Here is a 72089-nt window from a genome sequence, read left to right as displayed (position 1 = left end):
GATTTTTTTTTTTTTTCTGAGATAGAGTCTTGCTCTGTCGCCCAGGATGGAGTGCAATGGCACGATCTGAGCTCACTGCAACCTTCGCCTCCTGGGTTCAAGTGATCCTCCTGCCACAGCCTCCCGAGTAGCTGGGACTACAGGCATGCGCCACCACATCTGGCTAATTTTTTATTTTTAGTAGAGATGAGGTTTCTCCATGTTGGTCAGGCTGGTTTTGAACTCCTCACCTCAAGTGATCTGCCTGCCTCAACCTCCCATACTGCTGGGATTATAGGCATGAACCATCACGCCAGGCCTTTTGCTTAATGACTTTTGAGATACTTTGCTTACCGTGAATACAAACTTGTCACTGATATATTATCTTTTAATTTTTTATTTTTTTAATCTGTGGTTTGTCTTTTAATTTTATTTTTAATTTCTATTTTATCAAAGCTATTTATTTTTATTATTGCTAAATATATCATTTTATTTGGAGCATTGCGTTTTTTTCTTCTTAAGAAATTATTTTGTTTCCTGATAGTAAAAAGACATTCTTCCTACATTTATTCTACAAGTTTTCAGCACTCCTTCATGAGGATCTTTAATGGAACTGGTATTGTTTTTGTTTGTGTTATGAACTAAGTCTACAAGTCTGTTTTTCCATAATGAAGGTAATTACTCACAGCACCATTTATAGAATGGCCCAGTCTACTACTTTAAAAAAATGCTACATCTATTAAATATCAAGCAGGTAGAGAGAACATTGTTAATAAAATGCAGTCAAGCACATGGGACAATATTGGCTACTTTTTCTTCAGGTCACAACTTTTGTTACCATCTTTAATTGTGCAGAAATTATCATGGGATGTGATCTAGAAAGAGTGGCTTCCTGCCAACTTAGTGCTGCATTCTCAACGTGTTGAACGCTTCAAAGGGCAATAAACTTCTCTAAGAAGACACATGAAAATGATCTGGGGCCGGGTGCGGTGGCTCAAGCCTGTAATCCCAGCACTTTGGGAGGCCGAGGCAGGTGGATCATGAGGTCAAGAGATCGAAACCATCCTGGTCAACATGGTGAAACCCCATCTCTACTAAAAATATAAAAAAAATTAGCTGGGCATGGTGGCGTGTGCCTGTAATCCCAGTTACTCAGGAGGCTGAGGCAGGAGAATTGCCTGAACCCAGGAGGTGGAGATTGTGGTGAGCCAAGATCGCGCCATTGCACTCCAGCCTGGGTAACAAGAGCGAAACTCCTTCTCAAAAAAAAAAAAAAAAGAAAATGATCTGGCTGGTCATGGTGCTCAGTTATAGATTTGATTCCTCTAGAAAGCTGATTTCAGAGAAATAGAGTTTTAGAAAGTCTGCTGGAAGTGTTTCTTAATAAAACAAATTCCACCAAGCTTTGCCGACTGTGGTACTCCAACCTGCAGTAGTAAGCACTCTTTTCCTAATAGCTTATCATTGACCAAAGAAGATGACCTCATTCAAGTCACCTAGTTTTGTTAATGACTTTGTTTTCTACTTTTTCCAAAATCAAAAATTCAAAAATCTTCTGAACCTACAACTAGGATCCTTTCATTTCTTCAAAGTTTGTCCCGGTCAACTTTAGAAAGGATGAGAGTTGGTGTCTATACAGAAGGACTTTGTCCGGTTTTGGCCTCAGAAGTTGAAAAGAATATGACTTTGATATATGGAAAGAGTTGAAATCCTATCATATATTATAAAATTTTTACCACCATAAACTAGAATCAGTAAAAAACAATATATGTGGAAATTGTCCACCTGGATAGAGCAATTGGGTAGAAGCCATTGGGTCCAGTTTTATAATCAGACAGTTCACTCATTCATCTCATCAGAAGCTGCATTTCCCCAGTGATTTTTTCCTTCTATCCCTTTATTCTATTAGCACCTGTGGCAGGGGAGGCAGTTGGTCTTGATAGGAGTCTGTCAAGACTCCTGAGAACCCCATCTCATGCAGATTCAGGAACTAATCCTCAGATTTCATCCAAAGTGGTGTAACAATCCCATTGGAAGCCCAATCAAGTAAAAGCTTCTTTTATTAGAGTTCTAAGTACTCAACTTGTAGACACAATGAATACAAAGTTGAGTGGCTGAAATTTAATTGGAAACTTATTCTTCTACTTAGAAAAGGAATAATTTGGCTATAAAAACATAGAAAAGGACATAGAAAATGTCCATCAGCTTTGAGTCCTCCATTCTTTTGAATAAACTAAGTTACATTGGTTAAACTATGATTCTATCAGACTTGAGTCCAGAAACAAAGGTTATTTCTTGTACTGAAAATCTCAAAATAGCAGTGAAATAAAAAGAAAATAGTGTTAGTGAAGCTTGAAAAATAGGTGGAAATATTTTCTCAGAATATGGAACTGATGTTGTTAGCTGTCCTTCGCAGGCATGATGGCCTTCAAATTTGCCATAATTGATTAAATGCATATAATAATGAAATTGATATATTGAACACATTTTATTTTTTCAGATACTATCTCTAGTGGTTAAACTTCAAGATTAGACCAACCTTTGGCTTTCACTATTCTCTCATCGTTGTGAAAGACATGATCCTTACATTTGAGAACAGAGCAAGTCAAACCAAATTATGACATTTTCTTGACATAAACCTCTTAAAATTAGGGCAGTTTTAATTTTAAAAATTGACAATCCTTTTCCAATAATTTGGCTTAGTAAATTTATATACATATATGTAGTTGTGATTTTTTTTTTACTTGTGCTTACTTTTCCACAAACATGAACAAAGAAAATTTTCTGCTAATGTACCTTTTTATCTATAATTATGCTAATAATAGTTTGAAGTAGCTCCTTTTTATAATCACCCAAAGCTTTTTACCTTGTTTTTATAAAATAGATGAGTAAGTGAAAACTAAATTGATGAATAAAATACATTTCTAGAGGTTTGTTGAAACTCTCTGTAGGTATTTTCATGATGTTGATTACCAATGAAAAGCAATGAAAGTCATGTATACTTATGAATCAGTAAGTCATAATTACTGAGTATTCAGGAAATACCAAGACAGAGCTGCTCCTGTCTAAGGATATTATATTCTCCCTTAGACAGCCACAGTAGTACAGTGACACCAGGGCTATGCCATAAACTGAAGATCAGTGGCAAGGTATATTTTACCAAATTAAATAGCTAAAAACTTTTTTTCAGAAAATGATTTTGAGTTAAATAGATTTTAAAGACATAAACATGTTAGAATTAAAAGTAAAGTGAAGCATCACAAACAAAAATTTGTCTATTAAGATAGTAAGAAAAGGGATAGAATAGTAAAATGGGTAACCGTACAAGAAAGGGTTTATTATATGACTTTATATTCTTTTTCTTCATGTTTGCATTTCTTTAATTCTATTCCTATTCGTTGGTTTAACAAAGTGAGCCAAGAGCAAACTTTAAACAAATGGTGAGAAGCCAGAAGGGGAACAGGAAATCTGGTTTGATAAAGTAAAGGCATTTTTTTCAACATGTGAGTGCTTCATCTTGCTAATAGATGGTTGGTGGGCTGAATTGTTACTAACAGATAACCTATTAATTTAAAATAGAAATTGAATCTATCTTATGGGATTTGCAGAAGTAATGGTTTTTCTTACCTGCTGCTTTCCAGATGTTCTTTTTATAACTACAGGCAATCTTAATTTTCAAATGTTCCAAATGTATAATTAAAGTTACAGTTTCACCCCAATTTAACATATTAAATCTTGAACAAACTTGGCTAGACTGCTGCTTTGGCAAACCAAGAAATGTGTCTTGAATTCTTCTGATTCTTTCTTCAGCCATTCTGTCTGCCATCTGGCTATCAGCCACTCTTCACTTCTCAAAACACACACACCTACTTCTTCCTGGCCCAAGCGTGACCCTACATTTTAGAACATGAGTTTCTTTATATAATATTGTTCAGGGCAGGAAGCCATTGTACTTCATTTTTGCTTTCCTAATATCAAGAAATATGTCTTACCTTGGATTTAAGACTGTATGCTTCCTGTTGTTCAAGTCTTTAGTCAAGTGAATGTGCCTTTTTATACCACCAGACCCTTCTAAACTGAAGAATCCAACTAATTTTGAATCACTCTTTCAAAGCTTTTTAAAAATAATATGCCTTATTTCTTAAAATATGACATTAGCTTGTGATTGACTAAATCAGCATGTTGTGAAGACTCACAATAAAAGTTGTCAAAAGTGACTAATAAGGGTATTAGCCATTAATTAGTAAGATTTAGAACCTTCAGAACAGAATGCTCAGCATGCATCTTAACCATTAGTTTGCTATTTCTTATCTACTGTTCCCTACCTCCAACACCATTTTTACATTTTCAAAATATGCTTGTACCTGCAAAGCAAAGGACTGAAGGTGAGACAGGTTTGGTAGCAAGAAGAGGGAGGGTGTGGCAAGCACAGGAGCTTTGAGGAAAAGGTTTATCATCAAACTCTGTTCAGACTATTCACAACAGCAAAGACATGGACTCAACCTAAATGCCCATTAATGGTAGACTGGATAAATAAAATATGGTACATATACACTACAGAATACTACACAGTCATAAAAAAGAGCAAGATCATGTCCTTTGTAGGAACATGGATGGAGCTGGAGGCCATTATCCTTAGCAAACTAACACAGGAACAGAAAACCAAACACTCCATGTTCTTTTTTTTTTTTTTTTTTTCTTTGAGACAGAGTCTTGCTCTGTCACCAGGCTGGAGTACAGTGATGCAATCTCGGCTCACTGCAACCTCCTCCCAGATTCAAGCGATGCTTCCACCTCAGCCTCCTGAGTAGCTGGGACCACAGGCATCTGCCACCATGCCTGGCTAATTTTTTTTTTTTTTTTTTTTTTTTTTGTATTTTTAGTAGAGACGGGGTTTTACCATGTTAGCCAAGATGGTCTCAATCTCTTGACCTCGTGATCTGCCTGCCTCGGCATCCCAAAGTGCTGAGATTACAGGCGTGAGCTACCACGCCTGGCCCACATATTCTTATTTATTTATAAATGGGAGCTAATTGAGGAGAAAACATGGCCACATAGAGGGAACCAACAGACACTGGATCCTGTAGGAGGGTGGAGGATGGGATTGAAGGAGAAGACCAGGAAAAATAACTAATGGCTACTAGCCTTAATTCCTAGGGGATGAAATAATTTGTAAAACAAACCCATATAACACAAGTTTATCTATTTCATAAACCTGCATGCATATCCTTGAACTTAAAATAAAAGTTAAATGAACAAACATATACATTCTGTTCAGGTCACGATCTCCGTGAACCTCAAAAATATTTATTTCACAGTTGTTATAAGATTGGCACATTAAATATGAAAGTATTTATCAGTCTTTTGCTGTGACAGTTTTGTGCAACAAACATTAAAATATTAATGTTTTAGCCTGGTGTGGTGGCTCACACCTGTAATCCCAGTACTTTGGGAGGCTGAGGGAGACGGATCATCTGAGGTCAGGAGTTTGAAACCAGCCTGGCCAACATAGTGAAACTCCATCTCTACTAAAAATACAAAAATTAGCTGGGTGTGGTGGCACAAACCTGTAATTCCAGCTACTCGGGAGGCTGAAGCAGGAGAATCGCTTGAACTTGGGAGGCAGAGGTTGCAGTTAGCTGAGATCGCGTCACTGCACTCCAGCTTGAGTGACAGAGTGAGACTGTCTCGAACAAACAAAAAACAAAAAGCAAAATATTAATGTTTCTATAAGGGCTTACAGAAACATCTGTTGGGCATTTATGTGTGTTTGTGTAACTGACAGTTCTAGATACTCTGATTATTACACATTATATGCATGTATTAAACAAAATGTCACCGGTATCCATAAATATGTACAATTATTGTGTATCAATAAAAAAGGAGTAATTTACCTTTTAGACAGAAGCAAATCTTAAACAACAATTATCACTTTCTCTGATCTAGTCAATGAGAGGAGAAAGAATTAGAGGAATCAATAATGAAAGAAAACCAGTAACACCTTAGCAAAAAGTATTGAGGGTTTATAGAAACATTTACTGGGTGTTTGTATATCTGGCAGATTGCCTGGGGTCTTGGCTGGCCTCAGCTGGACTAGGTTAGACTCCAGGGTTTAGGTCAATTCAGACATATTCAAACTAAAAGAACAACAGCTACCTGGGTATGCTCTTCTGATGGCAGAAGGTAGAAATTCAAAGAGGGCAAGCAGAAATGGCCATGCCCCCAAAAGTCTTAGCTTGACATAGATACTCTGTTACTCTCACTCACATTCTATTGAGCAAGGCAAGTCAAATGTCCCAGCCCAAAGTCAATGGCAAGAGAAAGAAGATTTAGAGGCAAACACTTCAGTCTATCACTGCATGGAATATACTTGGTTATCAATAAATGGTGCTTTTTTTTTTTTAAAGTCACTTTCTTGAATAGTTGCATTTTTGCACCTCAATTCTAGCAAGAACCTATGAAATTTAATTTTGCTTATTATGAGTTTGCATAGCTAAGTAATACTTTAAATAAAATAGTATCTGTTTTAATGATCCTAGTATCTGGATCGACAGTGTCATCAAACTTTCCACTTAGAGAAGAGGATTTTCTTAGGTATAAAAAACACGTTCTTCCTGTTGAACTTTGCTTTCTTTGAGTATTTGAGGATATGTGTAGATTTTATATTGTGGGTAGAACAGTTATATCTGAGGATGATTAGAAGTCATTGGAAGACTTAGGATTTGAGATGAAACTTGAAGGAGAAGAGAGATACAGGCAGCAATTGAGAGACATTATAATGTGGGGAATAATTTGGGCAAATAACACAACAACAAAACTATTTAGAGGCAGAGAGAATGGGTACCCATGTTAAGAGCACTGCATAAAGCAAGATAGAAGAAAAGTAAAAGGCACCTTCTGTGAACAATGCAATTACATATAATAGAGGTTATGGATGCTTTAGATCTGTATGTGAAAGCGGGTTATTTAGGCATATTTCTATCTTTGTGCTCTGTTTATTGTTTTTAAAATTATGATTTAACAAAACCTTTATCTTGTCATTATTTCATTTTTTAAAAGCAGTATTTCTAAATCTGTATTAATTATTGGACTTATTCTCAGGAGATAGATTTGACATTACAAATAAAAAGTTGCATATTTTCTTCCATATTTTCCGTGTTTTCCCTGCAACTTATCTAATTACTATTTTTTAATCTCTCCCTTGTGCTCTCACGAAATAATGTATTTAACATTCAAATGCCACATGCATAGGCCACACATATGCTATTTTTAATGTATTTATTTGTATGTGTTTGCTAAATCCAGGGATTTTAACTTTTTCACTTTTGCAAAATGTGACTCTTTAAAATTACCATTAAAAGTGGATTGCAAGGTTTTTGCCAACTATCTCCTCATGGGCCAGCTAACAACAGGTGAGAAAGCTTTCATCCTCCTTATATTAGGATGAAAAGCCTGTCTCTGACATTAATTCTGTAGATAAAAGAGTGAATACCTTTCCTTTTACAATGCTTGCCTTTCAACTGCCCCTCTGGTGAACCTGAAAGGCAACCTCTAAGCCAGGCACATTGTGAAGCACTTCAACAGATATAGAGAAATGAGAGATCAGCAAAAGATGAAGCTGCAGCTAGATTTCTCATGCACCTTGTATGGACTTCAGAAACACTTTCTTCATTTTAAAACCTTTTAGCATTATCCCCTGTTCTGGATATTGTGTGATGTAAAGAAATTAAAATATAGTGCTTCAACTTTGATAAACAGTTTTATGTCAATGAATTGCTCTTTTTAGTTTTACATCTATGGCTACTGCTGTGACTTACGATAGTCTTAATGGCACTGAGATGCTGACACTCTGTATACGCCAGATTTTCATATAAATGATAAAGAGATTTATGGAACTATAAACAATCAATTGATAAAACATATGTAGTAGTATATCAGTTAAACAAAGCGTCATTCTGAAATACAATTCTTAATAAATGTTTGAGTCTTCTTTCTACTTTAGAAAAGATTTTCCTGTGGGTGTTAGGAAGGGTATGTTGAAAGGGGGAATGATCTAGAAATGGACTGCATTTTCCTCTCTCCTTCTTTAAATGAAATATTTACATACATACATTTTAATCTCAGTGAATGGCTGGGGCATTGCTTCTTAACTGCTTAAACACTGAAAAGCTGTTCATGGTAGTGGGTCTGCAGATATTGAAGGGAGCAATTATGCTATGTCTGGTACATCCAGGGACACCGTGTACTTTTCTAAGAAATAGAGAATATTCCAAAAATCCAAATTTATTTATTTATTAAAATGTATGGTAAGAAATACAAAGATCATATCATCATAATCTCTCTTCTCAAGGAGATTTTAGCATTGTCGGAGAAACACAAGTATATGAATAGCTATAATTTACAGAATAGAAAGTGGTAGCATTCAGAAAAATGTGAAGTAACAGAAAAAATGACTCGCTACAACAATTAACATCTTTGCAATTGGATGATTAGGGTGTGGATACTCAAAAAAACACATGGAAGAGACTTCAAGCTGTGAAAACAGTATCAGGAAAAGCACAGAAACACATATAGAAATGATTGACATTTTTTCAGATGCACAGAGGACAGTAAAGCAGCAGAAGAAAGTTAAAAATGAATTATTACATTTAGCAATGGAAGATCAGTCAAATTTCAAGAAATGAATGACAAAGTGGGTCTGCAAAGCGGGTCTGCAAAAATCTAAAAATAAGCTTAAAATGATTACTTTCCCACGATCAAGAAATATAGAGTTTTTGGGTTATGGCATTAATAGAGGCCTCAGCAGTAAAATACTTTTTTTTTTCTTTTTAACACTTTCATAGATTTAGGGGGCACAAGTGTAGTTTTGTTGCATGGATATATTATGTAGTGGTGAAGCCATCCAGATAGTGAACATTGTACCCAATAGGTAATTTTCCATCCCTGACCTTCCTCTCACTCCCACCTTTTGTAGTCTCCAGGGTCTATTATTCCACTCCACATGCCCATGTGTTTCAATTGCTTATCTCCCACTTGTAAGTGAGGACATGTAGTATTTGACTTTGCATTTCTGAGTTATTTCACTTAGGATAGTGGCCTCTAGTTTAATTAATGTTTCAGCAGTTATATAAATAATCCAGTTGAAACATCTTAATAATTCTAGATTTAAGGAACAATGGCATTTTTTCTCTCTTTTATTCTGAAACTTGAATGTTCTCTAAAACATATGAATTTTTTATAGTGATGACAAGTAATGTAAGCTTTTTAATAATCATTGTAACCTTAAATTTTTCCTTCTTCACATTATAACACAAAAACATATTTCAGATAGATCGAAGATCTGACTGTAAAATATAAAATAATAATGCTAGAAGACAACAAAAGAGACTTTTCTTTATGATTCTGGGATAAGCAAATATTTCTCTAGTAGGTTCCACAGAACACTAACCATAAAGGAAAAAAATAGATAAACGGGACTTCATTAAAATTAGGACATTCTTTCTTTAGTAGATATAATTAAGAAACTAAAAAGGCAAAGCAAGGAAAGTAATAATAAATGTATGATATACTTTATGTCTAAAATGGACATATACCAAAAACAAAAAAATTTCTTACAAGTTAATAATAAGAAGGTATACAACCTAGTTTATCCGCTCAGCTTCTACAGAAGCATAACTTAGGTCCCAGTAGCTCTACTCTAAACTACATAGCCAATTTGTTTAAAAGTGTAAATATGCGCACAAAAAGACATGTATGAGAATGTTCTTAGCAGTACTATTTTTAATAGTCCTAAACTGGAAGCAATCCTAATGTTCAACAACAGAATAGACAAATAAATTGTGGTATGTTTATCAAAGAAAAAGCACAGAAGTACATATAGAAATTACTGATTTTTTTTTTCTTTTTTTCAACTGCATAGAGGGAAGCAAGGGTGGTGAAAGAAAAAATAAAAATGAAGTTTTAAAGGTGTTTTTATTTTGATTAAAAAAAATTTTTTTGAGGCTGAGTCTCCCTCTGTCACCCAGGTTGAAGTGCAATGGCACAATGTCGGCTCACTGCAACCTCTGCCTCTCAGGTTCAAGAGATTCTCTTGCCTCAGCCTCCCAAGTAGCTGGGATTACAAGAGTGTGCCATCATGCCTGGCTTTTTTTTTTTTTTTTTTTTTTTGTACTTTTAGTAGAGACAGGGTTTCACCATGTTAGCCAGCTGGGTCAGGAACTCTTGACCTCAAATGATTCACCTGCCTCAGCATCCCAAAGTGCTGGGATAACAGGCATGAACCACTGTGCCCTGCCAAAGTTTTTTTTTTTTTTTTTAATTGACCATATAGTTATTGTATATACAGATATATACAACAACAGGAATAAATCTCACAAAGATATTGAATAAGAAAACAGACACAAAACAGCCAGAAATGGAATTGTTATAGACCACAGACTCTCTGGCTTCCAATGTAATGAAAATTAAAACAGGACAAACAGATTTCCCAGACAAGGCTTTTATCTGGGGCTTGTGCTTGAGTGTAAGGGAGATAGAAGAAGCAAAAGAAACCTCCCACTGACTCCCTGAAAAAGCTGGTGTGAATTTTTTTAATTAGGCAGAGTAAGAGAATTGGCATCATGTGTAAGAATTTATGTAAGCCAGCTTGGGCACACCTTGTGAGGGGTAGCGGATGCAGGCTGGCATCTTTGGGTGGGATAGTTATCTTGAGTAATGGGCCATCTGCCGGTCTGGCCAGAGGCAACAAAGATGCAAACCAATTTGTCAGCATTCCTTCCCGAGATGGGACACTCCACAACCTTGATTCCATATTTGGGTCTCCTAAGGCTAGTTTCTGGCCTTAAATAACATTTACCCTACTTAAGTACTTTCTACTTACCTGTTATATTTAAAGTGCTTTCATGTATTAACTTATCTTAGTACACAAGGTAACAGATGAGATAGCTACTATTATTTCCCTTTAAAGAGAAAGGATCCAGGGCTGCACGAAGTCCACTGACTAGTGGCACTTCATGAATCTAATTTAGGTAGTTCAATTTAAATTCCATGTTTTAAAATATTGCCCTACACTGATTCTACCTCCCAACATAACAGGATTTCTGTTCTTATACCTCCAAAATAGAGGATGGACTTACCAAAAAAGTGGTGATAGAATAGACATGGAGTCATGAAATTATACAGTGAACAAAATGTCTATATATACCTACTTTCACAAGTTCTGTGATAGAAAAAACACATAAGAACAGATTTAAAGATAACTTATTCATGCACATAAGCAGAAATAATAGCTGCATGGAGAAAACATTATATTGACAGAAACATGTATCTTCTTTGTAGAAATTTATCTACTAGAATGCTTTGGGCTGCAAGTAACTGAATACTCAAGTCACTGTGATTTAAACAATTCATGCATTATTGATTTTAGCAAGAAAAATGGAAGATAGGTGTTGCAGTGATTTGTCAATGGCAGGGAGGTTCATGTACAGTTCATCTTTTTGTTTGGCCAGGGTAATGGGTTTCTTCCCTCAGGCTGGTCTGTCTGCTTTGCAAACTAAGAGCTGCATCTTTCAGTTTCACAGACTTACATATTGGTACCTAAAGAGACATTTTCTCTTTTTGCATATCTTTTTATCACAGAAGTAAACTCTTGCCAGCCCTTTTCCTTACCCCTAACAGCCAGGGTCGCATGACATGGCCATGCTAAATCAGTCTCAGTCACTGGTGGCAGAGACAGATTGTGATGACTGGCTTTGAGTAATCAACATTCGCCTCCTGAAGATGCCAGTTTGACAGCATGTGAGAGGGTGGATACCCCCAGTAAATTGGAGGCTATGGGCTTGGAAGAATGAAAGGGGTGGAAGACTGGTTGTTGGTTAGGCAACCACCAGTGTTTGCCACAAGAAAGTAGTAAGGCTAAAAACAACCAGGGCTTTACAACTAACAGCCTTAGCCACAAACCAAAGTGCCACTTTTACATGAATTCTGTGTGAAGAAGACATTTTCTTATGTCTACACACAGACTTCTCAACAACAAATAAAAATGAGAACAGTATCATCTTTGAGTATTCAAGAATACTGTGTTCAATTTTACTGTCAAAATGGCATTTCTGACATACATACTCAATCAGGAATAACAAGATGTATTGTTGAAATGCTAATGTTAACATGATGAGTGTTTAAATCACCTGCAGTACCCAAATTGGAAGCCGAAAGAAACGCTGAGTCAAAAGATACTTTATCTTTCCTTGCCTAGAAAAAGATTTGGAATTAAAACCTTAAAACAATTTTTATTGTAAGCCTTTAGGTGTTGGATGCACACATCATGTAATGTAAGAAATATTTATAAATGAAATATTCAAGAGTTACAAATTCGTTTAACTTCACTTCCCTATCATTTTAATTCCCTTCTTCCTAATTTGAATTCTCTTTGCAAAGGTTTCAAGTAATATTATTACTTTCAATGGCTCTTTATTCAATATTCAGTATACTTTTCAATGCCACATGAAAATTGCAGTAGAAAAACATAGTCTTCATCTGCTGTAACAAATGATAGTTCTTTTGTCACGAACTTGGGGGGTTTTCTATTAGTTTCTAGGCGGGAAAGCCAGTTTTCTCAACCTTGTGTATGAAAATTATGAATAACTATTTGAAAAATATAAAGTAAAAAAATTTTTTATACTTAAAACTTTTGTAAAATGGCAAAATTACACTTCTACGAAAGCCTTATGTGCATCAAAACTTTTCACGTTCTGTACCTTTCTAATAAGTAATGTTTCCCTTTTCTTTGTGACAGGAAGCAAGGTCTCAAGTTCACCTGAGGCTTAGACTTGAGTTTTTAGGTTTGATAGATACGGCGTAGTTGAATGGTGGAAAGAGCTTGGGAAGATTTGCTTGGGTAAAAGCTTGGGAAGATTTGAGTTACTACCACAATATTTACTTTACTTGATCATATGCTAGATACTTTAGCATTTAGAGAGAAGGAAAGTTGAGATTCTGATTTACCACATTAGGGAAGCAAACATAAATGGATTAAATAGTTAAAAATAAGAATAAAAAACAGCCCCACACTCAGTAGGGTGAACTGCTGTGAATTTAAAATGAGTAATTTTCTTACAACAAGAACAACAGAACGGACTCTCCTTTCAGTATCTATTCCAGGGCTGGGCTTTCAATTCCTGTCAACAATTCCTGGTATATTAATTAATGGTACCCTTTATAACAACCTCTTAAATGTATACATCATCAGAAAAAAAAAAAAAAAGGGGCTATGGCCGCCTTGAGAAGGCAGTGTTTCATATTTTATGAATAAAGAGAGGGTCTCAGCTGTCAGGCCATTCTGAGTCTGAGTCCCACCCCAAATTCTATTGAACACCTTCCCCATCTGGTCCTCATCAAGGATGCGGATCCCTGGAAAAAATAAAAGGAAAAACCTTTCCCTTTCCACTCTGTCCACTATTTCCCTTTCTGTGCCTCCAAGACCGAAGGTGTTCACCCCATCCCCCACCCACTCCATGCTCTGTGGGACAGCCCCTCCTCTGTAAGGACCCTTAAAGGCATTTCCGCAACTCAGCAGAAAGGAACTGACTGGGAAGAGGAAAGCAGGCAAGATGGGATGATCGAGGGGAATTGGGGGCTCTCCTTGCACACATCTCCCACGGGTTGGCAGACCTTTCGGGCTCTGGTCTCCGGAGCCCAAAGCACGCCCACAAAGGCTGAGCGCCCGGGCTTCGCCGCGCCCCAGAGAAGCAGGGCGGGCTGCTCCTCGCCGCTCCGGCGGGCCTCTGGCCAGGGCCGGCTGGAGGTGGGGGTGGGCGAGGAGGGGCGCTCACGTCACGTGCCCGCGCTGGGGCCGCAATAAATGCCCGCGAGCGCGAGGGAGGGACGGAAGCTCTCGGCGCCCGGTTCTGCGCGCCCCCGCTGCACCGAGCAGGAGCGAGAGGTCGCCGCCGAGCCCCCGCCGCGAGCCCCCGCCCCTCGCTCCTGCAGATACCGATAACGCTCAGAGGAGCTGGCGCGCCCATCCTGGCAAACTAACGAAGCAGCCCCCTTCCCACCCCAACTGCAGGTCTGATTGAACGCGTTGCCTGGCACTTCTTCCAGCCTGTGGGAGCCGCAGCGGCGGAGGCTCGCGCACCCCTGCGGTCAGCGCCCCCCTCGCCCCGGACGCGCGGTGCTGCGGCCCTTCCCGAGCCGGGCTCTCGGTCTGCGGTCCCGTGGGAAGGCTCTGGGCGGCTGCAGAGGCCTGCGGTCTGGTTCGGCTCCGCTCTCCCAGGAAACTTCACACTGGAGAGGTAAGTACGATCTAAAACTCATCGCTGGGTCGTCAGGCTGCCATGCCACCCTTTGCTATCTTCCTTTTACTTCTTAAATTGTGCTTAAACGAAAAAGCCAAGTTGTAGAGAGTGGTCAGGCACGAGGGGTGGGTGGGCTACTCGGAAAGCAGCGGCGTCGAGATTAGCGGGAGCTCTAGTTATTGTAAGTGACTTTGTTGGTTTCGCCTCCTTCCTCTGTCGCGCGCTTTCCATTTGGGTTCAGAGAAAGAACAGTGTGTGCCTGCAGTGGAGGGGAGGAAGAGCTCTCAAGTTGCCGGGGAGCTGCTGGCTTCCTCGGGTGCGGGTCACAGATTAGTCACAAACTTTCCAGGAAATAAAGATTGAGTTCTTGACCTGAATCGGAGTAAGAAGAGACTTCCCCTAGTGACCCAAACCATTCATTCTCAGTGGTTCCCGGAGCCCCCCTAGATGTACCCATGGATGCATATATGAATAGGCTTTTGTATTTCTTTGAAACATTCACCCTCAATTTTAGAATGATGTGGACGTTCTGAATGTGAAACAGAGATGAGACACTGGAATAAAATAATACCATAAATAAAATGTAACACTCTTCATAGAGAAACATGAACCTCTAGACGGAAATCAAAATTTCTAGGTATATAACACCCTTTGCGGGATATATGTAATGTATAGCCACTTAAAGTCTTGCAATTCCTAATATTTTCAAGCTTTGACTCTTCTAGGCTACTTTTGCCATTTAATTTTGGCCTCACAGGTATTATCTTGGATAATAGAGTTGTCTATTTTGTGGAAACTGCATTGTGAAAAGTCCTCTGGAAGAAAAAAATGTGTTGGAGATAAGTTATTTCAAAACGTGGGTGTCCATTTTAAATAGACAAATCAAACTGGCACACCTCCTTTGTAATTATTGTTTTGCTTGTGTTATTAGAAAATTCACATCTGGCATTTTCATCTTAATCACATGACATGTCGTTATAGCCAAAAGGAGTGGAAGAGCCTGTCTTGGAGATTTTCCTGGGGAAATCCTGAGGTCATTCATTATGAAGTGTACCGCGCGGGAGTGGCTCAGAGTAACCACAGTGCTGTTCATGGCTAGAGCAATTCCAGCCATGGTGGTTCCTAATGCCACTTTATTGGAGAAACTTTTGGAAAAGTACATGGATGAGGATGGTGAGTGGTGGACAGCCAAGCAAAGAGGGAAAAGGGCCATCACAGACAATGACATGCAGAGTATCTTGGACCTTCATAATAAATTACGAAGTCAGGTGTATCCAACAGCCTCTAATATGGAGTATATGGTAAGGACTTTTTCGAGTGGTATGTACAAAAGAAATGTTTATTCATGCTTTCAGTCAGCAGTCCTCATGCTGTTCTTTACTCTTTAATCATTTGTTTTATACGAAGTTTGAAAACAAATTTTCTTTGAGGGCATTTTCCTCTGCATATTCATTTATTAATGTTTCTATTGTTTTTAAGAGCTCCTGACATTTGAGTAGGATTAAATGCCTTTAGAGGCAATGTTCCTACTAAGTGCCCTATATCCTACTCTTATTAGAAAAGTTGAAAATGCAAAACAGCTGGTGTATTTGCTTTTAATTGACTTAGCTGAAAATTTACTTCCTAATTCCTGATAGAACTTTTAATGAATGGGGATCTGAAGAATTCACAGACTAATAATTGGAAGAAACTTTCTGGATTGCAGATGCATATGTAGTTTCTTACAAACATGTACATGAGATTGTAAAGGATACATTTTTATGGTGGCTTTATGTTAGAGTGCTTTGGCAATGGCTTTTTTCTCCCCTTGGATTTATTATTTGTGAACTTGAAGCATGAAAATAAGCCTGGACAAAGGATTAATTAAAAATATGCAACTTATTCTTAACAGTCTTACATTTGCTCTGAGCAAATTAGTAACTTTAAAGAACAAAATTACTTCTTTAAGACTGTTAGCATGTAACTCGTGAGTATACTGTTATTTCATACCCTAAACATTTAGAAAACTTTTAAGAAATCTGTATTACTTCCATGAATGAGGAATGCACTAACAAAGCCTGATAATAAATAGTTGTTGGTGATGGCAAACTTATTTAACAAACATTGGAAATGGCATTTTCATTGCAGTTAATTTTCATGCATTCTAGTTTTTTTTTCCTGCTTTTACCTTAGTTTTGGTGAATATTCTTGATTTAGATAATTTTTATGAAGCATGGAAGTTCTAAGTTCCTATTGCCCATCATAAAATATGACATTACACTATTTTAACTTTTACCAGAAAAATTATTTTACCGTAAAGAAAGTAGATGGCACTCAAGAGAACTAATCAGAGATTAAGATTTGAGACTCAGGAATGAGTTGTTTGGGTTAAACTTCTGACACCGACACCCACTTATGTGACATTGGGCACTTGCTAATTTCTCGCTATTTCAGTTTCCTGATGTCTAATTTATATATACTCACCTCAAAGGGTTGTGAGGATAAAGAGAGATAACCTGGGTAAAGTTTAGCTCAATATCAAACATACTTCAAGATCTCAGTAAATGTTACCAAGGCATATATAACTAATTTTATGTTTCTTTATATGCTTTAAATATAATATCTAAGGAAATCGTTAGCTCTTCTGAAAATGCTGTGCAGGATATGCCATCTGTAATGTCTCATATTTCTGCTTCTTGTGTAGTATTTGTCCAAAGTGAAAAATTCTATGACTTCTTCATCTGTGAGAATTCAAACAGAGCAGCTGGCTCTGGAGCCTTTCCAGCTAGGCTACTGTATGCTTATTCCATGTGAATAGGTATTCAGTTGCTTTTTGTTTAAAATAAGGAAAAACACACAAAATGAAATCTGAGAATATTTGTGTATGTTTTAAGGAATATGGAAATCATGAAAGAACAGTTCTATGATTAGTTTTCATGTCTGGCTTCCAAAAATAATAATAATAATAACTGCCTATTGTATGATGTCTGGTCGGGAATGTTATATGAGTCTCTTTTTAGTTTAACTGGTTTCATTCTATCCTTGAAATGTAGATTCAGAAACCAGCCAGGGTCTATGTTGTGCTGCTCTTAGATACTATTAGCACTGGAACTGTGTCTCGGCCATTAACTGGGCTGAGGAGAAGTATATTGCCTAACTGTAATACAAATTTTCTAGAATACACATTTAAGGTGAAATCTAAAATACTATTTTATTTGAAATACTGTTGATTTAGGCATTTTATAAAAATGTTAATGAAATGTAGATCATTCTTATAAAGATCCAATTTATTCAAATCGTTATTTAAAATAGTTTATTCTGAGAAAACAAAACTTAAAACTGACAAAAAGACTATTTCATGTAAAATCTGCAATGTCCTATGATAAGTACCACTGGTTTGGGCCCCTTAGACCCTATGTGTCTGTCATTTCATGTTAAATGTTTGAATAACCAATTACCTTATTTGTAATTGGTGCATATTTTAGTTAACTCTTTAGCCTTAAACCTGTGAGAGCCAGGCTATATCCAGATATTATTAATATTACATTTCTAACCCTACTCTTGTACTCATTTAACTTGTAGGGTTAAACATTGAGTCTGGGCTGGGCACAGTGGTTCACACCTGTAATTCCAACACTGTGGGAGGCTGAGATGGGAGGATCACTTGAGGTCAGGAGTTTCAGACCAGCCTGTCCAACATGATGAAACCCCATCTCTACTAAGAATACAAAAAATTAGCCAAGCATGGTGGCACATGCCTGTAAGTCCAGCTACTGGGGAGGCTGAGGCACCGGAATTGTTTGAATCTGGGAGGGGGATGTTGTAGTGAGCTGAGATTACTCCACTGCACTCCAGCCTGGGTGACAGAGTGAGACACTGCCTTAAAAAAACAAACAAAAAAACCCTTGAGTCTGGAAAGCCTTACCTTCCTTTAAAGAGCTCATAATGTTGATTCAGAAGAACGAAATAGACTCATTTAAAAATTTGCTCGTTAGCAAAGACACAAAATTCTTTGTTCATGTCTGTGAATAATGCCAAAGGAGCACAGAACAGTAGAACATTCCTAATTTTGAGAGTTATTCAGTGGGTAAGATGAGGTATAGATTGTTTCTGAAGGTGGTTAGAAACATGAATCATAGGAAAGAGTTGGGGGGATACGTCAGTTAGAGGAAGAGAAAGAGAAAAGTGCAGGGTGGCAGCAATTGGCAGGCTGGTTGTAGGGAACTGGAAGCAGATTAAGTTCATGGAAGTGGATTAGTTGGTGAAAGCACAGACCTTGTGGCAGAGTCAGGAAGGGGAGAAATAAATTATTGGTGATAGAAACCAGTAATCCTAAGGAAGGAGATTACCTACATTTAATTTGGGATAAATGGAGAAACTGGAACTTTTAGGTCATTCAGTGATACAGTTGCTGAAGAGGCAATGGATTTTGGAGGAAAATTTATTGACTTTGGACTTGGAGTGCAGCACATTCACATTTTTCTTCTGCTCCCTATTGGCACATGAACCCTGATAGTCAGCAGCCATTCTAGGGGTTGATCTTCTCATTGGCAAAATAAATGAAAGAATATAAACCTTATATGTTTGTTGGACATTTTTGTGGGTTTTTTTTTTTATTTGAAAAATGCCTGTTCATGTCCTTTGCCCACTTTTTAGAGGGTTTTTTTTTTTTTTCTCGAGTTGTTTGAGTTCCTTGCAGATTCTGGACACTAGTCCTTTGTCAGATGCATAGTTTACCCATATTATCTTCCATTCTGTTTCACAGATTTTCTGTTTACTCTGTGATTATTTCTTGCTTTGCAAAAGCTTTTTAGTTTAATTAAGTGCCATTGATCTATTTTTGTTTTAGTTGCATTGGCTTTTGAGTTCTTTGTCATAAATTCTTTGCCTGGGCCGATGTCTAGAAGAGTTTTCTTGTACAGTTTTTATAATTTCAGGCCTTACATGTAAGTCTTCAATCCATATATCATACAATATTGCTCAGCCATAAAAAGAATGAAACATGTCTTTTGCAGCAATGTGGATGGACCTGGGAATCACTCTCTTAAGTGAAAAAACTCAGAAATAGAAAGTCAAATCCCGTATGCCATCAGTTACATGTGGGAGCTTGAATACTATGTGCCCATGGACATAGGAAGTGGAATAGTAAACACTGGAGAGTTGGAAAGGTGGGAAGGGGGGAAGAGATGAGAAATCATGTAATGTATATATTACATTATGTAATATATGTGATTATGTAATGTGCATATTGTACACTATTTGGGTGGTAGTTACACTAAAAGCCCATATTTCATCACTACACAATATATCAGTGTAACAAAACTGCACTTATACTCCCTAAGTCTATTTTTTTTAAAAAAGAATAAAAACCTCACAGGTCGTAATGAGATAAGACATTTGGTACTATCGAACAGATTTGCTTTTATGGGTTTTAAGACCCTATTGCTTGGTTCTTTTATGTCCCCATGCCCTTGTTTCCTATGCATCTCTGGAAAGTTTGTTCGCTAAGTTTTCACTTCTGTCTTTTTCCCTTTCTACAAGGCCTTCCTTTGACTTTAAATATCCTATATTTGTGGCTCCATACTCTGTATCTCCAGCTGACCACTCTGTCTTTGAGCTTCCTTTTTATATTTCCTGCTGCCTATTGGACCATCTCCATGTAATATTACTCCATAGATGTAATACTGAAAGCTGCAAGTGTCGAAAAAAGAAAAAAAAGTGTCTTATCGTTTTCCTCTACCCTCACCTGCCAGCCTCTTAGTTGATGATGAATAACATTAAAGTCTGCTCAGTACTTCCCAAGAAACGTACCAACCCCCCCCCACCAAGAAAATTGGGCACATCCTTAACTTTTTACCATACCTTTCCATGTAGCATCCACACACAAACATCAATATACTACCACTTGCCAAATTGTGTAGATTCTGTCTCAAATGTCTTTTGAATCCCTCTCTTCCATTTTATTCTAATCTTTGTTCATCTTATACCTACATTGGTACCACAGCTTCTCACCTAGCACACTGTATCAACTTGTTTGTTCTTTCATTCTTTTTTCTATTCCTTCTTTATTTTCTTTCTTTCTATTCCCTCCCTTCTCCCTTCCCTCCCTCCCTTCTTCCCTTCCTTCCTTTTCTTTCTTTCTTGACAGAGTGGCACAATCTGGACTCTGTGCAACCTCTGCCTCCAGAGTTCAAGTGATTCTCCTGCCAGCGTCCCAAGTAGCTAAGATTACAGGCATGCACCTCAACTCCCAGCTAATTTTTGTTTTTTTCACAGGGTTAGAGTTTCACCATATTGGGCAGGCTGGTCTCAAACTCCTGATCTGAAGTGATCCCTCCACCTTGGCCTCCTACATTGGCATTACAGGTTTAAGCCACCATGCCAGGTCTTGTTCCTACTTTATCTCTAATTCAGCTCACTCTCCTCACCATTAATAAAGTTGACATTTCCCTCAAACCAATCTACACTGGTTGCTCAGTTGCACAAAGGTCTGTTGACTCCTGGCTGCTCACAATTTAAAACCCCCACGATTAGCTTATAAACGGAAGCACGTTGTCCAATCTGCCTCATAGTGGTCAACTCCCTTGTATTTATTTGAACCTGTGTTCACATTGAATTACTCCATGTTCTTAAAGATGGGCATACTTCCTCATGCCCTCATGCCTCTTTACTCATTTGGTGTCCTCTATACCTGGAAGGACTGTTTTTCGTCTCCTCCTAAAAAACTCTTTTTGTTGTTTTTTTGAGATGGACTTTTGCTCTTGTTGCTCAGGCTGGAGTGCAATGGCACAATCTCCGCTCACGGCAGCCTCTGCCTCCTGTGCTCAAGAGATTCTCCTGCCTTAGCCTCCTGAGTAGCTGGGACTGCAGATGCCTACCACCATGCCTGGCTCATTTTTGCATTTTTAGTAGAGATGGGGTTTCACCATGTTGGGTAGGCTAGTCTCAAATTTCTGACCTCAGGTGATCCACTCACCTCAGCCTCCCAAAGTGTTGGGATTACAGGTGTGACCCAGCATGTCAGGACCTGAACTCTTACTTATCCCTCAAAACTCAGCTCAAACCTTGTCTTCTCTGTAAAGCTTCCACTGCTCTCACCATTCCACGACTGCATCTCTACTTACTTAAGCCTATTTATAGTATTCATGCCTATTTTTTTTTTTTGCAATAAAATAACATGTTTGTATTCCTTTCTAAGACTGAATTCCTAGAAGGGTAAGTATCATACTTTTTAAAAAATCTTTATAACTAGAGCTTGGAGAATAGAAGGGCTACTCAGTAAATGTTTGTTGATTGAATATTGTTGAATGCTCAATAAATGCTGTTGAATGAGGGTATGGATGGGTGAATAGGTAAGATTATATGAGACAAATATGGTGGACAGGTAAGACAGAGAAATTAAAAGAATAAAAATTCTGGAAGGTAGGATATCAAAACCGTGGATACTGCTGTGGGAAATTTTAAACACTTGAGAACAAGGTATAAATGCTTCAGGTAATTCAAGATTTTTTCCCTACTTTTTCAAATTTTCATGAGCTGCTAAAAATTGTCCTATAACCTAGAGCTACTAAGCTATTAGAAAAGGTATTGAAATATTGTGGAATTTAAATAATAAAACAGATTGAGTATTTACCCCTCATTACAAATTTTTAACATAGAGTCCCTAAAACAGTATAGATAAAGTTCAAAATAGTTTGCTACTCTAAAAAGTGTACCTAAGTGTAGAATGTACTTTAGCAACCAGGGAGGGCACATGACCTTTAAAAAGGACACATGGGCCAACTGTGTAAACTGTTTCTTGCTGCTACTACTGCTTCTCTATTTTTTTGAGAATGGTTGGCAGACACTGCTGGAGGGTTGGTTGCTATGCATGCCTCCTCTCCCCTCATGTATTGGAGAGGTTATGGGCAGAACCTTGGCATGATACTTTTCTAAATGTAAAATGAAACACATCTGAATACCTCTCCTTTTGCTAGGCAACCAGAAGCCAGAGGCCAAATAACTGGTGGTACTTTCAGTCCTGGGTGTACATTGATGCAAACAGTGGCTTGGTTTCAATTGGTTGCTTATGTTCTTTCTAAGGCCATGCTTAAAATTAGAAATGAAGTTTTTTTTTTTCTTCTGTGCTTCAGTACAGAACATAACTCCAGAAACTGAGCATGGGACAACCTCATTGGTTGAACAGGGTGATGCTAGTCTGGAATATGCACAAGCAATCTTTAGCTTGTGAGTTGCTTTGTTTATTTTCTGAGATTATTTGCCATCAGCGACATATATTCAGAATAAATGTAGATAAAGAAATGATGGCCATATAACTTACTTGCCTGTAGCTTATTTTCTAATCTTGCTGCAAGTGCCAGGAAGTCAATGCAATAAATATTTTATTGCACTTAAGGTTTAATGGCAATTAAGGTTATTGTAACCCTTGATTTCTAAAATAATCATTTTCTCTCTGTATACTGTTACTTGACTGGTCATTTTCAAAAATTAAATATTTTTATTTCTTTGACATGTATACACTTAAATGTACATGAAATTTCTGTTCATTTAAAGAATATCATTATTACTGAAAATTACTAAAATTCTCTTATTCTGAATTTAAAATAGCTTATTTAATTTTCCTAGAGTGTTTTTGTTTTAATAGTATTATTTAGGTACAGTAAAGTTGTTTTGTTTTATAAAGTTGTTTTGTTTTAAGTATCATTTTATATAGAATTTTAAAGTTTACAAAAGCTTAATTTTAATATTTTTAAGACTTTGACCTTTAAAATGAACATATTTTTTCTTTTTGAAAATTGCTCCATAGATGGCAGTACCTATAGAAAGAAAAGTGACAGCCCTGTTCTATCCTTCCTTAAATATTAGCAACACATCTAGGGATTTAGAAAGACAAGAGAGTGGTTTCCATAGGAGAATGGAACACCTAGAGGCTGAGATACACCATAAAATTTTGGAATTGTACTTTTATTCATTCCTTTAGTCAGCATGTATTGGGAGTTTACTAAATGCCAGCCACTATCTAGGGTCCTAGTAGTAAACACAACAAACATCAGCCAGGGTGCCCATGTGGCAGACAGAGGGAGCATGAGGAGCGTGGTAGGAGATGAGGTTACAGATTTAACTGGGGAAGGCAGATGCAGATTGTCGTAAAGACTTCCTTTTAGCTGAGTGATAAGAAGCTGTTTGAAGCATTTGGACAGAGAAGTAGGGTGATCTTATATTTTACTCAGGATCATTCTGCCTTTGTTGAGAACATACTTTAGGTGGCCTGAAGAGGACTTTAGGTGGTGGGAGGAGGAGCACAGCTGTGAACAGGAAGACAAGGCAGTTGCAGTAATCATACAACAGTTGATGGTGGCTAGGAGTGTGGTGGCAGCCATGAAGGTAGTAAGAAATGGCAAAAGTACGAATTTAAATCCCTATGTGATCATAAAATTAATCTTGAAAAATTCAATGAAGGCTTGTTGCAAGATGAACGAAATTGACTTGGCTGGCCAGCCAGCCAGTAGACTGGGATTTCCTGCATTTGATGCAAGATCTAAATCCATCTAAGCCTTGGCTGCTGTGTTTTGAAAACTGATGACAGTTTCCACTCTGGTTTGAATATCAATGGAGAAGATTCTGGATCCTTCAACTTGCGAGGACTCCCAGAATGGTTGCAGAGATTCTAGAAATCACTGATTACCCATTTTACCCACACACTTTCAAGAGATTAGAGGAGGTGGAACCCAACCTCTGTCTCCTCCCTTCCTAGGATAGGTATGCCTGCTGTTTTCTTACCTAGTCTAACTTCCCTCTCAAAACCCAGTCTCCTCCCTTTCTACATAAAAACAGAAAATGAGAATGTCTGCATGAGAAGTAGAACAGGAAATTGTCGAGTTTCTGTCCAGCAACCACGATTAACTTCATTGTCATGGGGAATGTCTTTGGGAATTTATTTCATTTTGGAGGTAGTAGAGACGGATTTTGCATATGGGGTATAGCTGTACAGTTTTCTCCACTAGAACTTGAAAGCACTGGTGTTGTTATATTCTGAGATGGGGAAGAACATGGATAGACCAGTTTTTGGGAGAGAAAGCTGGGGCTGTTTGAGATTATTAAAATTGAGATTTATCTTAGATATCCAAATGAATGTCTCAAGTATGCCATTAGACACAAGGCAGTTAATACATGAAGGCCAGTCTTGAATGTGAAACTAGGACTCACCACCATTTAGATGATATTTAAACTCATGAGGAGAGATGAGAGTGTCAAGGAAATGAGTATAGATAGAGATGTTCAAGACATGAGTTACTGACACACTTTAAAGTGTAGCGGTAGGGAAGGTAAGAAGGAAAACTGAGAATTAGGAAGAAAACCAGAAAAGCATGATGGCCTGGAATTCAAATGAAGAAAAACAGAAAGGGTGATCAGCTCTGACAGATACTGCTTATAAAGCTCAAGTAAGATGCAGATATGGCAATATTTTATAACATATTTAACAACATAGAGGCCACTGAAGTCTGATAATACAGTTTGGATAAAGTCATAGTGGTCCAAGAGTGGTTCAAGAATGTGATCAGAAAAATTACTCATTCACTTATTTATCACACATGCACTATCTCCTGTGGATCAGGTGGTACCTTCCACCACACCCAGCTAATTTTTAAATGTTTTGTAGAGATTGGTCTTGCTCTGTTTCTCAGGCTGTTCTCAAACTCTTGGGCTCAAGTGATCTTCCTGCTTTGGCCTCCTGAAGTGCAGGGATTATAGGTGAGAGCCACTGTGCCCGGCGCCAGAATTCTTTTTGGTCTTTTAGGTAAATAAAAATTTGTTTTATTTTTAATGAAGTAGAAAAGCACTGGACAGTTTCTCACAAGGGACTGACCTGCTCTTATTTCCAGTTTCAAAAAATTACTCTACCTTATAGGGAATGTCCTGAAGCAGGAGTAAGGCTGAATGCAGAGAGATGAGTTAGGAAGCTGTTGCTATATTCTGTATAAAAGATTATGTTTACTTGGATCAGGGTGATAGGGGTAAAGACACAGAAGCTGAGCGATTTCAGGGTATGTTTTGATGGGATTCCTTACTGGTTTTGGTGTAAATAATGTGAAGGGCGAAGGATAAGGAGGAATCTGGGATGTTCTTAGGTTTTTGCAAAGCTCTTTTTTGGTGGATAGTTGAAGCATTTGCTGACATGAGGAAAACAGACAGGAGAAATTGAAGATGAAATCAGGAGTTTCTTTTTGGCTGAACTTTGTTTGAGATTCATGTCATCCTTAGTTATGTTCAGTGGTCAGTCAAGTGGCGGGACACAGGTAAAAGTATGGAAATCATATTGCTATTATTAGGAACTCTCCGAACTGACTGAAGGAAGTTGGGAAGTAACCATCTCCTCAAGAGATGTTGCTGTGAAGATATCAGAAAAAATGGGATAAAGCTAGAAGGAAATCAGGGCAAGCTTTTGCTTTTTTGTTTTTTAGAGAGCATGTTATAGGGTGCTGAGGATAAACAGGTTGAGAAAAAACTTGGCATAGGAAAAGAAAATATAACTGCAAAGTCAGCTCACTTATTCTAACAGGAAAAGCTGGAGGTTGTTGATATACAAGCAGGTAGTTTGGAGCATTTAATGAAGAAAACAGAAGGGAATTATGTGAAAGCTTCTCTTTTACCCAGACGCAGTGAACTATGAAGCAAGATTATCAGCTGAGTTGAGAGTACAGGAAAGAAGGCGGCCTGAGGATAAGACATTATGAAATAGTGGTTTTGGAGAAACTGCTATTAGGATATTTAAGGAACTTTGTGGAATCAAGTGTGTGAGAAGTTTTTAAGTGCTTTGAATTAACCTGTTTCGTGGTGCTTTAAAGTTCTTAGGTTTAGTCCACCAAGGTGACTCAAGCCTGTAATCCCAGCACTTTGGGAGGCTGAGGCAGGTGGATCACCTGAGGTCTTGAGACCAGTCTGGCCCACATGGTGAAGCCCCATCTGTATAAAAATACAAAAATTAGCCAGGTCTGATGGTGCATGCCTGTAGTCTCAGCTACTTGGAAGACTGAGGCAGGAGAATCACATGAACCTGGGAGGCAGAGGTTGCAGTGAGCCAAGATCATGCCTCTGTGCTCCAGCCTAGGCAACAGAAAGACTCCATCTCAAAATAATAACAATAATAATATTAATAATAATAATAATAATTAAAAAATAAAATTCAGAGGTTTAATAGCAACAAAGAGGTTTACTATGTTATGTCAAGGTATTGCCAAAAATCAGAGATTTAAAGTAATAATTTCTTCTCTGATTTGCCGTTGGTCACACTACTCTATCCAGCCACTTTACATGGTGTCACCTGCTTGACTTTTGGAGACATTTGACTAGGCAACATGTGGACATTAGAAAGAGATAATCAACAACATGTTAGTAACCGATCAATTTTTAAAGTATTCAGATATCAGATAATATAGATCAAGTACAGATACAGACCAAATAGCATGTTTGGGGTTCATATTGCAGATTGAATACTAAATACGGATGGTTGTACAGAAATCTAAATTATGAAAATTATGGAACAATTGACCCAAATATGTAACTTGGATTACTGGGTTACTAAACTGGCTAAAAATAAGAACCTGAAACTGATCTGGCAAATCTTACTTTTTTATTTCTTTGATTTGTTAACAGAATCAGTAAGGTGTGATTAATCAACTACTTACACATACTTGCTTATTGAGAAAAAGAACAGATTTCCTAAATTGGCAGCTCATAAACCCCAAAGGCAAACATTTGAACAGGGACACAGTCTATTTAGTAAGCCATACATGCTTTAAATTTTAAGTTTTAAGCCAAAAATATTTTGAAATTAGCAGAATATTAAAGATAGCATTTTTTTTCATGGCAAAGAAAGTAGGTATGCTTTGAGGGGGGGGAGAAATAAGGGTGCTTTAGTTTAATACTGCTCAAACTTTAATGTGCATATGAACCCTTTGGGAAACTTGTAAAAATACAGATTTTCATTCAGTAGTTCTGGGAACCCCAATATTCGGCATTTCTAACAGGCTCCCAGGTGATGTGCTGGTCGCTGTTCTAGGAACCTCATTTTAAGTAGAAAGATTTAGCCTTCCTGGGGAAAGTGAGGTTTAAATTGGGACACAAATAATTGTAAAATACAGGTTCTTCATTTTCCCCCTCCTCAACTATCACATTCACCTCCCTTTTTATAAGGTAGTAACTTTTTAAAAGGCAGGAGAACATAATTTCTTTTTCATTTTTTTTTTTACAAAGTACTTATAATACACAATATTGAAGAAGTTTAAACAATATGATTCTCTCCTCCAAGGCCTCATGTTGAAGTCAATCTAATTGGAGGAGAAATGGGAAATGGATCTCAAAATTAGTTGATGACACAATTCTGCTGGTTAGTGAAAAGTGAAATACAGCCAGTGACAGAATAAACCTTAATGGACATATGAGTAAGAAGGGAGGAAGTAGAATATCAGCTGGGCACGTAAGAAGGGTTGGAGGGCAGCAACTAGATAATAGGATAATGAGCTATTAGGCAAGACTCAGAGTGAACATGGGAATTACTGTTCCTAGAATGTCCCCTGTATGTTGTTGCAACTCAGACAATACAGAGTAACCACCAAAATGCTGGACAATCCAGTAAAGGTGCTACTGGTGATAAAACATAAAACTATCTTATACTTGCTCAAGACATGTCAATCGATATCTGAAATAATGAACGGATGAGATCAGATGTTGTCCAGAGAAGGGAAATCAAAATGATAAAAGTGTTGAGGGAGGGGCAGCTCTTGAATGAAGATAGACTGGTAGCATTGGAACTCCTGTGTGGAAAGAAAAGACCAAGAGTCTGTTAAATCAAGAGTATTGTCAATAAGTGAGCACCACCTGAATAAATACAAAGCAGTGCCGTTTCACTTGAACATCTCAGTGTTATTCCATATGCCTTGAGGTCTTTGATGCTGAACAGATCTTGCCAAGCCTGCTCCCCTTTGTGGATGTGAGAATGCCTATCACCCTCCTTGTTTTCTTTGTAATGAATTTATACTTTCTACTTCCTTTAAGACTCACTTAGAGCTGAACCTGCTTTTTGTCTAAACCCTCCATACAGAGTTAAGTGCCTCCCGACCCAGTTCCCTGGCTTCCATACCTCCTTTACATGCCTCTGCTTGTGGTGTTTACATCCTTGTCTCTTTCTCTAGCCTCACATTCCTTTGTAGGAAGGGACTGTGCTATAGTAATCTTTGCATTCCCAGTTGCGTGGCTGACACATGCCCTCCGCTCGGTTTATGTTAGCTGTAAGGAGAACAAAATAGGATGAATGAAAAAAATGAAAAGATGATAAGATTTTCAACAACAATTTAAAGTGGACAGAAAGAAAAGGATTTAATTCTGTCTTGACAAAATAGTGTTATTAGAAAATTGCAGAAACATTCTTTGTAGTCAAAACTTTTCACTAAAATTATGTTTTATGTAATTACATATCATTGCAAGTTTGATGTGATATGTAAAACATTGTTTTGTATATCCAGAAGTATTATTTTTTAAAATATAAAATTCTGTAAAACAATAAAAATATAAAATATTTAAAATATTTTTAGACATATATAATTTTATGTGAAACATAGTTTTACATAAAACAATTTTATGTAAAATATAAAATTTTTTAGTAGAATACTTTTTGAGTTAGGGCAAACTCATGCATTTTGGGTTAAGGCACATTCTTTAATAAACATGATAGGTGGCTAAATTGGATTTCAGTGACTTTCTGAGTTGCACTGGGTTACTGACATCTCTGACTCATGATTTGGGAGTGGTCAGAACCCCTCTGAAGTTCAGGCTAGGATCTTCCAGGAGATACAGTGATCAGAATGCCAAGAATCTTGATGAGGAACTGTTTTCAAGATGTAAGTCACAATATGGTAAGAAATACAAATTAACATATTTTAAACTGCATATAAATCATGAAGAATTTCCAAATAAAGCAGTGACCAGGAAGAGCTTCTTAGAAAAGGTATGTTTTATGTATTTGGTAGAGGTTACCATCATGGTGTGGAAGGAAATATGGTGAGAGCATTTGGATGATGAGTTGTGAAAATATGTGTTCACCTGATTCAGTGGGGAGGAAATGGCAGTGAAAATCTGTGTGAATTGATCCAGGCCTCAATTATGGAGTTATATAGGCTTGGTCAGATTTGCCCAAATGATTAAAAAAAAAAAAATTGTTCTGTCAAGTGTGAATCATGGCAGACTTGAGCAGCATAGTACTGTTCCATTTTCTTACCTGCTTACTCATGAGGAAACACTTTATTTAGGTAATTTGGCAGTATTAGTCTGACTTTTCAAAGTGAAACATTTAGTACAAATTATTTCCAAACTTTAAATTTCCTGATCTTTCTTGACCTAATATATACATACATACATATATGTGCGTGTGTGTGTGTGTGTGACCTAGACTTCAGGGGTACTTGGAGGCTCCAGTTGGAAATGAATCTTGGAAAATTTTCTTTTTTAACAAAGGTCTTAAATTAGGTAATTGTAGAGAATTTTCAGCAAACCTAGGAGTACCTTACTCCAATCTTTGTTTTGTAATTCATGTTGTCTTAAATATGAATTCTAAGATTGTTTACTCTCTCATTGGAACTTTAGATAGCAGTGGTTATCTTATTTTTCAATCATTCAAAATTTTTTATTTTAATTTATCTCTTACTCATGTAAATACCAGCAATGTTTCAAATGCGAAGAAAAAGGCTACATTAATTACAACAAATCGAGCAGATTCTATAGGAATTGGGAAGGAAGAGAGCATTCCTTAAGATCTAGTATGTTGTTAGGCAACATGTTGTCAGGGCATTTTGGGTTAGAAATGCCCTAATCAAAATTCTGTGAAAGATTTTTATTTTTAAATACTTGTTTCTCAGAAGAAAACAAATGCCACAATAACTAGGGTTCAACAGTTAAAAAAAAAAAAAAAGAAAGAAATAATGAAGGGCCTATATGCAGAGTTGTCGGCAGGATTAAGGCCAGCCATAGGGAATGGCAGGGTGCCCAGGCATTTGTGGTCCTGACACAGGCTGGTGAAGACAGGCGCCTGGAGAGGACCCAGTCACCATCACGGTGAGGCTGAGAGGACTCAGAGGGGCAACACATTCTGAAATTCACCTCCCACCTTCGGAATGCCTGTTTGTGTGTTTCATTGGCCAAATCTAACCAGAAGCCAGGGGCAGGAGAGCCTGAGGTGACTCAGTATGCGGAGCTGTCTTGTGAGCCATAGAACTTGGCAGTAAGGGGCTGAGGTGGTTGTGTCGGGGAAATGAATATTTAGCACCATCTTCTTTCTTGGAGTTTTAAGTAAGGACTTTTGAAAACCATTCTTTAAAAAAATCATCCTTTTAGTCATTGTTTTAGTATTGCTACAGTGATATTCCTGAGGAGTGTCTAAAAATCTGATTGAGACTCCTATAGTTCTTAAGTCAGCTTTGAGCTTTGTGGCATTCAAGGAAAACAGGAAGCCGTGTGTTGTTTGTAGCTCTCACTGCCTGTTTGCAGGCACACCTTATCATTCTTGAGGCAGGAATTATTAGTGGAAACTTATCACAGAATTCTTAATAGAGCAATATAGAGACACTGAGCGACGTAACATAGCGGTTTCACTAAAAGTATGTAAATATACTTTTAAATGTTTCTTAGTCATCTTTGGTTTAAATCGAAGTTTGGGTGTCAAATTGTAGATTTCAGTTTCTATGTGTCCATGAACTTTCTTCTTTTGTCCAAGAAGTTTTTCACTTGTTAGACCTTTTTTTTTTTTTTGTCTCATTTTGAAAATTTGATGTCCCTACATATAATACATAAAAGCTATTATTTTTTATTTACTTTCAAAACCTAAGTTACAGTTATTTTGCTATTTGGTTATAAAATGTAAACTAATTTATAAGTAGATACTGTAGAGTGATTTTTTTTAATGAATTTCCCTTTCCTATCATGCATTTTTGTAAACTGGACTTTTAGATCAATCCTGCATCTATATAAAATTTACTGGGTTATGAATAAACGAAAAACAGATGGTTATTCTTATAAAATGACCTAGTGTCTATAGATCAAGATTTAAAAGATCAAGAAGTAAAGAACATGTATAGATCAAGACTTAAAGTACCATCAATTACATGAAATATTTGCAATTACTAAAGGATTTTCTTAAATACTGAGATAAGTGAGGTAGATAAGATATGGACAGACTTGGGGAAGGGAACTTGACACTGAGATAAGATGAGCTTAATCAGTAGAAATTCCATAGAAAATGTAAGAAGTGTAATTCTATAGAAAATTAATGGCTTTGCTGTCCCACAGAGACAATCAGCCCTATATCATGCATCTGATATAATATTAAATATGTTATCTATATATATTGATACAATAGATTTAACTGAAATAATCTTTGAGTATATCTGCATATTGTTTCCATTACAAAAGTTGTTTTAATTTTAATAAAATATAGAGGCAGTTTTCTAAATTATTAGGTTGCTATTTTTCCTTTAAGCTTTTAAGCCTTTGAGATTTTAAGTGAAACACTGCCACGCGTGCCTCACATCTCTGAATTTCCAGGAGACCCTAATTTGTGCATTGCCTTAAGGTAATGCTTCTTTCTCTGTAGTTGGCAAAGTCACTGTGCCCTGTAACACAAGTGTTTCCTTTGAAATCTGAGCCTCGTGTATTTTCCATATAACTACAAAGTCTATTCAGAGTGGGTGAAACGAAACACTTAAAATACCTGAAGGAATTGAATTGTAAGGAATGCAGTACAGCTGCTTACCATAGTGCATTTAATACCAGATGATTTAGTCACAAAAGCATCTCACACTCTTTCAGTACAGATTTATTTACTGATTTTATTTCATTGACATCTGTTTGGGAAAAAAATTACTCAGCTTTACAGATTTTATAATGAGTCTTTATATTTGGAATTTGAATCTGGTGTCTTCTGAACTGTCCAATGTGTTATTTTCATAGAATAACAAACTATTGATATATCTTGAAAGTCAAGCTATTGCTGTAGTTAGGATCACATTGACAACTTACTCTGTCAAGATTCTTGGATTGTGGTTTCTGATTTAAGTAGAAAAAAACAAAAGTTTTGGGGAGAGAGTGAATTAAGATGAATGATTTATAAACCTGTTTTTTTCAGGAGTGGTAGCATAGCAAGAATTATATTTTAAAGCAGTGTTTTAAAAAAGATAATTCTATATGTGTTTGATTTTCTGAAATCACTTCTACATTCATGAGCTGCTTGAAAAATTCTGGTGTTCCTGCTATCTGTGCAAAAAATTATATTTAGAAGTCTACGTTTTATTTCAAAGATTTTAACGTCATATTTTCAAAACCAAACTGAAGAGAGGCCTGATTTTAACTTTTTATTAAGATTATCCTCTTATTCAACTAAATGGAATGTTTTATTGAAGGTTCTCTGTTGTATTTATCTGTTATGAACAATATTAAAGCAAATACTTTGGAAACATTTGAACTCTGCTCTCATGGGCTTATGATTAGAAAATCTGAAATCTCCTTGGTTATGTGTTCCTGCAACTCACAAAACAGCTTTTGCTTCTTAGGTAATAGAGATGCTCTTCATTGTCGTCTTACTTATCATCAGATGCCCTGATTTGTCACCAGAAATATTATTTTACAGTTAATTCTTATGGGATACTACAAGCAATACAGGGTATTATCTAAGATACTGTGAAGTATAAACAGTGGAATTGGAAAGTTAAGTCTTTTTGATTTAAGTACAAAAGAATTTGGAAAGACTTGTTTTAGCTTCTTAATGTTAGAGATAAGGAGAGAGAAACCAAACTTGATGTAATCAAAGTTATGAATTTGCAAATAAGCAATTTAAGTTGGAAAGAGAACTCTTCCAGGGTGTTTCATGTATTTTAATTATCTATAGTTTGAATCATTTGAACAATGAAAACTTTTGTTTCTGACTGTATAATAAAAGAAGAAGAAAATTGATCATGAATGCCCTTGCTTGTATGTGTCCAGAGCACACAGCACTAAAGAAAGGGTATTTGCAACACCATTGAAAACTGAAGTGCCATCATTACTTCTGTTAACCCTTTGACTGCTCAGAACTGAGATAAGAAGGATTAGAGATACTGGAGTGCTTTTCTGAGTTAAGCATGCACATGTATATGTCTCAAAAGAAGGATGTTTGGGGAGTTTATTGTTCAAAACTTATTGCAAATGCTAAGACAGTTTTAAAAATAATTTTCTTATTATTTTCAGCTTTCACTAGTGGAAAGGTAAGACTTTAGAACCTCCAGCCTACATCCGGACTTCCAGCATAACTGCCTATGCAATGCCACCGTGTTTTCATCAGATTATTACTTTGCCAGAGAGAAATGCATCTATTTATTTATTTTGCTTTATAGATTCAAGGGGTACACATGCAAGTTTGTTGCATGGATATCTTGTGTAATAGTGAGGTTTGGGCTTCTAGTGTGCCCATCACCCGAATAGTGAACTTGTACCCAGTTTTCAGTAGGTGATTTTTTCATTCCTTACCCTTCTCATATCCCTCCCTTTTGCAGTCCCCAGTGCCTATTATTTTCCTCTGCATGTCCATGTATGCCCACTTTTAACTCGCACTTATCAGTGAGAACATGTAGTATTTGATTTTTTGTGTCTGAACTACTGCATATTTTAAAAGTCCATATTGTGAATTGTATCATAGGCCAGTATTTGTCCTCTGATTAGACTACTTAATGGTATAATAGTTGAAGACCAATTAGGAATTTATTTGGCACTTATCTTGGAAATCCATTAAAGTTACATCAATTTTGCAAAAGGTTGTGCAACAAATTAAATTATTTCTATGTTATCTATGTACTGTAGATGAACTTTTTAGGTAATTACAATTGTTGCTATTTTTCAGGGTTTCTTTTTTTTTTTTTTGGAGAAAGGTTTATCTTATCTATTTAAGACATTTTTCTCAGTGTGTTTTTAAAAGACTCATTGTAGCTTCATCCAGTTTGGTGAATGTTTCTACAACGGTTAAAAATCTTACAATCCTATTTCTCCCTATAAGGACTAGCATTTAACGATTATGAAATTATGTGAGAGTTTGTAGTCAATAGTTATTTCTGTGTAGTGGTTAGAGGTGTTAAGCTGGTCAACTTTAAAAAAAATTCATTATTTACTATTTTATTTTATTTATTGAGGAATATAAAAACTTCTTCAAAATAAACTACTTAACAAATTCAGTGTCATCTCCGTCTCTGTGGTAGACTAATTACAAAACTTACCAAAAAACTTTGTGGATAAATGAAGGCCCATCACCTGCACCCCACCACTAATCTTTGGGTATAATTTATGTGTGAAAGTCTAATTACACAAATTTGCATCAAGCAGATAATCTAATAAAACTTTACTTTGTATCCCTTAATATAATCTAAAATAATGCTGATGAAAAACATATTTAACATTAGATATTCTCTGTGAAATTGTGTTTGATATTTATTTGAAAAATAATACACCTTCCATTTTAGTTTTTTATTAACATTCTTGGAGCCTCAATTATCAAAAAATACTCCTCTTCAGATAAATTTTTAGTGATTCATTATTCGTCTTCAACTCTTGTTTAATGTAGTACTATACTAATTTTGAAGTTATAAAGAGTGAACAAGCCCTAGGAAATGAATTTTCAAATTATGTAAATCTGGAAAGAGCTATAAATTTACTATGGTCAATAAATAGATTTGAAAATCCGAAGCCTTTTTAAGAGAAAAAAACTATGTGTCAAGGAGAATGAAAAAGTTGTATCATTGATGACTGTTTTTGCATAATATACAGTGATAAAACCGACCGGTAAGCTAGCAGTTTTGCTAGCTTAAATTACGTTCTTGAATGATTTCCAGCTGTCATTGACTCTTATTAGAGCAACATAACAGGTGTTCCAGTGAGAGTATGACTTGCATATGCTCATTCACATTTCACAAAGGATAGCAGTCAATTAAATTTTTATATGTGTCTAGATAGCTACATACTTTCCCATTTCTATGATATTTTAGTACTAAAATTACTATGTTTTCATAGGTTTACTAGTTTTTTGTTTTTGTTTTTTTTTTTTTTTTTTTTTTTTTGAGATGGAGTCCTATTCCATTGCCCAGGCTGGAGTATAATGGTGCAATCTCCACTCACTGCAACCACTGACTCCTGGGTTCAAGTGATTCTCTTTCCTTACCTAGTAGCTGGGATTACAGGTGACTGCCACCATGCCTGGCTAATTTTTTTTTAATTTTTAGTAAAGACAGGGTTTCACCATGTTGGCCAGGCTGGTCTTGAACTCCTAACCTCAGATGATCTGCCCACCTGGTCCTCCCAAAGTGCTGTGATTACAGGAATGAGCCACGGTACCTGGTCTGGTTTGTTTTGTTTGTTTGTTGTTTGTTTGTTTTTAGAGACAAGGTCTTACATTGTGGCCCAAGCTAGAGTGCAGTAGTATGATCATAGCTCTCATAGCTCACTGCAGCCTCAAATTCCTTTGATCCTCACACCTTAGCTTCCCAACTTGTTGGGACTACATGCAGATGACAATGCACCAGCTAATTTTTTTTTAAATTTTTTACTTTTTGTAAAGACAGGTCTCCATATATTGCCCAGGGTGGTCTGGAACTCCTGGCCTCAAGTGATCCTACCACCTTGGCCTCTCCCAAAGTGCTGGGAATATGGGCATGAGTCACTATGCTTGGCCTGGTTTAATTTTGAAAATTATTTGTCAAAGTTTAAAATTTCTCATATACACACTTGAAATGAGAAAGCCTTCATGCTGAACTAAAAAGATCATTGGTGACAAAGAATGTCAATAGTATTCTAAATATTTCTTTAAGTATTGTAACTTCATTGAAGACTTAGCTATATACTCTAAGGAGGAACAACTTTCAGATGTGGTTAGGAAATAGAGCTGTTTTCATTTTTACACACTTCAAGTGTATAGAAATGGATACCCAAGTATCCATTTTATAGAAAACCGGTAATTGTAGTGTGGTTTGACTCTAAATTAGTGCTGGGTGAATAGTTCAGAGGAAGAAAAAAGCTCTTTAGGCCATCTTGATTTAATTTGCAAACCTGAATTTAAATAGAAATGTGTAGAGACTAACCTACCTTTAATGATATGGATATGAATTATTGGCAGTTTTAAAGCCTGAAATATGTTGTAGCATTGAAAAAATGTACCATACTTATTGTTAAGTCATGATAGAATTTCTTTCAGTAAGTTTTTAAGACTTTTCTCTATTTATATTATTGAACTTGGCCTAAAAACCATGCTTTATTCAATTCTTTGAATAATTACTTTTAGTCACTAATTAACATTCATATTGATAAAGAACCAAATTTTAGTTGCATGCCCCTCTGCTTCAGCACTTATATTAAAATAATGTATTCCCTTATTTTAGCAATATTATACTATATTCAGTATGCTTTTCCCATTATTTTTAATGGATTAAATAAAATCATAAGTCATACCTTAAATACAGCTTTTGCATTGTATATACTCAGCATTGAATTTGAGTCCTCAAAGGATCTGAGTTACCTTCCATTTCAGCTAACTAATTTACAAATAAGAAAAATTAGCCTCAAGTATTTGAAAGATATATTTTACATTTTATTCCAATTTCTATACAACAGAAACATAAGCTAACTTGAAATATAACACACTTGAAATACACTGTAGTATTTTAAACTCATTTGGAACTAGTTGTATATCATTTCTTAAAAGGATCTATTTTCAATTTCATAGGGAAACCGACACCTAAGATTGTAGAATCGTGTGTGAAATGAGGAAATTGATCTTGAGTAGAGGCTTTAAGGATTCTTCTAAGAGCTCAGCTCCTCACTTGAGGTGTCTCACAATTGCCCTGACTTGTGTTGCCATCATCTGAGGGCTCGCAAACTCACAGGTCACATGACTAGGCTGGAGACACTCACGTCTCTGGAGCATCATCTGCATCTCTCTCTGTCTCTGTGTGGCCTCTCCATATTTTCTTTCCAGCTGCGTATTCATGGTAACTGAACTTCTATTTATTTTTTATTTTTTATTTTATTTTTTTTTTGTGAGACGGAGTTTCGATCTTGTTACCCAGGCTGGAGTGCAATGGCGCGATCTCGGCTCACCGCAACCTCCGCCCCCTGGGTTCAGGCAATTCTCCTGCCTCAGCCTCCTGAGTAGCTGGGATTACAGGCATGCGCCACCATGCCCAGCTAATTTTTTGTATTTTTAGTAGAGACGGGGTTTCACCATGTTGACCAGGATGGTCTCGATCTCTTGACCTTGTGATCCGCCCGCCTTGGCCTCCCAAAGTGCTGGGATTACAGGCTTGAGCCACCGCGCCTGGCCCGGTAACTGAACTTCTAATTCATTGGCTTAGGTCTGTCAGAATGTGTCTTAGCGGAAAAAAAGCACAGAAAAACAAAAAACCAGAAGCTTTCTTTCCTAACTGAACTCTCCCAGCTTTTTTCTGTTTATTAGAAGTGTCACTGTTTAGCTCAAATTCAAGAGGAGACGGGGAAATTCCACTCTAACTTTGGTGGGAAGGGTATTTTAAAACCATCACAATTGTTTCAAAGCGATTATTTTTAGCTTTCTAGGAACTGTTTCCCCTGTTTTCTGGCTACTCTTTGAATATGAGTTTGATACATTAAAAAAAAAAAAACTATGGATAAGTGTAATTATGTCATGTGTATAACTAGAGTACTCTGCAAGAGTCTGATTTCCGGGATTGCAGACAATAATTTATCCCTTGAGGACAACCTGGGTTTCTAGGGAACTCTACCTGGAAACCTGCTTGCTTTTGAGAGATTATTGCTTTTCCAACTTTCTAGATACAAAAGGAAATCAACATTTTGCCCATTTTTTGGGTCTTCAGCCAAATTCATTGTTTCTTACCTAACTCTTTTTTGGACAAATAGTGACCATACTTGAATTATACTTTTGTGTGATAAAAATTATATGTAATTATAAAATTAGGTCAAAGTTAAATGGTAAAGTTAATTAATAATATGCCCATAACTGGCAAATAAAGTATATACCTGATAAATATTTGTTTATAGCATTTGTTTCTGATGTCTGTATCTTAAAAGCAGTCATCTTGAATATTTGACACTAATTCAAAGTAAAATTAAAACTTTTATGAAAAGCAACAACTCTTGCTGATCTTATTTTTTAGTTGCATATAAATCAACATTTTTTGTAGTTCTGCTAGAAAATTAAGATACATTAATGATGAGAATACATTTACTCTAATTTTGTATAAATTTTCCTTTGTGACTTGATAGGGATTTCAAAGCCACAATGGAATGGGAAAGAGTGTTCATTTATGAAAAATTAATGAATTAGGAAACGTCTCCTCAAGCATGTTTTTTTCCATGCCTCTTTTTTTCTAAGGTGTTTTCCTTTTGGTGTATTGATGTGATTAGATTTCCTGTATCCTTAAAAAATCAAAGCAAGTGAACAAATTCTCCCTACACTATGGCATCTCATCTATAGCTTCTGCCACATTTCTCTTCTTCCTCTCTAGAGTACTAACAAAGTAACTCACATTTGTTTTCTGAACTTTTTTCTTCTCTTCACTTATTATTGATTTGTGTTCTGATTTCTTCACTCATCTTGATTTGAAGTTGCCTTTAGTCATGAATTAGTTCTTAGGAAATCGTAGTTTTCTATGTGATTCAAACTTGTTACCTACTTTTTACTCCCTAAATAGCTTCTCTCTCCGATTGCTTTTATAATTTTATATTAATTAATTTTTCTTTAACCTATTTTATCCTGTCTTGCCTGGCTTCTTTTGTTATCTTGTTGGTTTTTTTCCTCTTTAGATTTTGATAATTCCAGAATTTTCTTATTCTTAATATTCCTCTTCTTGTTCTAAATCATATTCCCAAATAAATTTATCTCTGGGTGAATAACTTTGAGATTCATATCTTCAGAAAAATATCTTCCTGTTTTTCCTCTGGAGTCCCAGTCATATAGCTCTACTCTCTACCTGGTGTATGTGCCTGCATTACATCACTCTTGAAATATTCGTGGAAATACATAGACACACACTTTTATTATAATCATCTATTTCTCTTTCCCTGTTTCCTTCCTACCAATTTGCTAGTATCTTCAGTCTTTACCTTTTCTTTTCCTTACCACTTACTGTAGTCATTTATTAAGTTCTAGGAATTTAAATTCCTAAACATCATTTCACTGTCTGCTCTTTTCCAACTTCATCGATATCACTTAGGTTGTGTCCTCAGGTTCCATTCCCAGATTTGTTTTCCCATCTTCATAACATGCCCAGAGTCCTGGAATTCTAGTGCTAAGATTGAACCCAGGGCTACTGAACTTGGTGTTTTTACCACCACACATATTACACTGCATATTTTTCAATTAACAAATTGATTACTAAACCCAGAACTTGCAAAATTATTTCAGTAATCATTTCACTAAAATAATCTGCGATTTAAATTATTTTGTTAAAAATTGTTTTAAAAGTATGAATTAGTTATCCTAATTTAATTTTGTGTAAAATACATATTTTATAAGAATCAGATTTATCATTCATGTATTTAACAAGCATTTATTAATCACCTTGTTCAGATAATAGATACTAGAAAATACACCAAAGATGCCAGCAGCACTGCCCCATGAAATTTACAGTCTCATGAAAGAGATAGATATATAAACAAATACTAACATTACAATGTAATAAGTGCTAAATAAAGGAATGTAACAAAGCCCTAAGAGTTCCAAAGGGGTAGCTTACATCTAAAAGAATTGATAGGATGTCACAGAAAAAGTATTTTATAAAGCTGGATTATGAGGGAAGAGCAGGGATCTGTCTGACAAATAACTGGGAGAAGGATGCTTAGGCAGAGGAAACAATGTTGGCAAGAGCAAGGCCTTGTATGTTGTATGAGAGGGAACAGTGGGAGCATGGATCTTGGACTTTATGTATATGGGGATTTATTTTTATGTGTTTAGACAGAGGAATCACTTCAGCATATTTGTGTTTACTTAATTCTAAACACGTGGGGCAATTTGGAAGGCTAAGAGATAGAAACATGGAGATTCATTTGGAAGCTATTGCAAATGTGGATGATTTTTTGAGTCTGGTGAGAATCCAGCATTTATGATGCTGACTTTGTTAAGAAAGAAAAAAGAAGACATAGGAACTACTCAATGCTATATTCTGAAGAAGTATCCAAATGCTACATGTGCACATTTTGCTTTTGTTTTAAACTGTAGACGTGGGATGTAGAGCTGGAAAGAGCTGCAGAATCCTGGGCTGAAACTTGCTTGTGGCAACATGGACCTGCAAGCTTGCTTTCGTCAATTGGACAGAATTTGGGAGCGCACTGGGGAAGGTATCTTAAAGCAAAATTTTTTGTTTTTGAAAGCATAAGTGTTTAAAATGAAATGCTTATTAATTCATTATTGCAATTTTTCAAAGACTTGGTGCCTGGAAGAAAAGTAATCATGAAACAAGTAACAACAAATAAATAGCACACGAGAACAATCAGCAGTTTTTTAGACCTTAATATAAATCATCAATTTATTAGTTATGTAATGGGCATAAATATTTAAGTTTAAATAATTCACACAAAGCATCTTTTTACCAAATTATACCAATGTATTTTGCAATATTTAGTTTTGTGTTTTCTCCAACTTTGCTTGCCCTCTGTGACTGTTTTCTTTCTAATAGATATAGGCCCCCAGCGTATCATGTACAAGCATGGTATGATGAAGTGAAAGACTTCAGCTACCCGTATGAACATGAATGCAACCCATATTGTCCATTCAGGTGTTCTGGTTCTGTATGTACGCATTATACACAGGTATGTTTGCAGGGTGTTATACTTAATTCCCCCAAATTGAGTTAATGTAACTATGAAAGAAATTAGGCTGATGAACTTGTCTTTTTATATCATTTAATACAGTTACTAAAAAATTTATATTGATGATGTTGAATAGGCTTACAAAGTTCTGTAAACAAAGTTATCACACGAAAAAGTTCAAACATCTACTTTAAAAGATGTTATTTAAATGATTTTGCATATCAAACATTTTTAATATGGGCCCAGTAGTATGGGGAGAAATATATCATTTTCAAAGTATTTACCAACAACATTGAATATTTACATGTGCAACATATGTATATTTTTATATTAAGTTTTCAAATTTGGTGTGTTCTAAACTTCCAAATCAAACAACTAAATGCAGATTTAACTAGATAAAGCTCACTGCTGCTCGGACTTATCATCAGTGAATATAAAGCAGACTAATTGTTCTGTATGCTCTGCATGTGATAAAATTAAGGCCAGCATCAAACTACTTGAAAACCAGTAGCATGATGAAAACATCATGTTGTATAAGAAATATGAACATGTAAATTTTTGCTCTAGTATTTGCTGTTTAGGAGGCAATTTTCTGTTTGTTTCTTCATAGAAATGTTAAAATGACAATTATGTTTGTGAGGATGTAACTTTTCAATTATTTACTAAGTTTGCATTTGAAAATGCTTGCATTTTAAAACCAGATACAGTATTTTTCTGTAGCTCTCTTTTTAAAATTGAATTAGCTATTACTCAAAATCTCAGGAAAAAGACCTTTTTTTGATATAGTCTCAGTTCATTTTGAATGATAAATGTTGGTTTCTCACTTTCAGATTTTATGCATTTTGATCTCAGCCTGCTTTTTCTGAGCCTTTCATTTTTCTAATATAGGTGGTGTGGGCTACTAGCAGCAGAATCGGTTGTGCCATTAATTTGTGTCATAACATGAACATCTGGGGTCAGATTTGGCCCAAAGCTGTCTACGTGGTGTGCAATTACTCCCCAAAGTGAGTAGACAGAACATTGTGTTCAGTTGTAAGTTTTTCAAAACAAAATGAAAATACCTTTATGTTCTGATTGTTTCCCATTTGCAGTATGTATTACTGAGTAAAGTGTACTGTTTTAATTCTGTTTATTTAATATGGCAACAACTATAGTTGCCTAATGCATAAAATAAATGCTTACAGGGGGATATGAAAGTATGATTTTTGTGAATATTTTATGTCTTCAGTTTTACTTAACTGTACTATCCATAAATATTGAGTAATTATTTATTAGGGATTAACAACTATATATTAATTGAGAAACGTATTTTCATCTGTGTAAAGACCATTGAAGGGATTACATTAACAATGTGACACAACTGTAATTAGGGTCAAATTCAAGTTTAATATGTGTTTTTATTAAAAGAAATAGAATATAAATGAATATTTCATGGCAGAGTTTAGCTTTCTGAAAAAGCTTGACTTTGTAGTTTTTAACAATGTGTGTTGTAAATTACTTTGGAAATTTTCAAAACAAGACAGTAATTTATATTTAAACCTAGTAGCCAAAAGGGCTCTGTAAAAAACTATATAAATGTCTTAAATCTATACACCAAAATAATTGCTTAGATGTTTATGTAGAGAGATGTTTCACAATATTTTACAAGTTATGCCTTTAGACTACTTTTTAATAGAGTGTATATCATCTCTTAAAGGGGAAACTGGTGGGGGCATGCCCCTTACAAACATGGACGGCCCTGTTCTGCTTGCCCACCTAGTTTTGGAGGGGGCTGTAGAGAAAATCTGTGCTACAAAGGTAAGTACCATTGTGTTGTAGTATTCATGTTGATTTATATATTAGTCCAGCTTCTGCATTACCTATGTTTAAAAAAAGCCAGAAATGCACTTAATGATTACATGAAAAGTCTCTAGAGCTCTATTTCAAATATTTTGAAGAAACCTTTTAAAAATATTTATATGAATAATAAATCAGTTTTACTAATATGAATTTTTAAAGTTCCATCATTATTTTAGGTAACTATTTCTGATTCTACTTTGAAATTACCCCAGAATGACAAGTGTATTTATATTCTTAAAAATCATCTTGATGTATTGTTGACTAGGGTTATTTCCATAACTATCATCATTCTTAAAGGAGTTAGCAATTTAACTCTATTTTTAGCACTTTAAACATTTTTAACAAATTACCCTTTTTTGTACCTTATTGAAACATGCTCAGTGAATTATACTGATTTTTCACTTCTCAGTGCACATTATTCAATTTCTCAAGCTAAAATAAGAGAAGTACAATAGTAATATAAAACTCCTGTAAAAGTAGTACTCTCAAATGCATTTGACGTCTTAAAAAGTAAATATGGTTTTCTATTTGTAGCACCTAAAGGTAAACTGTTAGGACAAAGCTTTGTGAAAAGTCATGCTCCTGTGCATTCGAGAGAACATTTCTTACTTACTGCCTTGTACTTTTTTCTTAATGATGATTAAGTGAGGAATATTGTAGACTAAGTGTATTAGGAAATACGAGAACAATTGCAGCCCCTTTTCAGTGCTTAATGAGATGTGTCTCTTTTTTCCCCTTAAGGATGCATTAACCAAAATGAGTAGACAAGAAGTGCCCATATATGTCCCTCTGTTGTATAAGCTATTTAAAATTCCTGGAATAATTTGCAGCATTTTTTTTATGTGGGTGTTTTCCATACTCTCTATGTCCAAATCTCCAACCTACCTGCCTCTTCAACAATGACCATTGTCTTTTACTTAAAGCTGACTTTTCTGTGACTTCGTACTTTTTTTTTAGGTTCTGAGTTATTGGGAATGCATCAAAATGATATGCCACTCCAGAATGTGCCATTGTCAAGCCTTTCATAAAGGCCAATCTGGAAAAAAAGAAACATTAAATTCAAAGTTTGAAATTATTCTCCATAGACACGTTTAAATTTCTGCATGTTGAATTTCCTCCTAAAGGAAAAATACGTTTCTATGGAAATGGATTTCGTCATAAATAATAAGGGCATGTCAGTCCGTCTTTAGGCCACATTTCCATTTCAGAGAATTCTAAATGTGATCCTCCTGAAAATAGTAAGAATATGATTTTAATTGAAAACAAATTTGATTTTGCTAAGCCATGACCTTATTAAATCACTGTGAGGATTTCATGTTGCCGTTATGAAAATCAAACAATGATACATTGAAATGTAACCAGAGTTTAGAAGTGGCTTCACTGAATATTAGTCAAACATGAACATAAATGAATCAAGGACTTAAAGGCTTATACGTGTGTTTCATTTACTCCAATGCAGTACCTAAGGTCGCCACCCTAAGCTAAAATCTGTGCAAAAAACAGTACTGATTTTTCTAGTTCTAAATGTTAAATAGGAGTATCAAAGTATGTTACTATTTGATAATTTGTACACATGTAAATAGAGTTAATATTTCCTAAATATGCTTTCTCTAACAGAAGGATCAGACAGGTATTATGCCCCTCCAGAAGAGGAAACAAATGAAATAGAACGACAGCAGTCAGAAGTCCATGACACCCACGTCCGTACCAGATCAGATGATAGTAACAGAAACGAAGTCATAAGCACACAGCAAATGTGTAAGACCTCTATTTTATTTATAAAATTTTTAAAGTACCTAAATGGTATATCCATCAAGATTTTATTAATTTGAACATTTTTAGAATGGAAAAAATTTTGTCATTTGGCTATATATATAGTGAATTATAGCTGCTTTTATATTATTTAAGTTATTTTGGTATTTTTTTCTTTCTAGCCCAAATTGTTTCTTGTGAAGTAAAATTAAGAGATCAATGCAAAGGAACAACCTGCAATAGGTAATATTTTTTATTATTTTGAAAATTTATTGACAGAATATAAGAAATATTTTTATTTTGTATTGACATTCAGAGAAGCTAAATTTTGTTCCCAATTACTTTTATTTAGGTACGAATGTCCTGCTGGCTGTTTGAGTAGTAAAGCTAAAGTTATTGGCAGTGTACATTATGATATGGTAAGTATTATAAATATATATAAATATATTATAAATATTATTTGGAGATAGAGTCCTTCCATATATTTGATTTTTATTGTGTAAAATAACAATTTATATAAGTATAGATATTTTGTTCAGAAATATGTTTAATTTAAATTCATGTAAGTGCTAGTAGTTAGGACTTACACAGAACTCCGATATTTTTAACATCTTTTTATCTCCTTTTTTTCCAAGCATTCCAGCATCTGTAGAGCTGCAATTCATTATGGTATAATAGACAATGAGGGTGGTTGGGTAGATATCACCAGACAAGGAAGAAAACATTATTTCATGAAGTCCAATAGGAATGGTATTCGAACAATTGGGTAAGTACCCAAATAATCTTTTGGACCAGATAATTTTAAATTGTAATGAGCTAACACATTTTTTAAGAGCAAAGCTTAGAATTATTTAAGAAGAAAGAATTTGGTAATTTTCAAGGTTCATTTTAGGTTATAATTTTCTTTGACAAAAAGAAGATAAAGCATCTAAGTTCAAAGTTAAACTCTTTTGCTTTTAGTGGGTATGCTAAAACTCTGAATTTTTTAGTTTCATTAAAAATGTGTAAGTTTACAGTTTATACCTAATGTAAAGCAATATATGCTTTAGCTTGGCAGAAAATACTCCCAAGAAGGGTAATTCATTTGCATATTCTTCCTGTCCTGTTTAGGGAAGGAAGATGACTTATTTCATGCAACATTAACTTTGTTGATAAGATAAATTACTAGAGAAAACAGAACTTTAAAAAGTTCTCTAACTATGTATTATGCTATGTCATCTTTCTATGTCCATTTAAAAGTATCTCAATATAAAAGCTTTTAGTTTTATATATGTTTCTCCTATTAGGCACACCAAATACCTTACTCCAAAACACTGTGCATTTTTGGATGTACTGTGTAGAGGTAGAAAAATGGGGGCTTTTGAAATACGATTTTAGTGTCTTTTTTTCCTCTAAGTAAAACAATCAACACTACGGAACTTAATACAGAATGCCTTTTCTGAGGAAATTTGACATTGTCTCTTTTGCTACAATACAATTGTATGAAATGTAACAGTGGGTTAAGTTAGAATTAATAACTATAAAAAAGTATTAGGAACTCTAAAAAATTTGTGGAATAATTTCCTATACATTTTTTGTTTTTGTTTTTGTTTTGTTTTCTTTTTTTGAGATAGGGTGTCACTCTGTCACCCAGACCGGAGTGCAGTGGTGCAATCTCAGTTCACTGCAACCTCCACCTCCTGGGTTCATGGGATTCTCCTGCCTCAGCTTCCTGACTAGCTGAGATTACAGGTGTATACCACCACGCCTGGCTAATTTTTGTATTTTTAATAGAGACGAGGTTTCACCATGTTGACCAGGCTGGTCTTAAACTCCTGACCTCAGGTGATCCACCTGCCTCGGCCTCCCAAAGTATTGGAATTATAGGCATGAGCCACTGCACCCAGTTTATTACGCAGTTTTATTCAAAGCCTTGATGGGTAGTTTTTAGCTGTTACTGATAACTCATTTTAGCATAAGGTTTTTTTTTTTGTTATTGTTGTTGTTTTTAAGACAGAGTCTCAGAGGTTCAACTTTTCCTGCCTCAGCCTCCCAAGTAGCTGGGACTACAGGTGTGTGCCACCATGTCCAATTAATTTTTGTTATTTTTAATGGAGATGGGTTTCACCATGTTGGCCAGGCTGGTCTCAAACTCCTGACCTCAAGTGATCTTCCTGCATTAGCCTCCCATAGTGTTGGGAATACAGGCGTGAGCCACCACACTCTTACCAAAAGTTCTATAGAAATATTTACTAACTAACCTATTTACTTGGCAAACATTTACTAATTACCTTCAATAAGTAATAAATATAGTTATTAGTTTTAGTAAGCCAAATAGTAAGTGTTCCATTAAAGGACATTTATCCTGTTATTTACTTTTTCTTCTCTTAATTTTTAATTATCTCTATTATAGAAATTCTCTTGAAACTTGAAGGCTATATTTAATAGGTGTATATTTTATGCCTCATTATAGATGATGAATATTAAATACTGGATTTGAAGCTGACAGAAATAAAGAATTGTTGAAATTTTACACCTTCAATTCTGAGCTAATGTATTCAGAGAGTATATCATGTTAAAGTACCATCACAAATAAGCCTTACGTTTTACAATAGATGTTTTTCTGAAAATTGGATGTACATAAACCCATTAAAATTTTGATCTAGAATTGTGTGCCTAATCTTATATTTCAGCTTTTTAAGAATGAATGTAATAAGGAGAAGGTTTTTCAATGTACTGTAGATGTTTTGCTAGATACTAGGGGGAACAAAAAAGGAGTAATGTACACTTGCTTAGGTACGGATAATTTCGTAGTCTCTTTACAACATTGTCGTGTATTTTCTGTTGTGTAAATAGTTTGGTCCTGTGGAGGCACGAAATTAGTATTTGAGCATTTTAATTTTGATAGGAATCAAATGTGTGTGTTTGTGTGTGTGTGTGTGTGTGCGTGTGTGTGTGTGTCTGTGTGTGTGTGTATAGCTTCATGCTATTATCTATAAGTTTTGAGATTAATAATGAGAAGAGATCACCTTAAGAATGTTGATTTGGTTAATACCTGATGATGATATGGATTTACCATAAAATTAATTATGTATTCTTATATTGCTACTTGTCTATATAAGTAAGTGTTTGAAAAGAACATGAAGTGTTCATAAACTTGAAAGATACCAGAAATTATGCTGCTGCTGCTGCCTGTATGAAAATAATTAACATTTCTGTATTTTTACCTTCAGCAAATATCAGTCTGCTAATTCCTTTACAGTCTCTAAAGTAACAGGTGAGCACACTTTTCACCTTACTTTCTTAATACTGTATAGTATGATATTGCTTTCAAAGGATTCACTCATTGTTTTGTGTTTTAATTCTTCAGTTCAGGCTGTGACTTGTGAAACAACTGTGGAACAGCTCTGTCCATTTCATAAGCCAGCGTCACATTGCCCAAGGTAAACCAGTGTACACATAGGCTTTGGCCCCATTATAACTGTTTTTGCCTGAAATTCTAGCATCTCTGGGATTCAAAAGTTGTATAATCTTGAACTGCTAAGCAGGAAGGAGCAGTGGAACATCATAAACTGCATGCACTCCAGGCAGGCCTAGTGTGCTTTCTCCAAATGCAAAAGTACTCTCTGCTATTTTATAATGTCAGAGTTTATGCATGTAATCTGTATGTTCATCTGAGTCATTTATTAATCTGCTCTGGCTGCTGTAACAAAACAGCATAGACTGGATGGTGTAAACAACAGAAATTTATTACTCACAGTTCTGGAGGTTGAGAAGTTAAAGATCAAGGTGCTGGTTGATTCAGTTCCTAATAAAGGCTCTCTTCCTGGCCTACAGATGGCCACCTTCTCTGTGTCCTCACATGTTGGAGGGAGAAAGACAGTTCACTTTCTTAAATCTTTTTTTATAAGGATGCTAATCCTATTGGATGAGGGACCCACCCTTATGACCTCATTTAACCTTAATTACCTTCATAAAGGCCCTGTCTCCAAGTTCAGTTAAATTGGGGATTGAGACTTTAACATATAAACTTTGAAAGGACAAAATAATTCAGTTCATAACAGTTTCTTACAACAGAACCTAAAATGGCATAACTCTTATTTTTTAACATTATTATCCAGTTTTTTAATTAGCTCTGTCTGATTGCATTTGGTAAGTTAAAAAGCCCAACTTTTATTTTTGTTTTGTATATTCTCTTTTACAAAGTTATAATGGAATTTATCTACTATAAAATAATGAAAAAAGCTTTATTTATCTTGGCCAAGCTAAGATGAAAACTGTTAAAAGTATTATGGTTATAATCCATAATCAGTAATAGGAAGACGAAGTATATCTTCATGTATCCAGCATTAGTTCTATCCACACTATTTCCATTAATGCAAATATCCACACTACTTCTAAAAACTAGTAATGAGATTTAAAGATATAAATGTAATTTGACAAAATATTTTAGCCTAAAAATTTAAGGAGCTTATTTTTATGGAAAAGTTTATCTACTTTGGAAAAACTTCATTACTTACCCTTTTATAACAAAAGCAACATTTCACTTAAAGAATGGGGTTGGTTGTTCACAAGGCACATAACAGAATCTTTATTACAGAAGACTGTGATCTTGATATAACAGAGTACTTCATTTTCTATCAGTTTCTAAGTTACAGATGTGATATAAACAATAAATTTTGTCACATACATATAGCCAGCCTGTTTCCTTTGAAATAATGTGTCTCTACTAATGCAAGACTGCTGTTGTAATGTTTTTGGTCAGCTAACTTGATGCATGCTAATTGAGAATTTTAAAATTCTTCGGTTTGTGTGTTTGCTGAAATCAGCAGATTACCGAGTATGTAGGATTAATTTGAGGACCTCTTACTTGGTGAAGCACATCATATATTTTTGACCATCTGACAACCAATCAATTATATGCCAAATATTTTTGTAATAAAAATATAATCTCCTGTTATTAGAGCTTGACTAACTATGTTCTTAAGGCTCACATCTTTGATTAAATCATTGTTTGTTCTGTAGTCTTAGAAATTTTGTAGAAATATTTTTTCAGATTTCTCAAGCCCCTTACACTTACAAATTACATTTTTATAGAAAAAAGGTAAAGATGTATTGGTAGGTGAAGCTGGTAAATTTTAGCATCATTTCATTTTCCTGTGAAAAAAACAGGAACTTTAGAATTTAAATTTATGAATATATATTAAATACCTACTAAGTACCAATATTATGCCTAGCGTTATGTCAGCCATGTGACTAGGTTTATGGGAACCAAATCATAAGGATAATCTCCGTAGAGCATTCTAACATAAAGGCCTTCACTAGCAGATGCTCAATAAAGGATAATTTTATAACTATAAAACAAACTATATCAATATTGTTGCAAAAGGGAAAAATCGAGTAAAGCATTAATAAACAAGTTCCCTCTTCTTGACTTGTTTCAGAAAGCAAAACATAGAAATTAGGAAAATTATATAAATTTTTAAAATTTATTTTTATCCTTTACTGTTATCAATATAATAAATCCATACAAATGACCATTTATACATAATATTGACTTAAGTAGTCTGGAAAGCTTCTCCTTTTTTTTTTGTTTCAGGGAAATACAATTGTCTTTTCTTTTTCCCACATGAAATTTGTTATAATTTCATAAACTAGGTTGTAATGATATTATTTATTTGACAGGTTATAACTTTTAGGGAACCATGTAGTGGGTACATCCCTTTTAGAATTTTATGTCATTTAAGTAGGCAGAGGCATAGTATATTCTGGAGAAAAATGATGACTCTAAATGAATTAAATGAAATTAGCTCAAGAAGACCTTGAAAAAACAAGATTTACCTGCAAGTCATGTCCTTGAAAGCTTCCATGTCTGGTACAACAATTCAAAATAAACTCTATTATTTAGTAACCATTTAGTTATTATGTAGCAACTATTACTTAGTGTCTTATAAAAATTATAAGAAATGTTATCCAGTTTTACATATACCTATAAAACAATAAGGCCTTTAAAATTTATTGACTGCTCAAGATGTAAAAGTAGATATTAAAGTACGTCATCATTTTCATTCAAAGCTTATAGGCAAATTACAGGTTAAAAAATGTTTACTAGACCACTACCTACCTCCTCAGTAGTGTATAATAAGCTGTTAAAAACAGATTGGAATACAAAGAAGCAAAAACTTCCCCCAATATTTGTTTTATCTGAACTCGTCTAACTCAACTTGGACTACTGATTTTGGCAAACCAGCAGCTGAATATGGGCAAAAGGAGTTTGCAGAGCATGCAGAGCAAGTGGTTTTACAGCCATAAGGATGGCAGTAAATGTCTAGCAGTTCTCAAATACAGTAAGATCAGTTTCCAGTCAAAGGGGACACACTTCCTCCTGCAGAAACCCCAAACAGCATCTTTTAAGCTATCAACCCTTTAATTCAAAGTTACGGAAACTCAGATTCACGTAAACTTATATTTAAATGGTTCTGGTTTTCATGTTATGTGAAGTATATACAGTGTAGAGTATGCAGTGTTATACAAATTTTGGAAATAAGAACTATAGCTATTTCTTAACAGCTATCTTAAGGAAGATCTGCTTCAGTTGGCAAGGGTAGTTTCAACTGAAGTATGTTTAGAATGCTTTTAGGAAAATTGTCGATGCTGTTATCCACCAATGATTATCATGTAGTTATGTTGAGAGTCTCATTTACTACATAAAATTGTATTTTTTTTTTCAGTTTTAGTTTGTTTCCTTTTAGTGATGGGTGTGTATGTGTATGAATGCAGAAGAGCCACTTGATTAAAAGTAAAACACCACTTGACAGTTTCTTGAAATTTGGGAGTAGGTTTTTAAAAATATCGTGTGATTGATTAAACATTGATAATTGAACCCTATGTTTAAATAAAAAGCTTTTGGTCATATTGTATTTAGAGCCTGAATAACAACAACAACAAAAAAATGCTTGGAAATGTCTTTTAAATGAGCTAAGTCAACCAGGTATCAGTAAGGCAATAGGATTTCTGGAGAAAGAGCATTCCAGGCAGAGAAGATGAATGCAAAGGCTCTAAGGCAGGAGCCTATTGTGTGTGTCTGAGTAATAACCATTAGGCCAGTGTGACTGCAGCAGGGTGATAAAGTGGGAAAAGAGTACGATATAAAGTCAGAAAGGCAGTGAGCACAGAAGATGCGGAGCTTATTGACCATTATTGACCATCCTGAGGCTCTTGTCATTTACTCTGAATGTGATGGAAGCTGCTGGAAAATTGGGAGCAGAGGAATGATGTGTTTGGACTTGTACAGTTTTTTTGTTTGTTTGTTTTTTGAGATGGAGTCTCACTGTTGTCGGCCCAGGCTAGGGTGCAATGGTGCAATCATGGCTCTTCGCAACCTCCGCCTCCCAGGTTCCAGCAGTTCTCCTGCCTCAGCCTCTGAGTAGCTGAGATTACAGGTGCCTGCCACCATGCCTGGCTAATTTTTGTATTTTTAGTACAGACGGGGTTTCACCATGTTGGCCAGGTTGGTCTCGAACTCCTGACCTCAGGTGACCGACCTGCCTTGGCCTCCCAAAGTGCTGGGATTACAGGCACGAGCCACCGCACCCAGCTAGACTTGTGCATTTTAATATAAATATGGAAAATAGATTGGAGAGGGCCAAGTTGGAGGCAGAGAGACCATAGAAGAAATGTAGAAGAGCCTATTGCAGTAACTTAGACAATAAACTATAAGGCTCAGAGTTATCATGACTGACGTGCTTGGGGATGCTCTTAGCATAACTCTTAGCATAACTAAGATGCTCTGATCTTAGTTATGTTTTCACATATAGCCAATAGAAATTGCTGATGGGTTGAATGTAAGGTGTTAGATTAAGAAAGGGATTGGGAATAAAGATTTCTGGCCTGAGCACCTGGAATCATGGGGGTGCTGTTTATTGCGATGGGAATTTTACAAAAAGAACACATTTGGAGACTAGAGGTGGAGATTAGGAATTTAGTTTCATACATGATATGCTTGAGATTATTATTCTAGCTAGGTGGAGACATTGAATAAGCAGTAGGACATACAAGTTTGGAATTAAAAGAAGTCCCAGCTGGAAATATAAATTTGGAAATCAGCCTTTAAAAGATGATAATTTAAACGTGAAATTGGATGAGATACCAAAGATATGAAGATAGAGAAAAGAAACTATGAGATGTGTGAGGCAGACAATGATTCAGATTTTCCAAGTTAGCCGTTTACTGGATTCTACAGATACATTGGGTTGCAACTTCTCAGATACATAGAGATGCTTTCTGATGTTTCTTTTGGCTCCAAATCCCCACATTAGAAGGCTTCCTGACTAACTTTTTTAAAAATCACATTTATGCCAAAACATAGAAATAGATAAACAGAAGCAATTGTGTCTACTGCCTGAGCTTGTCCAATTGACCTATTTCAGGGAAAAAAAAATGGGGAGGTTTAGAATGTTGAAGTTACTTTGTATATGCATACCAATGATTTTACTAATAAGAAAGTCTTAAGTAACCAGCTTACATTATATTTATACTTTTTTTTTCAGAGTATACTGTCCTCGTGACTGTATGCAAGCAAATCCACATTATGCTCGTGTCATTGGAACTCGAGTTTATTCTGATGTAAGTATCCTAACTTATATAGCTCTCAACATTCATGTATATATATAAATGTATATACATGTTTAAATGTATATATGCACATTTATATACAAAGCAAGGAAACAGACTTTGTTAATATGCATTCTCAGAAGGGTTAAACATCCATATCACTGAAAAATTAATATCCACATGTAAGATATGAGTGTATAATTATTTGACAAAATTTTTCTTCGTTTTGCATAAGACACATAATGAAATAGTCTATAGTAATTGTTGGGCAGGAAAATGTGTTTTGCCTTTTTTAAATGTTTCTTTTGAGTCTTTAGTATTTGAGGTCTAAACTGGACAATTAAGAATTTGTTGAAAGTCTAAACAGTATCTTCACTGCCGAACAGCCATTTAAAATGTAGCATAGAGTCCTAGAAATGCTGCATTAAAATATATGCAAAAGAGAACTAGTTGAGGGAATGTTGTAATAGATTACTATAGTGGGTTGGACAAGGAATATGAGCTGTGATGGCTTCAGTATGATTAAGTACTTTTTTAATGAGATAGAGTTTCTTCTGTTGCCAGGCTGGAATACAGTGGCATGATCCTGGCTCAGTTTAACCTCAGATTCCTGGGCTCAAGTGATCCTCCTTCCTCAGCCTTCCAAGTAGCTAGCAGAACAAGTACACATACCACCATGCCTGGCTGTTTTGCTGTTGTTATAGGGATGTATTGCCTAGGCTGGTGTGGTCTCAAGCAGTTCTCCTGCCTTAGCCTTCCAAAGTGCCAGGCCTGTTAAGTGCTTGATGAGTCAGATTTGAAGTCACTTGCTCACGAGGATCAGGGAACATGTTCTAGTGGGATGAGTGACATTTACAAAGTATTGGAATTGAGAGTAAATGAGATGCACATCAGTCTAGCAGATGGCTTTGTCTCTGAGCTGCTGAAAATTGGAATGAAAAGGAGCTTCAACCAAGTTAGTCTGAGAGAGAGAGAGGAATCCAGCTCACAATAATGAGTAGATAAAGTCTGAAAGTGTATGCTGATGAGCTTACGTTTTATGAGGCAAACACTTATTACAGGTTTCTCTAAGCCAGAGAGTTACAAGTGCAAATTTAGGAAATGTCTTATGCACATATTAAATAGAATACTAAGGGAATTTGATCATGTAAAGAGGCCTGAATATGTACATTACCACCTGTTTCTCTTGGTGAGCTTATTTAGGTCCAGATTTTTTTTCAGTTCAGCTTTACCTTTGCAGTTATTCTTCAATTCTGAGTCTCTCTCAAGCTCCAGATTTGCATTAGTCTTATGTGTCACTGAAATGTCCTGCTGGTATCTTGAACATGCTAGTCTTCACAGTTGTGCTTATATTCTTGCCTCTGTTGAAATAAAATATTTTTGAAAATTTTGTGTCGAAATTGTGGTCACTTCAAAACCTAAATTATTGCCACTTTCTCTGTGAGGGTGTCTTGCTTGACCTTCTAACCCAATTATGAAGTTGGCCTAATTTCAACCCCTATAACTTTGTTTCTTCCTTTTGGCCCTTAGCCTATTTTATTAGGTATTAAGATTGTTACCCTATGTCTTTTATTAGTTTGGAAGTTTCTCAAGAGCAGAAGCTGGGCTATTCATTCATAATTTTGATCACTAATTTAATGTCTGCCAAGCTGTGAATAAGACAGGCTTGTCCTGCCTAAACAGAGCTTAGAGCACATTGTGACATCAGATATTAAGCAAGTACCTTGCACATAAATATTTGTTGAAACAAGTAGATTAAGAAACATACAGGAATGCACATATCTTAACTCATTAGAGGTTGCCAGAGAAATCGTAGTTTTCAGATTTTCCCTTTAAGCAGGAGAACTTTTTTGTCATGTCTAGCAAAATTCTTTCAAAATATCCTATATATTTCTATACCTTTAAAGCCATCTATTTATTAGAATTAAGGTTTTGTTAGAACTCATATCTTGAGATCATTTTATCTTTCCACCTTCAGTGAAATAGATGGGTAATATGTGTATTATGTAGGTTCTTTGAAGAGTAAGTTGAAAATATAAAGATTACTGTCACATAGCAAGTACAAAATCAGAGATTCAATCATTAATTGCCAGTCTTCTCTGTCCCTACAAAATACATTATCTCTCCGAATAAAGTATGGAAATGTGAGAATCAATTAATCAGCTTCCTTCCCTCCCTCCTTCTTTTTTCTTTCTTTCTTTCCATTTATAGAGTTAGCCCCTGTACATTCTGTTGCTTTGAACTTATATTTATAATTTTTAATACATTAATTTCTGCATTCATTTAAAAAATCTGTTTTCAAAGATAAATGCTTCTTTCTTTCCATCAGATATTAATTTTTATAAAGTCTGAGTATGAAAAGAAAATGTCTTCTGACCTCTGAACTCAAATAGGAATGCCTGCTGACTGCATAATTGCAGGCAATACAATAGTCTCAAAACATGTTAAGTATTTGGACTTAGTAAATATTTTATCTAAGCACTTTTGTTGCCCTGGGGAAAATGCTGATAATACTCTTGTAGCAGAACAGAATAAATACTGAAATGTGCACAGAATTATTTTTAATTCTATATTCTAGGAACCATATTGGATGCAAATATTATTATAATTCAGTGGGACTATAAATGGTGAAGAAAATGCCTTTGAGTAAGGATGCAGGTTTTAGATGCATGATATTTTGTAACATAGCAAAAGCACGGAAAGGATTTAACGGTTGGCATTCACACTCTGATCTAATATATACTGACTGATGCTCTAGAGTTCACAGCACAGTAATGAGGCAAGGTTATGTAAGATATACATGCTTATGTGAACTTAAAAAAAGCATATTAAATCACCCACATGTGCATAGAGATAAGAAAAGAACACGCCAATGGGATCAGAAAAGACCCATGTGCATTTGATGTGGATTGCTTTATACTGCAACAGTTCAAGTATTTCTTTGGTGGGATTTCCTTGGATTGTACTTAGTTGTTAACAAATTTTTGTGAAACATTTGGACTAAAGCAAATGATAAAATCTTGAGAAGATTTTAATGGGCCAAAAGAAATGATCTGACTTTTAGAATTCAGTAGTTTTAAAAATTTGAAAGTATTGGACCTGAAAAAATAATTTTTTTCTCCCTGGAAATCCCATTCAATTCAGATCATATGACTAGTACAATGTAATCATAGAACTTTCCTAGTATTTCATGTCAGACCATCCAAGCTAAGTTGGCATTACAAATCTAGGCATTACAAATCTAGGTAGAAGCTATAATGGTTCTTCATTTTTTTTCTTTTTTGGGTTATTCTTTGGCAAAGTTTCTCTCTGTAGATTATATTATTTACAAAGAAAAAAAACTGCCCCATTTCTTGTATTTTGGAGCAGAGGCCCTAGTCATATGCAGAACTATGGTGGAGTTTGTATTAGGCAAAAGTGAACATCCATGAGGGATGAGTAATCTAACCTGTGAACAGTGGTCAGAGTGAGTCCAGTTTAGAACAAAGGCTAAAATTTAAGAATGACAAACAGGCCCTGGAAGAGATAAAAGAGGAGACTTTGCTTTTTATTGCTTTGATACTCTAAAGCCTACTGTTTGTACAGGACAGGTGTTTGGTAGATTAGATGGGAGAGGGCTCTTACTATTGCAGCCACCCTTAAGGTTGGCCTTCAGACTTGATCCGAATTGGCTTTGACTTTGTGATGTTTCAGACACTCGTTTATGCACAAAACCTCATCCTATAGCTGCTCACTGGCTATCCATGACATCCAAATGTCAGTGACTTCAACCTATTAATAATAGAAGAAGAGCCTGGACAAATAACCCAGCAGGAATTTCCACTAATGCTGGTTTGTTTGTTTCCTTGCCTTCTCAGGTGTCCAGTATCTGCAGAGCAGCAGTACACGCTGGAGTGGTTCGAAATCACGGTGGTTATGTTGATGTGATGCCTGTGGACAAAAGAAAGGCTTACACCGCTTCTTTTCAGAACGGAATCTTCTCAGAAAGGTAAAAACAAGACATATGTATGTATATTTGTGAATGCCATCTATCCCTCTATTCGTGATTGCTTTACAGTTGACCCACTTTAACATTTTTAGCTTTTTTCAAAGTTAAGTGGCAGAGCCACTGTGTTCCTTTGCACACTTATGTACCAGTCAGTCTTCCAGGGATGGGAGAAACTTTAGTACCGGAGGTGCCTGTCTCCTGCAGGCTAATAAAAATCAACATGAAAATCGGATTACAAGTCAGAACTACTCTTTTGTTAATTGATCTTATAATTAGGAACTTTCTTTCATCCTCTTTTGGATTTTCTAGATTAGTTTTTATATTTAATTCTTTCTAGGTGAGCAAGGCACTGAATATTTCTCTAATCCAGTTATCTGACAAAGTTATTTGACAAAAACAATGTCTGATTTCCCCTAGAACCAAAGTCTCTTACTGATTTGAAGTTGGACGCCTAGTATGATATAAATGAACTCTTTGAAGTCGTATTTCATATTATTTAACCCACCCACTAATGTCATATATTTTGGTGATTTGGGAAAACTCATGTAACTCACTTTATCAGGTATTAACACATATTGAAATAAATGAATCAATGGTGATTTTTTAAATCACTGATACTTCTGAAAGTAATATTAAAAGTCCTATTTGTTTGTATAGAGATAGAAAAATCCCTAACTTTTATGTATTTCCTGGGTTCTTCAAAATTGCCAATGTAGGGCACACACATGTAGCAGTTTCTCTAAGGGACACCAAAGGATGTGTCACATGGGGTATCTAGATAACCTTCCACATAACCATCTGGGTGTCATCCTCACAGAAATACAAATCTGTATTAGTATCTGTTTTCATATTAGACTATGTCAAGAGGTGATTGGTAAGAATGTGACATCTCTACAACCTGCCCATGGCCTCCTTAAGCTAAGTATTCCCCATGATACATAAAATGGAAAAATTGAGCTTATAAAATTTAGCTTATAAAATGCAATTTTATAAGCTAAACTGAGTGATGTGGTTTTATTTATGCCTAATAATTCTTAGATATATTTTAAAACTATAAAATGATAGGTGATATCCTAACAAAACAGTATAATTATTTTTGAGAACCTACTATGAATATTCTAGATGTTAGATGCTCCTGGGCACTCTAAGTATGTTAGCTCAGCTTCCACAGCCCTGAAACGTCAGTCCTATATCCAGAGATATATGTCTGTGTGTGTATATGTGTCTGCATGTATGTATATGTAGATGCATGTGGGTATGTCTGTGTATATATGTGTGAGTTTGTATATATACATACACTATATTATATATATATATGTACATATATATATATATATATATATATATACATATATATATATATATAAACTGAAGCTTTGAGGGGTTAAATGTTATGCCCAAGTTCACATAACTTGTAAATCTCATGACTCAGTCTGTAGGCTCAGAGATATGTATTTTTCCAGTATTTAACTGTGTACAAAAAAGAAACACACCAAACACATTCACCTCCGAAGGTGCCCCATCAGTCTATTTCTCATAAATAAAATGGCTTTGGATTGACCACCTACTTGTGTAAAAAATCTGGCATGCATGCAGGCACATGTGTGTATGTGTTGTGTATTGCATACTTGTGTAACGCTTATTTCACTCTAAAACTGTCTCCCTTTTTTCTTGTACATGAATAAATACTATGAGAGAAATTTCACTTTCTTTCTTAGCATTTATTTTATTGAGCTCCAAAAGTCTTTTGTAATTATTAAGAAAATAAAAGTTTATGTAAAAGCTTCAAAAGCTTACAGTTGATTGGAATAAATAATGATTAATTGCACTACCAATCTGTTTTAACTTTTAGACATTTAAACAAAGCATACCTTGATTTATGTTGCTAAATAAATATAAACAATTTAATAAAAGTAAAATTTATGAGTCTGCATTACTTTTAACTTCTAATTTAAAAGGACTTTCAAAATGAGATTGAATGCTCAGGGTGTGTGTGTGTGTGTGTGTGTGTGTGTGTTTTATTTCAGTGAGGATATTCTTAGGTTCTTTCAGATTTGACCATTAAATATCCTTACCAACATTTTCCTTGAAATTATAGCTGTTAAGAGTATTAATATATGATAGCAGTGTAATTTAAATTTTGTCAGACTTAGCCAATGATAATAAGCTAGTGCTCTAGAGAGTATTGCTCAAGTATCAGCTGTCTTTTTTTTTTTTTTTTTTTTTTGAGATGAAGTCTTATTCTGTCACCCAGGCTGGAGTTCAGTGGTGTAATCTCGGTTCACTGCAACCTCCGCCCCAACGAGTTCAAGTGATTCTCCTGCCTCAGCCTTCTGAGTAGCTGGAATTACATGCACCTGCTACCATGCCTGGCTAATTTTTGTATTTTTAGTAGAGGTGGGGTTTCACCATCTTGGCCAGGCTGGTCTTGAATTCCTGACCTTGTCATCCATCCGTCTCAGCCTCCCAGGTGCTGGGATTACAGGCGTGAGCCACTGGGCTCAGCCTCAGCTGTCTTTTTAGCTTGTAACCATGCATATCAGTTGTAAATCTGAGTCTCAGTATTCCCCATGTGAAATTGAATAACAGCTGTTGAACTCTGCTTTATTAGAATGAAAAAAGGTAATATAGGAAAACATGATCTAGAATCTGTGAAGCTCTGTAGAGACTGCTATTATTACCATTATACATCTTAAATGTCTTTAGCAAACTTGCAGTCCAGCATACATCTAAGATTTAAGAGTTATGTCATCTTCATTCAAACTTTCCAATAACTATAAATTATAGTAACCTAAGAAAGCTGACCATCTGGATTTGTACAGCTGCTTTCTTGACTGTCATAAGAAAGCATGATTTATAAGAAGGATTATGTATAGAGATGACATCAGTATATTTTTTTGTATGTTTTTGCAGTTTACAGAATCCTCCGGGAGGAAAGGCATTCAGAGTATTTGCTGTCATGTGAAACGGAATACTTGGAAGAGGATCATAAAGACTATTCCAAATGCAATATTTCTGAATTTTGTATAAAACTGTAACATTACTGTACAGAGTACATCAACTATTTTCAGCCCCAAAAAGTGCCAAATGCATATAAACCTTGATAGACAAAGTCTATAAAGTAAAACATGGGACATTAGCTTTGGGAAAAGTAATGAAAATGTAATGGTTTTAGAAATCCTGTGTTAAATATTGCTATATTTTCTTAGCAGTTATTTCTACAGTCAATTACATAGTCATGATTGTTCTACAGTTCATATATTATATAATATGGTGCTTTGTATATGCCACTAATAAAATGAATCAACATTGAATGTGAATGGCCCTCAGAAAATCATCTAGTACATTAAAAAATAACTCTGAAACTGAAAGGAACCTTATCACATTTTCCCCAGTTCAGTGCTATGCCATTACCAGCTCCAAATAATCTCAAATAATTTTCTACATAAAAACTGTAAATTTTTTTCTTCTTTTAATTTAGGCAGATAGGATAGTAAGTTCTGATATTGCACTTCTTATTTTATATAAAATAATCATTTATTATACAAATGAATCTGTTAAAATGTTTGATTTCTTGGGAATGGCCTTAAAATTAGATATATTACAGTCAGAGTGGTGGTATGAAACCATTCCTAGTGATCGTGTAGTAAATGTAGGGTTAAGCATGGCCAGCCAGAGCTTTCTATGTACTGTTAAAATTGAGGTCACATATTTTCTCTTGTATCCTGGCAAATACTCCTGCAGGCCAGGAAGTATAATAACAAAAAGTTGAACAAAGATGAACTAATGTATTACATCACCATGGCCACTGATTTTTTTTTTAAATGGTAAATGACCTTGTGTATAAATACTGCCGTGTTATGGTGCATATAATGGTGATATATTGTTTCTATGAAAAACGTATTATGCTTTAAGACTAAAAATCTGTAAAATGTTACTTTTGGTAATTTTTTTTTCTGCTGGTGGATTTACTATTTCCCTTAAACATTAAAACTAATCATGTTTCAAAGTTTTATTTTTAGTTCCTTTTCAATGCTTATTTTGATTTAGAAATTAAGATAAATGAACAAAATTATTGTAAGTCTTCTAAATTTGGTTTATTGACATTAGCATAAATAACATACTTAGTACCAGATGTCTACAAAATCAACCTCATTATTTAGGTATTTGTATGTGAAAGAGAAACACATATTTAGAAACATAGCGGGGGAGATTTTAAATAGAGAGAGAGATGAATTATTAAAGTAGAAAAAAGTCCGAACGATACAATGTGATTAAAGAATTGATAGGACAATCAATACTTCAAATAGTTTTAGAAAGTAAATGGGTAAGAGTTTAGTAGAGATAAAAGAGATAAATTCCATACAGTGATCAAGGAAAGCAAGAGAGCAGATAATACAATAGAGAAAGAAGAAGTGCTCACATAAATAGCTTCTGGAGTACAGATTTTAATGATATCAACATTTTTTGATCATTTAATAAGTATTAGCACAGACCTAAGTGGTTCCAAATACTGGTAGTCAAAACAATGATGTGTATGTTAAAGGTTGCAAAACTTAAAGCAGATTTTTATGAGAACATTTTTTCAAGAGGATACATTACCACCTTCTTAAATAGCGTGACTTTACACAGACTCATCTTCTGGTCCTTACTGCTCCTCCCACAACAGGGAAGCCCCATCAGTCCATGAGTATAAGGTTTTCTTCTATTTGCCCTTAGTTTACATCTCCATCATCAGTTCCCTTTACTATTGCAATGTCTTCGACTGGAGCGTCTTCTTTGTGTCTTTCTGCGTTTCTTTTTACTGCATTTGTATTTCCCACCTCACAGAACCCTCAAAATTGACTCTCTTCCTTGAGTCTCCATTGGTTAAAGAAAAACCAAACACCCTTGTAAAAACATTTAAGAGCTTCCAGTCTTGTTCATACTGTTTACCTATCTTCTACACAAGGCGTAGCCTCGAGTAAGTTATTTTGCTTCAATTACTTTATCTGTAAGATGGAACAAATAACTTCCTGAGATTGCTCTAAGAATTAATTGACACATAATGTGTAATTTACTTAAAGAAATAATAAACACAATATGTGGTCAATATATGCCATTTTCTTTCATTATTTTTGTTATTTAGTTTGGGGAAACCATGCATCTGTCATATACTATTGATCCTTTGGCACTTAGATCCTCCAGGACTTTTCCTGTGATTCTCCTTGTAAGAATTAAATGCTCTCTAATATGATGTCCTTTTAATTTGATCATTTTAATTATTTAATTTGTGTTTTATTCTTTAAAAGATAAGCTTTTTGAGAATGGTAATACTCTTACTCATCTCTCTACCTAAGAGCACAATTATCTCAATGATTGTTTTACTTCCTTGCACTCTACAAATAGTAGACCAGTATTGTTGAGTGAGCATTCCAACAATTCCTCATTTTATTTTTGATTAAAATATTTTTTCCACATTATCATAGTATGAAGTCAACACAAACATAAAGTATTACAGCTAGTGAAAATAGTTTATTGTTAGACATGTGGATTTAAAACAGATCAATGCTTATAAAATAGTATTAATATCATTATTTTAGCATTTAAAGTTTACCAGAACATGTGTTACTTTAATATTCTTCATATATTAAAAAACGTATTTCAAGGATAGTATGAAAATAAATTACTTCCTAATCTTAGATAACTTTTGCATATTGCAGTGTCTACTTTTCAATACTGTACTCTAAAATCTTGAGTGTTCTCTAGCAGTTCTAAAATGTTTTAAAAGAAACGGAAACTCTTGTAAATAGCATGGTGAGCCAAACAAAGAAACACAGCTATCATTTTTGCAAACATACCAAATTTCAGATTTGGACTTTAAGCTAATTCATTGCACAAAGAATTACATTGTTAGAGTTGATTTAAAAAACTTAGGTGATATTTCTACCCTGGCACCATAATATTTAGGAGCTGAAGAAATAGTTTAGTGAAATAATCTGATCCTCTTTTATTAATTTGTTGGAATTAAGTTGAAATCATATCATTTGAGATTTTAAAAAGTCAAGCAAACTTGTTAGAACACTGCTTTTATACTTAGCAATTAGATGTTCTTTACTTCATCTTATCCTCCCAATCCTTCTGTCACCTTGCGTGGAATAATCAGAACATCAACAATGCTGGTAAGCAAACATCCTTGCACTAGACCATTAAGTTATGAAAACTAATTTTCCAATGATTACTAACAAATATTTTCTAATTAAAACCATAATGAATTGTCAATTATTTTTACCACTATACTGATGAAGATGAGAAGCAGAGGGCCTACACGTGAGCGTTTCTGATAAGCTCAGTTTTAAAAAGAAATGTGCAGAAAATGAAGTAGAAATTAGAGATACATTCTTAAAAAGCATGAACTGATTACAAATATCATTAGAGGCTGGATGTGGTGGCTCAGGCTTGTGGTCCCAGCACTTTGGGAGGCCAAGATGAGTGGATCAATTGAGCCCAGGAGTTTGAGACCAGTCCGGGCATGGTGAAACCCCATCTCTACAAAAATTAGCCAGGCATGATGACGCCTGCCTCTAGTCCCAGCTACTTGGGTGGCTGAGGTTGGAGGATCACCTGAGCCCAGGAAGTTGAGGCTACAGTGAGCCGTGATTGCACCACTGCACTCCAGCCTGGGCAACAGAGTGAGATCTGGTCTCAAAATAATAATAATAATAATAATAATAATCAGAAATGTTATTTAAAAGTCTAGTCTGATTAAGTCCTTATGCTAAGACAAGCAAGAATTTTTAAAACAAGTGATAGGAGAGCAGCATGATTAGGGACAATTAATGAAAAGCAAATCAATATTAGCCTTTTCTGAAGCTTTCTGCTTTCATTTATGCAAAAACTACTGAGTTCCTACAATCTGCTATGGATTTGTGCTGATCACAGCAGATATGTGAATAAACAAAAATGCCCTCAGGAAATTAGATTCTAGTGAGATAAACATATTAATTAGATAGTCACGTAAGTAAATATATGATAGTAAACCTCTGGAGATTTTAGAACTTTGTAACTACAAGGAAAATATTTGTAGTACCACAACAGTATTGAAGAGTGAGACTTGACCTTGGGGGAAGAGTAAAGATGATTTTCCTGAGGAATTGACATAAAGCTTAGAACTTAAGGATGAGTAGAAGTAACTCAGAAGGGTAATAATTTCTTAGGTAAATAAACACTTTGAAAAATATCTTACGGCAGTAATACTCTTAAAAACTACAGCAACAAAAAGCCAAAGGCATGCTGTACACGAATCTGGATGTATAAGTGGGGGAGCAGAGAAAGCTCGAAGGAGTCTCTTTAGGGTTAAAATACACTGTTGGTGCTCTAACAGATGCTCAGCATGAATAACACTATGACATGACACATACTGGTATGCTCAAGAGGAACTCAGGAATTCAGAGTTTGAACACAGAAACAAAGTATGAGATACATTCCATAATAATAATAAACTTAGAATTTTATAGCCCTTTACAATAAGACTCTAACACTCCTGGGATCTAGAGGTTGATTCTTACATGATTAATATGTCTATAAGCAATGAATTGTAGATGACTGAGAGCAGGAGGAGGGCATGATGTGTATTGAGAACAAACAATATTTTAGAAACACAGCAAAAATTCTTTAGAGTCCTACCTAATTATTTTCTATAAGCCTCTAGTAATAATATTATATCTACAGAATAATACCACTTTTGCAAAATTTCACAATTATCTATGCACTGGAAATGTAGACAAAAATGGATAGTTCATATGATGAACATTACTACCAAGTCATGTAGTCACCACAGTATTCAAGGTCAACACTAAAGAAAACAATCTTAAAGGTAGCTAGGGACAAAGGCCAGATCACTCACAAAAGAAACCCCACCAGGCTAACAGTCAACTTCTCAGATGTCAGAAGAAATTGGAGACCTATTTTGTTTTCTTAAAGAAAAAAAATTCCAACTGATAATTTCAGATGCAACCAAACTAAGCTTTATAAACAAAGGAGAAATAAAATCTTTTCCAGAGAAGCAACTGCTAAGGGATTCGTTACCACTAGAGATCTTTAAGGGAGTTCCAAACATGAAAATGAAAAATAACACCTGATAACACACAAAAGCAAAAACAAACAAACAAACAAAAAAAAACAAAACACTTAAATACATGGCCCAAAGACTTCATAAAGCAACTACACAATTAATACTATGAAGAACTTTGGCAAACCCTAAAATGTGTTACAATCCAAACAAATTTATAAGAACTTCTAGAAGCACTCTTTCTGGGTTTTATCTTGATTTCATTGGGAGGGACTGATTAGCTGTAACTAAGCTAGATAGCTAGTGGAAAACAAAGACCAAGTTTTTCCTAGGTGATTATCCACTCTCACAACTATTACCTAGCCCACAATGACATCCTAATCTATGTTTCTAGTCAAGATCTCTGCAATAATATCCAGGCACATAAGTATAACCAACTACTGTATATCTTCATAGTTGAATCATCTTAAAGTCAACGAGTCCAATATATTCTCTTCCCTAACAAATCCTTGTTGTCTGTATTCCATATATAGCTTAATGGTAATAATTTCCTTCAGCCAAAAATTTGAGTTATTTCTAAATCAGTCTTTCTCTTTATTATGTTTCGTCCACCACAAAATTACACTGACTCTATGTTTTTCTCTCTATTGTCACTGCTGCTATCTTACTTTAAATCCTCAGGCTTTCTTGCTTGAATTACAGCAACACCAACCTAAATGAAGATCTTCCTGTTAGTCTTGCCACTTTCAAATTCATTCTTTACAATATCATCAGAGTTATTTTTAAAATATGTATCTTATAAAATTTCTATGCCAAAAATTCATTAATGGCACTCCAATGTCTGTAGGATAAAAATCTAAGTTACTTAGAAAGTTGAAGTATTTGTTTACCTGGACCCAGAATCTCTCTCTAAACTCATCCCTCTTCCATCTTGTGCTACCTCTGTTCTTAGAATTCTATGTCCAGAAGACAAAGTATAGTTTCTAGCCACTTCATGCTTTTATAATACTAGTTTCTTGGCTGTAATACTATATCCTATTTACAACTTGCCAACCCCAATTTGCCCTTCAAAACTCAATGCAGAACTTTCACTTCTGATTATAACAGTGAAACAATGCTTACCAAGAATTAGAATAGTCAGCATTTTTAACAAGAAATCTGTTTGAAGACAGATTAGAATTACTAAAGCAGCTAAGACATAAAAGGCCAGACTTCATGGGAAAAGAAAGATCACTGAAGTAAGACCAACTTTACACATGTTCCTCTTTCCCACAGGGTAAGTCCCAACTGATGTTGCATACAAAGCTGAACAGCTAGGCAGAGAGTGTCTGTTGAGAGACATAAACTAACAATCCGTTTCTTCACTAATTGAAGAGAAAATTTCAGGTTTAGGGATGCCAAAACAGCCAAAATCTGAGGAGTTGTGTCTCAGAGAGAGGAAAGGCACAAAGTAGTAGTAAGCCCTGAATTGTGTTCCCCTTGAGATCAGGGAATTTGCTCATTATACTCTGAAAGACAAGATGCTAAAAAACCAAACATGGAATGACTAGAAAGAGAAAAGCTTTTGGCAATATCACAGTGACAGGCAATTGGAGACAGAGCTTGCCAATAATGAGGGCCCTAGGAAAATTTGAGACACAGAGAATGCTCCATCCTGGGAGCGGAGATAAATCAGAGGTGGTGTGAATGCCTGACACTTAACAAAAAAATGACAAGCCATGAAAATAAATAGAACAAAAAAAGACACACAACCACATAGATGACTCAGTTAAAGAATAATTAAACTTAGAATAACGGTGATTAACATGCTATAAAATAGATAACAAGATGGAGAATTTCGCCAGAGAACTAGAATCTATAAAAAGTGATCAGGTCAAGCTACCTACAACCTTCTTCACAGAACTGGAATAAACCACCTTAAACTTCATATGGAATCAAAAGAGAACCTGCATACCCAGGACAATCCTAAGCAAAAAGGACAACGTTGGAGGCATCATGCTACCTGATTTCAAACTATACTACAAGGCTACAGTAATCAAAGCAGCCTGGTACTGGTACCAAAACAGAGATATAGACCAATGGAACAACAGAACAGAGACTTCGGAGGCAATGCCACACATCTACAACAATCTGATCTTTGACAAACCTGACAAAAACAAGTAACAGGGAAAGGATTCCTTGTTTAATAAATGGTGTTGTGAAAACTGGCTAGCCATGTGCAGAAAGCAGAAACTGGACCCCTTCCTGCACCTTACACTAAAATTAACTCCAGATGGATTAAAGACTTAAACATAAGACCTAATACCACAGAAACCCTAGAAGAAAACCTAGGCAAAACCATTCAGGACATAGGCATAGGCAAGGACTTTATAACTAAAACACCAAAAGCATTGGCAACAAAAGCCAAATAGACAAATGGGATCTAATTAAAATCCAAAGCTTCTGTACAGCAAAAGAAACAATCATCAGAGTGAACCGGCAACCAAAAGAATGGGAAAAAATTTTTGCAATCTATCCATCTGACAACGGGCTAATATCCAAAGTCTACAAAGAACCAAAACGTATTTACAAGAAACAAACAAACAAACCCATTCAAAAATGAACAGATACTTTCAAAAGAAGACATATAAGAGGCCAAAAAACATGAAAAAATGCTCATCATCACTGGTCATTAGAGAAATGCAAATCAAAACTACATTGAGATACCATCTCACGCCAGTTAGAATGGTGATCATTAAAGAATCTGGATGCTGGAGAGGATGTGGAGAAATAGGAACACTTTTACCCTGTTGGTGGGAGTGTAAATTAGTTCAACCATTGTGGAAAACAGTGTGGTGATTCCTCAAGGACCTAGAAATAGAAATTCCATTTGACCCAGCAATCCCATTGCTGAGTATATATCCAAAGGATTATAAATTGTTCTATTATAAAGACACTTGCACACATTATGTTCACTGCAGCACTGTTTACAATATCAAAGACCTGGAACCAATCCAAATGCCCACTGATGAAAGAATGGACAAGGAAAATGTGGCACATATACACCATGAAATACTATGCAGCCATAAAAAGTGATGTGTTCATGTCCTTTGCAATGAACATTCGTGTGTCCTTAGTAGGGACATGGATGAATCTGGAAACCGTCATTCTCAGCACATTGACACAAGAACAGAAAATCAAACACTGCATGTTCTCACTCATAGGTGGGTGTTGAACAATGAGAACACATGGACACAGGGAGGGGAACATCACATACAGAGGTCTGTTGGCGGCACTAGGGGAGGGACAGTGGGAGGTAGGGAGGTCGGGGGGGATAACATGGGGAGAAATACCAGATATAGGTGATGGGGGGATGGAGGCAGCAAACCACAATGCCATGTATGTATCTATACAACAATCCTGCATGATCTGCACATATACCCCAGAACCTAAAGTACAATTATATATATATATATAAAAGTACAATAAAAAATATATATTAAAGTACAATTATATATATGTATATATATACATACATATATATATATATATATATATATCTCAAAACAATAAAACAAACAAAAGTAATCAGGTGGCTATTCTCTGCAACAATGTAATAACCAAAATTCAGGTTTAGTAAATAGTTTCAGAAGAAGATTGACCACATGATACTACTGGTGTCTGCCTCAAGTTGTAGATACAAGAATGGCTAACTATTTTAGTAACAGTAGTCAGTACAGAAGTAACTGGACCATCCATGGAATTTTCTTTTCCATGTAAAAGTAGCTTGACTTACTCCATGTAAAGTACATCCACTTACATAAGAAGCTACAGGAAGACTAGAGATGAAGATATGGATTCAGGCTGTTATCAATAATAAAAACTGAATATAATTTATTGATGCAAGAAAATACGTAACCATGTTAAACCAGTACAAGATGCTACATAATTGAAACATAACTTTTGTTTCAGATGCAACCAAACTAAGCTTCATAAATGAAGGAGAAATAAAATGTTTTCCATAGAAGCAACTGCTAAGGAAACTTGTTACCACTAGAGCAGCCTTACAAGAGATCCCTTTAAAATGTGTTCAGTGGGGAAATTTCCTCTGCCTGTAGATAGACACTTGGGTAAGTTCATGTTTTTTTCTGCTCAGTCTTCAGAAAGAAACAGTCAATGCTCATTTTAAGTTGCAAGCAAAAACTTAATTTAAAAAAAATACAGAAGGGGTTTAGAAATTAACTCAATGTTAGTCAATGTTCATCTGAAGATAAGACTTTTCCTTTCTCTCTCATACGCAAACGCCAGTAGTTGGTGGCTACCCAACTTTACAACTGCGGTCATCTTCTGGTCTTTATTTCAACTTACCTCTTATCCTACTTTCCAGCAGTTGTTTCAGAACCCATTAGGGATAATTCTCAGAATCAGGAATCTTTCTACAAGTACTCGCTGCAGTACTCTCGCTGCAGTACTCTCACAGCCCTTGAGATAAGTTTATATCTAAGGGGGAAGGAATTTACATATTTCTTGCAATGCCACATATCCCTTGCACTGACAAATTCCGGGTATTTGGAGTTTTCCCTCTTCACTTCCTGCAGCAAAGTGGTGGGAACTCCCAGTATGACCACACCGTCTCTAATGGCATCCCTTTACTAAATCTTCTGAGTCTTCTTTACTCTGACTTGATTTTACATCTTTGATACATCATATGTGTCATGGAAATTGTTCACAGATGCATGTTTTGTAAATCTGCATATGAAGCATCTGATAAACACCCAATTTAGAACCTCTTATGACATCCCCATTTTAACAGCTTATAAAAAATATAAATACCATACATATAACAGTTTCAAAAATTGAAGAATTGCCTGAAAAGTTATTATATAGAATTGAATGGATTGTACTGGTGTAAAGGTAGTTTTTCACTAGTTAATGAGAATAGAAACTGTTGCAAGTGTACATGCAATAATCAAAGTAAGCAAAACCATATATTTGCAGTTAACTGAGAGGTGTTTTTTCATAGCTATTAAATACAAACAAGCTTTGTTTTTAACTTAAAGACTCTACCAGAAGTCTTAAAATAACTGACTTCAATTATCATTTATGAGAGGAAGAAAAGAATTAAAGTCTGTTATAACTAACTGCTTAATAACAGGATTTTAGCCCCTAGTTGGCTTAGTGAGCTGGCACTGTGGAAATCATGTTTAATAGAAGGAAACATTATGATAGTATTTAATAGAAGGAAACAGTATGATAGTATCTGGGACACATGTGCTAGAAATCGTCTCATAACTTTGATATGGTTTTAATTGACAATACAAAACTAAAATCTTCAGATACTTTGAGAACTATAGCTGGGCAACCTTTGAATATGTTGTGTGTGAGTTTAAGTAAGTGTATAAATTTACGTTTTACATAGATTGAAAGTGTGTGAAAAAAATCTTTTAGGGAAGGGAAAGGTGGCTCACACCTGTAATCCCAGAACTTTGGGAGACCGAGGTAGGTGGGTCATGAGATCAGGAGTCCGAGAAAAGCCTGGTCAGCATGGTGAAACCATGTCTCTACTGAAATACAAAAAATTAGTCGGGCATGGTGGCATGCCCCTGTAGTCCCAGCTACTTGGGAGGCTAAGTCAGGAGAATTGCTTGAACCCAGCAGGTGGAGGTTGCAGTGAACCAATATTGTGCCACCGCACTACAGCTTGGGTGACAGAGCAGGACTCCAGCTCAAAAAACAAACAAACAAATAACCAAACAAAAAGGAAATCTTTTAGTGTTCATCTAATCTACCTTTCATTCCCTTGGTTTGCAGATGCAAAAAAGGTGAAGATGTCTTGTTTTTGCCAAAATTACATAGCGTTTTGACTAATATAAAATAATTTTATTTAGATTTCCAATCATATTTTTATATGTCCTTGAGATAAAGCCAAGAATTAGAATTTGCTTTTTAGAATTAGAATAGCGGTAAAGCCAAACGTTAGAATCCTGATACCTGATTTTTTTTTTTTTAAACTTACAAAGTATTTTAAAACTTTAATTTTAGATTCAGGGAGTATGTGTGCAAGTGTGTTACAAGGGTATATTTGTGATTTTGGGGTTTGGGCTTCTACTGATCCCATCACGTACATAGTGGGCATAGTACCCAGCAGGTAGTTTTTCAGCCCTTACCCCCTCCCTCCCTCTCTGAACAGACACCTCTCAAAAAGAGATATACAAGTGGCCAAAAAACACATAAAGAACTGCTCAGCATCACTAATCATCAGAAAAATGCATGCCAAAACCTGAACGTTTTTAATACATCTTCACAAACTTCAGAAAGTATCCAAAATCAGTGATGGGAGTCTAAGCAGCCTAAATGTAATGGTATGCACCACATTAGTAAGCAATATTTAATCAGAGAGCTTAATGTATCAGTCTAGAAACATTGGCTTGTTTCATCAGAAGTTATTTTCTAAAAAGTAAAAATCATCTTAACTAACATATACATTGTCTCTAAGATGCTAAACAGCTACCAGACTGTGTCTGTGCGAAATATTCAAGAGTCTATCAAATGCGATTATAAGTAATACTGTTTTCATAATGTTCTTATTATGTGCCAGACACTATCCTGGGCAGTTCATACACAAATTGACACAATCTATCTACACTATAACTCAATGAGAAGAGTATTGTTACAATCATTTCATTTCATAGATGGTAAGAGGAGTTAACTAATTTCCTCAAATCCACCTAGAAAATAAATATTAGAGCCAGGATTTGAACTCTTGAAATATGAC

At 35.4% G+C, this 72089-nt stretch overlaps 1 protein-coding gene across 1 annotated transcript; it reads left to right on the top strand.

Moving 5' to 3' along the window:
• The first annotated feature begins 13826 nt into the window (after positions 1–13826).
• Positions 13827–62532, top strand: CRISPLD1 (cysteine rich secretory protein LCCL domain containing 1). The gene is made up of 15 exons (XM_003940696.4): positions 13827–14270; positions 15255–15574; positions 40525–40643; positions 40982–41114; positions 42003–42118; positions 42811–42911; positions 44571–44711; positions 44888–44948; positions 45058–45124; positions 45341–45471; positions 47918–47961; positions 48055–48127; positions 53234–53309; positions 57155–57285; positions 60199–62532. Exons 2-15 carry the CDS (start codon positions 15317–15319, stop codon positions 60248–60250), a joined length of 1503 nt encoding a protein of 500 aa, XP_003940745.1. The 5' UTR covers positions 13827–14270; positions 15255–15316; the 3' UTR covers positions 60251–62532.
• Positions 62533–72089: the final 9557 nt, after the last annotated feature.

Source organism: Saimiri boliviensis, chromosome 15, assembly GCF_048565385.1.
Source record: "Saimiri boliviensis isolate mSaiBol1 chromosome 15, mSaiBol1.pri, whole genome shotgun sequence".
Classification (NCBI taxonomy): Eukaryota; Metazoa; Chordata; class Mammalia; order Primates; family Cebidae; genus Saimiri; species Saimiri boliviensis.
Note: the sequence above shows the minus strand (reverse complement) of the source record. Positions and strands in the feature narration are given on the sequence as shown.

Bases quoted from the DNA above. Each gene is read 5' to 3' on its own strand.
- CRISPLD1 (XM_003940696.4), top strand. From the start codon at position 15,317: ATGAAGTGTACCGCGCGGGAGTGGCTCAGAGTAACCACAGTGCTGTTC. The intron at 44,712-44,887 runs GTAAGACCTCTA...TTTTCTTTCTAG, and splicing joins CATAAGCACACAGCAAATGT to CCCAAATTGTTTCTTGTGAA. The intron at 45,472-47,917 runs GTAAGTACCCAA...TTTTACCTTCAG, and splicing joins AATGGTATTCGAACAATTGG to CAAATATCAGTCTGCTAATT.